At 40.8% G+C, this 63,279-nt stretch overlaps 2 protein-coding genes across 2 annotated transcripts; one reads left to right on the top strand and one right to left on the bottom strand.

Moving 5' to 3' along the window:
• The first annotated feature begins 6,316 nt into the window (after positions 1-6,316).
• c1qtnf4 (C1q and TNF related 4) lies at positions 6,317-49,567 on the top strand. The gene is made up of 2 exons (XM_010882324.4): positions 6,317-6,559; positions 45,534-49,567. The coding sequence occupies exon 2, from the start codon at positions 45,539-45,541 to the stop codon at positions 46,637-46,639; it is 1,101 nt and encodes a 366-aa protein (XP_010880626.2). The 5' UTR covers positions 6,317-6,559; positions 45,534-45,538; the 3' UTR covers positions 46,640-49,567.
• Positions 49,568-49,980: 413 nt separating this feature from the next.
• ndufs3 (NADH:ubiquinone oxidoreductase core subunit S3) lies at positions 49,981-56,581 on the bottom strand. The gene is given in 7 exon segments (NM_001303682.1): positions 49,981-50,247; positions 50,401-50,520; positions 51,350-51,475; positions 52,295-52,444; positions 55,628-55,725; positions 55,962-56,018; positions 56,508-56,581. Coding segments are annotated over 7 exon segments (768 nt in total). The 5' UTR covers positions 56,563-56,581; the 3' UTR covers positions 49,981-50,085.
• Positions 56,582-63,279: the final 6,698 nt, after the last annotated feature.

The raw sequence follows: 63,279 nt of genomic DNA, 5'->3' as shown, positions 1-63,279 counted from the left end.
TGGGGTCTGTTCATCAGGAAGTCACAGGTCTAGTTGCAGAGAGAAGGGCTTATCCCCAGGTCATGGAGTTTGTTGACCAGCCTAGAGGGGGTGACAGTGTTGAATGCTGAGCTAAAGTCTATGAATAGCATATGCAGAGGTGTTGATTTTGTCCAGGTTGGTCAGGGAAGAGTGTAAAGCTGCGGAGATGGCTTCCCCTGTTCGATTGGTAGGCTAACTGGTAGGGATCAAATGATGGGGGGAGGCGGGACTTAAGGTGGAAATAGTTTTTTTTTTAAGCACAAATTGTCACCTTGTTACACATAACCACATAGGGCAGCTACCATCAACTCCACAGGCAATACCGATGTCTAAACTATCTTGATCTCATATTTTAAATAGGCTAAGACTTGGTTAACATATTGTAATGGTGCTGTTAGTGGTAGATGGCTCGTCTCCGCAAAGTTGATGTGTCTCTGGGACAGATGGCTGCTTGCTGAAATCCACGGCACTGGGAAAGAACCTGTTCAGGTTGGGGGATTTTTTGGTCATGATAGACCTGTGCTGCCAGACTGCCCTCTGCCTGCCTGATGAGAATAATTGGAACAGTGGGTGACTGAGATGGGAGGAGTCAGTCTGGTGATTAAGAGGCCTTGCAGAGTCAAATCTGTACTAGAACTGGTTGAGCTTGTCTGGCAGTGCTGGATCCACAGCAACAGTGGGGGGCATAGTTTTGTAGCTAATCATCTGTCTAATACCTTTATAAACAGAAGTCTTTGTTGCTGGAGTATTTTTGTACCAGCATGGCTATAGACTTGTGTTTTGTAAACACAGTTCCTCTCCCTAGCTTTTACTGGAACTCTGAAGTGATCTATCCATGATCATGGGATCCTCTTCTGTAGCAGAGCGCAGAGAAATCTGGGATTTTTCTTTTCTTCTTACAAAGTTTCCCAGTCAACCATAGCTTGCCAGTGCTGTGTGACACAAAAGTTTTTTTCACATGGGATGCGGATTTCCACACATATTTTGATGTAGCATGTGACCCTGTCAGTGTTGTTGTGAATGTTGGCATCATTGTCTATGAATATATTACAAGCTGTAGTGTCAAGGCAGTCCTTCCCAACCGCATGGCAGATCCTCTCCCTCTCTGGCGTTCCACCTCACCAATGTACTAACCACCGGCAGCAGTGATGGCAGCCGCAGACCCCATCCATGCATCTGTTTCCCATCACTAATCAGTTTCCTACATGTATGTTTGTTTGACACCTGCACATCATGGTTCATTGTCTGTTTCGTTGCCACAGGCGTGTGGTGCAGTAATATTTATCATACATTTTTTATAAAGAAAGGAATACTGAACTTACCTTGGTTTTGGTCATTTTTTCTGTTATTTTTGCCTCTGTTTTTCGCACCTGCCACCCTCACACCTCACAAAACACACAGAATGTTGGGAAGGTGTGATCTATTACCATTACTGATTCATCGTGAGCAGCTGTCGTACCTGAGAACAAAGTCAAGTGATGAAAATATAAGCTCTCAAAAGTGAGACATGGAGAGATGATGGCGGTGTTTTTGATGCTTTTGAATATGTACGGTGGACTGCTTAGAACTGCAAGGCCATCATGTAAATATCTCCAACTCTGTACAGTCTATCTGTTCACTGCTCAGTTCTGCTTTGTTCTTCTCCACTGAGACGGAATTGTATCTGAGTGGTGAAAGCATTGTTACAGCATTTGCTTTAGGGTACTGTCCCTGTTGTAATATAGCTTAATTACATCAATACAGACCAGGCTCAATTGGAGGACATTGATCAGATTACCGAAATCACAATGTCATCTGCAGAGCCGCTTCAATACGTATGCCTGGAATGTAAGCCCCCTTTGGGCTGGCACATTGGAGATTGGGATGGGATAAGACAGCCGTGTGAAATCCTTTTGGTTTTGGGGTGAAAGCACTTCTGTGTGTAACAAGATTGTACACTGGAGCCAGGAAATGATAGTTTGGAATGGTGAGCTTAAATGCCACAATTTGTCAGATGAGAATGAAATGTATCAGAAACAAAATATAAGAAGGACATGGACACAGTGGTGGATGGTCTAACCAAGAAACAATGCGACTAAGCTGAATATCCTTAACATGTGCAGATTCCAACACTGCACTCTTTGCCAATATAATGTCTATACGCATCATATCCTCTTTCTGTATCCCTCGGACTATTGCCTGTTCTTGCTGCAGTTAATCTGTTCTTCGTTCCAAAATGATAATCTCTAATCTTAGTAAGATCCATTGCCAATAACAAAATTGTGTTCTATTTGCACGGCCTGATTTGAGGGAGAAGATCTGCATGGTGATATTTTTAGCTCCTTAGCCTGCCTAATGAGGAAAGTAGGCCAACCCAACCTTCAAACAGTCTCTGGTCTTAGATATATCAAAAGTTCCCCAAGCCAACTCCCGTAGTATACACATTTCAAAGAGACATCATTGTGAGTCCCGAGGGTCCAACAAAAGCTGCTTTTATTGAATTAACCTTAGTTGATTCTAAAAATACACAGCATATGGTTGCCTAGGGTGGTCTATCGTGTAAGGTGCTGCTTCCAGTGAACAAATACAGCTGCAACATGGGTTCGATTCTGCACATTTCAGCAAGCCTTTTTGTCATTCAGTCCTCAGTCACCTAAAGCAGATGATGCCCAAAGAGGTAATGGGAAAACGTTAAAAATAACTCAAATGTAAGTAGTTCCATTTCACACTTTTACTAAACATGTTAGAAGAGATTTGAAGTAGGTGAAAAGGCCCAGGCTACTTACTGTGTTGTGACTATTCAATTAATCTAGAGCACAGCAAGTATTAGGGACACTATTGAGCTCCTTAGCACAGCATTAGGTAAAATGGATCAATGTGACAGTAACCATTTCCAGATTGCTGTCCTAAATTATTTAACAAGGCAATTTTGTGATTTTTGTAATGGAAATTGCTTAATTGCATCACTGTCATGTGAAAACGCATTCATTACTGTCTCCAAATCTCACTCCTTCCCTTATCCACACACCACCAGAAGATATATTGCATAGATTTCTCTGCATGACATTTGCATAACTAGCATTCTTCAGTGAATATGCTCAACAGTGAGCCCTGCTTTGAAATCAGAAGAGAAAGTAGACAAAAACCATGTCATTTTTTCCCTTATGAAATGTTTCCTCCATCTGTCTTTACCTCTCTCTACATTCATTCTGTCTTGTGTGATATATTCCTGTAAGAAATTCTGCTGTAGTAACCATGGTTTTAGTCTACAGCTTTAAAATTGTTTATTTAAAATAATGTATGGCTGAGTACGGCTTGGCATTTACTACAATTTTAATAAGATACCAAATTTATCAGTAAATTATACTGTAAATCATCCAAACTAGATCAGAAAAAGGAAACTAGATTCAGGCATGGGCCTATTTTTGTTTCAGTGGATTGTGGAGGGAATGGAAAATAATTAGCTATATAAAGAATAGTTCGTAATTTATAATAAACCCAAATAGAGATTTTTCATTGCAAATACTATGAACTTCATACCTTGACACAATTTCGTTTCTTTCTATATTTGTGGAATAGTCTGGTAACATTTCAAATTATTGAACAATATTTTGGCTGAATTCGTAATGGCATGCACACAAAAAAACATCAACCACTTTTCTTGCAATAGAATTAGAACATTTAGAATTGTTTCATTTGACGGTAAAGCAGTCAATGTGTGTGCACAAACTTTGGTTGAGGAACTGTATCACAAGCAAATGTTATTTTTCAAACGCAGGACCAGCAAGGGGAAACCTACCTCAATAGCATTCACTTCAGAGACGTCTTTGCTGCAGCAGCTTTTTGCAAGAGACATACATTTTTCCCGTCTGTGATGCAGTCATGGTGACAATAGCTACTCCCTTGTTTCCTGTTTGAACAAAAATTGTCATCTACATTTCTTTACATTTCTACGTTATCCTCTTAAATCAAGTGATGCATTGATAAAGTAACTAGATATATATGACTGAAAATGATTTGTTGTCCTATGTGTAATCATAGCTTGCTAGACTATACCACGGCTTAGGGATGGATACGGTGCCTTATACCAAAAACCCCAGAGATGCCTTATTGGAATTATAAACCAGTTACCAGCTTAATTAACACAGTAAAAAGTGTCTGAAACAAACAAATGTTTGTCATATATAGAGGTAGAATACAGCCTCTTGTAAACTCTGTGATGCATTGCGCCTAAGTACAGTTCTTAGCCAAGGTATATTGGCCATATAGCACATCTCCTCAGGCTTTATTGCTTATTTATAACATAGCTTCAGCCAATCGTTGTTCATAATTCTGGCTGTAGATAGGGGAAACTATTCCTGCACCTGTGTGTTATAAGAGCACAAGTTCAGGCAGGAAAAACTTCTATGAATAATTACATTTTGAATAACCGTTTGACTTTTCCATGGAAGTGCAGTGTTTCACATAGCCTACTTACAGTCTAAATTACAGAATGAGCAGCCAGTGTTTGGCATTTGTATTTGTGTTTAATTTTAAATGTCACTGCAAAATATTAAAATATTTGGTGGCCTGGGGTAGTCTAGCGATCTAGGATGCTGCCTCTGACACACATACCATTGCAGGCATGGTTTTAAATCCAGCATACTGCTATTCTAGCACAGCCTCTACCCTCTCTCCCTACCTTTCATCCCTGTTCTAATAAAAATAAGAAATACAAATATTATTTCCACGTGCACCCTGACTTTGTAGCTAGGATCTCCACGTGCACCCTGACTTTGTTGCTAGGTTCGCCACGTGCACCCTGTCTTTGTAGCTAGGTTCGCCAGGGTGCACCCTGTCTTTGTTGCTAGGATCTCCATGTGCACCCTGTCTTTGTAGCTAGGTTCGCCAGGGTGCACCCTGTCTTTGTTGCTAGGATCGCCAGGGTGCACCCTGTCTTTGTAGCTAGGATCGCCAGGGTGCACCCTGTCTTTGTAGCTAGGATCGCCAGGGTGCACCCTGTCTTTGTAGCTAGGATCGCCAGGGTGCACCCTGTCTTTGTAGCTAGGATCGCCAGGGTGCACCCTGTCTTTGTAGCTAGGATCGCCAGGGTGCACCCTGTCTTTGTAGCTAGGATCGCCAGGGTGCACCCTGTCTTTGTAGCTAGGATCGCCAGGGTACACCCTGTCTTTGTAGCTAGGATCGCCAGGGTGCACCATGACTTTGTCAACGCACTGTGGATAAATGAGGTCACTGGTGAATTAATTGTTTCATTATAGCAACTTATTTTTTTTATAATGAGAAATGAGACTGTTCCTGACCCATTCACTACAATATTAAAACATAAGCAAAACATGAACACCTATGTGCCATCCATTCACAAGCATTTACATACACTCTTGTATAAGTTATTAACAAGGAGAGTGGGGGAGAAACATGATGGCCATTGGTCACAAAGAGTGAGAGAACGACAGATTCAGTGGTAACATCTTCCCCCCGTTTGCTCTGAGCCAAAATGGGTCATTTGCTGCAAACATGAACAGAATGTAGGTCCACATGGTGCTGAATTAGCTGCACCTGCTGTAGGGGGAGAGCAGGTCTGCCAAATAATTGGAAGATAAGCATTAAAGGATATAGAGGGGAAATGCTAATTTAAATACAGTATTTGCAGGAGGAACTGAATGTGGAATTAGAATGTGATTATAAGTAGTGCTGTTAGATGAATTTCAATTTGTGGGCATTACATGCTATCCTTCTTCCACTCTTCCCCACTGAGAATGAGGATAATGACTATAACAATGTGGATGAGTGTGAAATTGGCACCATTGTTGCCATATAACAAAGCCCTTCACTGATTACACCCTGACAGGCGCTCTCCTCCCCTTGTCATATGAGCTCACACTCCCACACACATACACACACACACACACACACATACACCAACACACTAGATAAGCACAGTCAAGCACATGCGCACTCACAGAAACGACCCCCCCCCACCACACACACACACACACACACACACACACACACACACACACACACACACACACAAGAAAGCACAAGCAACATACATTGATAACACACACACACCACACACACACACACAAGCAAACAAACATATTCACATTAGAAAATAAAATATACAGTACCAGTCAAAAGTTTGAACACACTTATCCATCCTGGGTAAGTGTCTAAACTTTTGACAGCCACTGCATTCAAATAATATCATATATATATATGTATATAAACACAGTATCTGTTTGAAATACATGTAACATTATGCCAAGACCCCACCCCCAAACGCACACCTTCTCCATTCCCCTTGTGTCACCCCTCTGCAGAAACAGTCTTAGCAAAGAAACGCTCTGCACTTCCAGAGTCCCCCGGTCGGACGAGGAGCCCCCTTATCGTTTTCATATCCTCCAGCTTGTGTGTGTGTTTGTGCTGCTCACACAGCCTTCTTGAGACAACAGCAGCAGGTTGATCCACGCAGAGACTGTGAACGGATTCCTGGCGCGGAGACCTTACAGAGAACTTTGAGCCTTTCTCTCCAACAGCAGTCTCCTCCTACGCAAAGGTAAGGACACCTTGAAAGACACCGTTCGTGTGAAATTGACTGCGTTACTTGTTTTTGTAAATGTGGTGTATCTTGTAGCCTCCAAGCAACATGCATGATTTATCCGCACCGATCTTAAGTGACGTCTGTAAAAAGAAATCCGGACGAAGTGCCAAACACTACTTATATATAGCAATATATCATTTGATCTTTAATCGGCCACTCTTTCTCAATGGCACGATGCGTGAGGGTTGCTGCAGGCATTATATGGGTGTTTTATCAGTTGACTCAGGCTACAATGCTATTTGCCTGTGGATGTATTGTATTTTTTTCAGACATATTTTACCCTTCCAATGCATATATCAGAAAATAATAATAACTTGTCGTGCATGAGGATGGTATATGGAATATTAATCGACAGTATACACGCTAACAAAGAAATAGCACCTCCATCCCATCTCACGCAATTTCAGGTTCAGTTTGAGCTGTCAACATCAGTGGGGGTAAAGAGATGAAAGAATATGATAAAACACAGCGTTGGCTTTAATCTTGACGAATTTCAATTGGTACATAAAAGCAGAAATAAATAAAGACAAACACAAACTCGGTTGGACAGGTGTCCTAGTTAAAGTGAGTTGATGGTTTCATTTTTTGTCATTTTCAAAATCTGAGTGGGAGGATTATAGACTCACACACAGTGTTGTCACTATAGGTAGCTATATAAGTATTTAGATCTCTGGTTTTAAGCACAAATACAAAGCACTAATAGTACCAACCAATTATCATTAAATGACAAAGTATTTTATGTTTAACATTTATTTTTGTAATGGTATTGTTTTTAATATTAAATCTTAATTTGGAAATGTTCCAGTACAACTCAACCAGCCTTACTGCAGAGTTGTATGATACGTTTGTAGTATCTTTTAAACGAGTTTCACACAGCAGAAATAAATGCATTTTGTATTTTTCTGCAGGGATTTATTTTTATTTTTATTAGGGCAAATTAAGTCTTGAAATTGTAATGTGGAAATTACAGAATTTATATATTTTTTAAAATGAACCCTGTTTTTCTCCCCAATTTTGAGATATTCAATTCATTGCCAAAAGTCCCAGTGGACTTGGGGCAGTCTATGTCATGATATGTCTTCCAATGCACATGCAATTCTGGTTCCTATCATGCTGCTTGCCCAACCAAGAAGTTTCGAGTGGAGTCCATATGTGTCAGGACACTGCTAATGGCAAGGTAGTGGCTTTACCGTAGTGCCATTCAGGGCCCTTGGAAATAAAAAATCCTTTTAAACACTGAATACACCACAAGTTTGCATACATAGAACATTGCATACATAGAATTTGTTGCTTTATAGGAAATTTCCTAGCCTTGATTTTTTTATCAAATTGAGATTTGGCATCTGTGAGATTACAGTGAACAGGAAGAATCTTTGTGATTGTAGCACTGACTAGTGTATCATGTCCAACGAGTACTGACAGCAAGTTCGGTAGATGTCGTTTCATGATGCTCATCATCAGTGAAGGAGAGAAGTGAACCTGATAGTTTCATACATTGTCCTGAATCTCACAATAGGCAGTGTTTGTGTGACTAGGTCTCTGCAGTCCTTTAACAGAGGTCTGTGTTTGATCCACCTCACAATGAGTTCTCCTCAGCATCGCAAATCTTGAGAGAACAATTCAAAGCCAGTCCATTAACCAGTTCAGGGAGCTGTCAAGTTAACTGTTCTTCTGATCAATATGAGAGATTCTCTCTTGGTGTCTCACTCCTGTACGTAGGGTGTAGATCGAAGACAAACCGTGTTTTGCTGTTAATGGACCATGTCTGTGTGTTCCTCAGTCATTACTGTCACACCATAAAAGATGGAACAGTGCAACCAGCGCTTGTTCAGGAACAGCTTTTCCTTCTGACTTTTAAAAAATTTAGTTGGTATGTACAAAACGTTAAGTAGTACAACACAGTTCACAGATGCAGATTTATTCTCAAGCTTGACACGTTAAGACGCTTTATGCTCTCACTTTCTGTGGCTGGTTCTTTCTATCCTCCCCCTTTTCTTGCTTTTGAGCCAATCATCCCAGATGGTGACAGCTCCTCTATGAAGGCTCCATTTGAGCAGGGAAATGACATCTGGTGAGGATGTGATTAATAAGTGGCTGCAAACAGTCTTCATATATTTGAAAAAGAAAAAGGTCCCTTAAGGATCTTATAGGGGTTCATCAAATTGAAATTTGATGAACCCCTATAAGTTCTTTGATGAACCCCTGTTCTTCAAGCAAAAATGTAAACTGATATTTCAAAGAACCTCTTTTAATGGTTCCTAATAGCCTTTTGAATGATCTCTTTAGTCATCTGAAATTGTTTTTTAAATGGTAGTTTGTGGAACCAATAAAGAGTTCTATGAAATACCCATTTACAGTTTGCTTTATTAAAAATATATGCCACACTCTACTGAGAGGCTGTCATAGGCTCTGTGAATAGGCCCATGGACCAGAGGCTGGATCATACCATACAAGTTTATTTTGTATGATAAACCTTTCTTATTGGAGGATAATGGACTGTGTAATGGTTGGCTATGATCACTGACCGCCTCCTATGAGTCCTGGCATAAAAGACTGTGTTAACTTTGTAATCATTGGATAGCTTGTAAGAACTATGGAAGATCAACATCTTGGACTCATGCTAATAAAGAAAGCTCTCCTCTGACGACCGTTTGAATACATTTTGTTCATGGATCAAAATTGGACAGAATCCAAAACTAGTGACTCCTGTGAGCCAGAGCCGCAGGCAAACGTGTGGTGAGCTGGCATTTGCCCCAGTACTTTTCAAAGTGGTGTGGCGCTGCCCCACCACTTTCAACGCAGCAGAGTATTGAGGGAATTCAATGTATCTAATATTATAAATATAAGAAAAACATTCGCTACGAAAAAAATTAATGTAGATTTCTTGCAATTGAAGAAGTTCATAAAACACTTTCAAATTTCAGCCCGTTTACTCTGTTGAATATAACGCACTACCCCAAACGCTGACTGCAACAGGTGAATGTACCTGTCAGTCACAGTGATCTCCTAGCTACAACCAACTCGGCCCCGGAGGCAGAGCCTCGACCATGCCTCTCAACAAATCATGGCTTACAGATGAAACGATCTGCTGCTTCTACCCAAGGCAAAGGCAAAGGACACTAAGTCAGTTTGTAGACTAGTGACGTGGGGTTGTTACGTTGACATTTGTAAAAACCTTTCAAAACCTAGCTAGCTAAAGATTCCAGTCGTCTACATGGAAAATATAAATAATATTTTCCAACCACAACAGATGGATAACGACTAATGCACTAGGATAAGTAGCTAATTAATTCTAGCGCCAACAAAACTCTTTCACAGACAGCCACCTAGCAATAGAGTAGGAAAGAGTTAGTAAGAAGAGTGCAATATATAGTGACATGATTCAACATAATCTGTTGTATGGAATGGGAATATCATTTCATAAACACCCTTTTGAAGTCAGCTGTTGATCAATTTAATAATTGGGTATACAACATTTTGTACTTATCTATAATTGTTACATGTCTTATCCACCTGGATAGGTGTCTACTGAGTTACCCAAATGTATGTGAATGATTACAATTATCTTTTGTCAACTAAGCATATAAGTAGGACACATGTTTACCTCACAAGTGGAGGAAAATTGGTCTGGTCCCTGAGAAATGCCCCGATGTCCCAAATGTTGCCATACCACTTTTGGACTTGTGGTGCCACTTCTGCTGTGAGCTCAATCAGTGTAGAAGGCTGGAGACTGTTCCCTCTGGCACTTAAGGATTCCAGTACAGAATTCCTGGTCAAGCGAGCATCTTGATAAGACATAATGGCATATGATATGCTTTGGAATGCATGGCCCAAGTCTGCTGGGCGTTGCTGGGATAGAATGCTTTAATCACAAAATTGGGGGAATAAAACAGTGTAAAAGTAAAAAACAAACATGTAATACATACAGTAGGGGTTCCTTCAATGTGAAGAACAGCTAAAGGATCCTACAAGAACATTTCCTTTTCAGAGTGTATTATCTTACCAGTTTAAGATACCAGTGTTCTCTGATCTGCACTCTGAGTGCACAGGTAGGAGTAAATTTACTAAGATCTGTTTAACTGAAGGCCAGGTACCTGGCTGTGAAATAAAATTCAGATTCTCATTGACAAGAAAAAACAACAACTGTTAATCCAAGCAGAAGAGAGTGATGTTGAGGAGAATTGCACATTTTGAGGATGCAGAAAGAAGAGTGGCGAGTGTATTGAAAGTGAAATCTACAATCAATACCTAACTTAAATATAAGTTAATGTATGCACATCTTCTTTTGATTAATGCACCTGCTTAACAAATTGACTACAATGGTACAACGATCAATGGTTGAATGAAAAAGACTAAGGTATCAGCCATTTATCTTGTGCCTTCAGATATTACACTGTGGCATAGTGGTGGTGACCTCACGTACACTGCATTGTTATGTATAATTACAGGATTTAACACAGATGGTTGACAGAGGAATCCTATCATGGTGGAAATAGGATCGAGCAGGTCATGTTCAGGGACTGATCGTTTTGAAGAGAGGGGACTATTTCACCATGGCTTCAAGATTAAGTAGCCTTTCTTGACTGTCGTCCTTGAGATTTTGGCAGTGTAAAAACATTGCATACATAATATTTTTTTTTGTCTTTGTACGTTTTTTTTTTCTCAGTTGATATTCATGAGTTGGATTCTTCTCTGCATAGGAAAGTAAGCTTCAAGAACAAGCGTGCAGTGTAAAAAATAAATAGGAAAAACATACCAGAAGCCCATTTTTCACTTAAAAAATAAAACCACGGTGGGTTTGAAATTCAACCAAAATTGACCTACAGACTTTCTGAAAAACATGAAAATGCAATATATAATATGTAGCACTGCATTTGTATGTCTGTTTCGTTTCAACTTTGTATATCATACCATTAATTTAAAACATGCTATAACAACATGTGTTGTCACATGAGGATGTGTTAATAATGAAAGGTAATCTGAGATAAACAACACCTGGATTGCTGTTACTTTTAGGTTATTTTAAGGGGTGGGTATGCAGTTTTTTAAATCTAAATAACAAGGCATAATCTTCAAAGCTGTTAATTTTTACCCTTGACAGCAGTGCCCTAGCTGCAGTTATATGCTTGTTAAAATTGGTTTGTGCTTGATTATATGTTTTTGTGGGTTTGAAGGACAAATGTTGAGGTTTTTAATCCTATCTCCCTGCTTAAAAGATTCAGCAACGTGCGTTGAGTTGTGCCTCTGGTGCATGGGCTTAACTCAAGGTGTTATTGGACCACTTTTAGAAATATGTGCAACAAGGGGGATTTACACATACATAAATATGTAATTCCTGTAGTGGTACTCAGTAGCACCTGTACTTCCTGAGGAGGCTGAAGAAAGCCCACCTGCCCTCCAAGATCCTTGTGAACTTTTACCGCTGCACAATCGAGAGCATTCTGACTAACTATGCCACAGTGTGGTTTGGTGGATGCTCCGTAGCCAATCGGAAGACTGGAACAGGTGGTGAAAACCGCACTGGTGCCCAGCTCCCAGCCATCGTAGACCTCCAGCACAAGGAGTGTCTGTGCAGGGCGTGTAGCGTTATCAGGCATCCTTCACACCCATGCCACAAACTGTTTGCCCTCCTACCATCAGGCAGGTGGTACAGGTCACTTTGTTCCCACACCAGCAGGCTCAGGAACAGTTTATTTCTATCTACTGTAACCCTGTTAAACTCTGTGACCCAGATAACTCTGTGAACTCTATAACCCATCACTAAACATACCCCACTGCCTCTCAGGGAACTTGTTGCACTACTCCCTTTGTACAACTCTGACACTGCCTTTCTAAGACCGATAATGAAAGTTTTCAGTTACAGTTATGTGTCTACCTCAGGAACCTCATTGCTGCTATCCCTGCATTTCGGTTGCATATTTGCCTCTTTGCACATTTAGAATTGCCATCGTGCTTGAATTTTATACAGTTGTTACATACGCATGTCTACTTCAAGGGCCTTATTGCTGCTATCTCTGCATCCCAGGTGCACATGCTAGCTTACACCTTCAATTTGCCTCGATTGAACATCTTGAATGCCATTTAGAATTGCCATTTGTACCCACATAACTATTATCTCACTTGTAACATACACTATACTTAATACTTTTAAATACTCTGGCCTCCTCTATTTGCCTTAATTGCACATGTAGTATTGCCATTTTACTGTATTTGCCTTCATTGCACATCTAAACATTCCACTTGTAATATACATATACAGTTGTGCCCAAAAGTTTGCATACCCTTGGAGAATTGCTAATATATGTACCATTTGTAAAGAAAACATGAGTGAGCTTATTTGATCCACATTCAACTGTAGGTCATAACAAAATGGCACAATCATAAAAAAACAAAGAAAAAAATGAACTTACCCCTGTTCAGAAGTCTGCATACCCTTAGTTCTTAATACTGTGTATTGCCCCCTTTAGCATCAATGACAGCGTGCAGTCTTTTGTAATAGTTGTCTTTGAGGCCCAGAGTTCTTGCTGGTGGTATAGCTGCCCATTAGTCTTGGCAAAATGCCTCCAGGTCATGCGTAGTCTTTGGTCGTCTTGCATTAACAGCACATTTTAGATCTCCCCAGAGTGGCTTCATGATATTAAGGTCAGGAGACTGTGATGGCCACTTCAGAACCTTCACCTTTTTCTGCTGTAACCACTGGAGGCTCAACTTGGCCTTGTGCTTAGGGTCACTGTCGTGCTGGAAAGTCCAAGAGCATCCCATGCGCAGCTTTCTTGCAGAAGAATGCAAATTGTCTGCCAGTATTTTCTAACCGCACCGTTGTGACGAAAAGAGAGCTGAGCCGAAAGGCAAAGCTCTCGATATACATTCAACTTGTTGGAGACCTCGGGGTAGGCCCAGGACCAGGTGGAGAGATTATATTTTGACACTGGCCTGGGAACGCCTCGGGATCCCCCAGTCAGAGCTGGCAAATGTGGCTCGGGAAAGGGAAGTTTGGGGTCCCTTGCTGGAGCTGCTGCCCCCGCAACCCGATACGGATAAGTGGATGAAGATGAGATGAGATGATGAGTATTTTCTAATAACATGCTGCATTCATTTTGCCATCAATTTTCACAAGATTCCCCATGCCTTTAGAGCTCACACACCTCCAAAACATCAGTGAGCCACCACCATGCTTCACAGTGGGGATGGTAATTCTGTTCACTATGCCTTGTTGACTCCTCTCCAAACAAAGCACTTATGGTTGTGACCAGCTGTGAGGCATGTCAAGGTGTTGTCAGGCATTTTGCAACCAAGCTTTTTTGTGGCATTGATGCAGTAAAGGCTTCTTTCTGGTACCTCCATTATGCAGCTCATTTTTGTTCGAGTATCGTCGTATTGTACTCCTTGAAAAAACCACAACGTCTTTTTCCAGAGCAGACTGTATTCCTCCTGAGGTTATCTGTGGGTTTTTCTTTGTACCCTGAACAATTTTTCTTTGTACCCTGGCAGTTTTGGTTGAAATCTTTCTTGGTCTACCTGACCTTGGTTTGGTATCAAGAGATCCCCGAATTTTCCACTTCTTAAAAAGTGATTGAACAGTACTGACTGGCATTTGGCAAAACTTTGGATATCTTTTTATATCCTTTTCCATCTTTATAAAGTTCCATTACCTTGTTACGCAGATCTTTTGACAGTTCTTTTCTGCTCCCCATGGCTCAGTATCTAGCCTGCTCAGTGCATCCACGTGAGAGCTAACAAAGTCACTGACTATTTATACACAGACACTAATTGCAATTTAAAAAGTCACAGGTGTGGGAAATTCACCTATAATGGACATTTTAACCTGTGTGTGTCACCTTGTGTTTCTGTAACAAGGCCTAACTTTCAAGGGCATGTAAACTTTTGATCAGGGCTATGTGGGTGATTTCTGTTATCATTATGATTTAAAAAGCCAAACAACTATATGATAATAAATGGCTTAATATGATCACTATCCTTAAATAAAATAAAAAATGTTGCATGATCAGTCATATTTTCAAAATCAAGCCAAAATGCCACTACTTTTGTCAGATTATGCAAACTTATGAGCACAATTGTACTTATTATACTTGTAAATGTTCTGCCCTCTACTATTTGCACTTCTGGTTAGATGCTAACTCCATATCGTTGTTCTGTAATCTAATCTAATCTAATTATTAAGGTTTTTATTATATTTTAGGAAAGGTTAATTTTATGAATTAAGGAAGTTTCATAAGATCTCTTGAAATGGCATGGAGACACGTTCGTAAAGGTGCCATTCTATAGATTTTTTAAATATTTTCTTTCAAATAATCAAATGTAAAGTGTTTAATTTAGGGATGTCACGATTTACTTAGTAACTCAAGTAATTTGATTAAAATCATTTAAATTTACTGCCTCCAGGATTCTATTAAAGAAGGGTGATGAATGTTGCTAAAAAAAAAATCAGATGTCCAAAGTTTGAAAACAATTAACTCTAAAAGGTAAAGATAACCTGGTTGTATGTCACTACTTCACAAAAGTGCTTAATCTGTGCTGCAACATCTGAAGAGCAGAGATATCAGAAATGCTGAGGTTAGGTTTCCTTTTGGTTATGTTTGTGATGTGTGTTAGCTAGGTTAGTAGCTACAGTGCACAGTATGTGTGGAGTGGTGCAGAACCTTGACTCTGCTTTCTCCCGCAGAGGGAGGGAAGGTAATGTATGATACCTTAACATGTGGGGATGACGAACTGCTAAACTACTATCCGTTTTTGCCGGACCGCGTAAGCGGAGCCGGCCAAGAAGAGCGAATGTCTCTGGGTGAGTGGGTGCACCTTGTTAAATAGCGTAGTGGTTAGAGATGCGGTCCTGTATACTATAGGTCCCGAGTTCGGAATACGCATTATGAATTATTCTGTATAGACGAAAACTTCATTGGCTAAAACCTTCAGTATCTACCTTATCACAAGCCTGAAATGAAACAGTTTACGGTTATATTGCGACTGTTTCAGGTGAATTTTCAAAGTACGCATCCGTGCATGCGTTTTGGGTCAGGATAGGCAAACACATTTGCTGGCTACAACATACATTAGTTACGTTATAGTAAGCCTCAATTTAAACTGTATACGGATATATTGCAAAGTTTCTGGCATGGAAAAGTTCAGTTAATCTTCAGTCCCGCTAGCTATTTCTCAATTCTTATGATTATTCCTAGGAAGTTAGTAGATACTAGTAAGCCTATTATTGGCTAATAAGCTGTTAAAACGTCCAGGGGCAAAAGCAATACAGTTCATAGATGCTATGGTGGAGGTTAACTTAATAAGAAACGTTAATCAGTGTAACACAATCCTCAATGGAGTCTAGCGACTGCTGAAACGTGTAATGCCGTGGCATAGTGGTTAAAGACAGTGCCTCTCATGTCGAATCTATTGAGAGGTAGATTTCTCTCGTCTTTTCACTTGATGAAAAAGTTAGTTATCGCCGCCTTTTTTTAAAGTTATTGTATAAATTTCTTTCATGAATGATAGAAAAAAGTATGTTGTTTTGCCATGAAAGAAAAAAATAAGTTCTTATGAAATTAAATAGATTTGGCAGACTCGCTAGCAATTTCTCACTTCTTATGACTATTCCAGTAAATTAGTAGATACCGGTAAAGCTTATTACTGGCTAATACGCTGTTAAAAAGGCCAGTGGCCTACATACATAGACGCTATTGGTGGTGCATGTAAATTTACATACATAGACGCTATTGGTGGTGTATGTAAATTTAGTAAGAAACGTTAGTCAGTTTAACTGTATCAATGTCATTCACGAATGACCAATTAACTATTAAAATGGCCAGTGGCAAAAGAGGATTTGTTCTGGATAGAGACAAGAGGCTGCACTGACACCTGGCTAATGTACAGATCCATGGTATAATAGTTAACAACACAACCTTTTACGTGGGCGACCCGGGATCGAATCTCGAGATGGCAACACTTTCTGTTGTGGGCTGGATGAACTAGGATTGCCAGTGATCTACTGTCTATCTATGGCCTACTACCGGCTACCAGTGTTGCCAGATATCACAGGAGAAACGAGCAACCGGGACTGTTAAAAGAAGATCAAAACAAGCAACTTGGATCTATAGACGAAGCCCCAAAAAGCAATAATTTCTTTAGACACACTAACCCATTTCCACTTGTGCCAAACGATGGTGTTTTACCCCGAAGTGCAGACTAAGTGTGAGAGCCGGCTGCTCTAGTGGGGGTGAGTGCCTGACCTTGAAGTTACATTGAAATATTCAAATTCAGCAAACATACAAACATTTCTCTTAAAGGTGGAATAACATTTCAAACCAACCTTTCTTTCATCAGCTTACTACATAGATAATATATTTTCATGTTTGTGAACACTGTAGCAATATTGATGTTGCTCATATTGATGTTACAGGAAATGGAAACCAATTGTTAGTTACTGCTTGCATAAACTGGATGTGCTGGTTGAAAACATGTTTAGTAAAGTTTGATTTACTATACAGCTCAGAGAAAAATCAAGAGACCACTGCAAATTGAAGGCTTCTGTTCCTCACTCAAAACCTTCCTTTTCAACTTTTTAGGAAAGGAAAGAAAAAGGTGATTTTTTTTCTCTGCAATGTTTTCTGCTGTATATCTTTCTGTCATGACTCCAACACAAAGCCTATTGAAACATGGTGGCTGTGGTACTCAAAATAACCTAGATCTCTTCAATGTAAATAAAGAATATATCCCAGCTGGCAGTTTGGAAAAGTGCAACGTTTACAAGCTAGTCATTGTGCCAAACTTCAACATTAGCTGGCTATTGTGAGTTACTCTATGCTAAAGGCTAACTGGCAATTGGATACAAGCATATTAAGGAGTAACTAACATTCCATTCAACAAATAAATCGCCATGGAAAGTGCAATGAAACTTATGGGAAAAATACATTTTGAAGACTGTTATTTAGCACTGACCAGGGAGAAATGGGAGAAAAACCTGATGAATACGAAGTGAAGCTCCTGTATTATCTCATTGGGACAAAAGGAAGAGAGATTTGTGAGGCCCACTGTGTGGGCAGTACAAAAGGAAGTAATTGCAGCACTGGATGCATTTTGTGATCCCAAGAAAATGAAACAATTGAGAGATGTTTTTCATGCACAGCCAGGGCCAAGATGTTTAGACAAATATCTTACTAAATTGAGCACACAAGTGCCCACCTGCAATTTTGGAGTAATCATAGAGTCTCTTATCAGGGACAGGATTGTGTGTGGCATATGTGACCCAATGTAGCACCTGCGTCCCTGGGGAAAAACAGGGACAGTTCAGCGACAGAGTACATGGTCTCAGTTGACTATCTTTCAAACTTCTGAGAAGTGAACCATTTGGACAACACATTTTTGGAAATGGTTATTTAAAAACTGAAGACACACTTTGCACGCTATAGGATACCTGACATACTTTAATCAGACAATGGTGCCCAGTACTCTCCAGATGTTTTAGCAAGGCTTGGGACGTTAAACACAAAACATTGCCTCCCACAAAGTAATGGGAAAGTGGAATCGGCAGTGAAAACAGCCAAGAGACTAATAGCAAAGGCAAAGAGAGCAGGTGCTGACCCATACCTGGCCATTCTGGATCACAGAAATACCATAGGAACACACTGCAGCCCTGCAATGGCGCTCAAGGGAAGACGTACAAAGACACTGCTGATCATGAGTGAAAATCTGCTGGGACCGGTGATGGCAAACATTCAGCAGGTGAAGTTCAACAAAAGACAGCAGAGACAGGGAAAGTACTACGACGCCTCTGCTAAGGATCTGACAGAGCTGCAACAAAATGAAAGTGTGAGAGTTCAACCACTCACAGGACAGAAACAGTGATGGCAGTAGACCACAGTAGTCAGATCTATGGAGCAAAGGTCTTACGGGGTGAAGACAGAACAGGGACCAGTCTTCAGAAGGTACAGGGGACACTTGAGGAACAGCAAAGAAATAGAGGAGGATTTCCCCACTGTTGAGGAGCTGGGTGCAGAACCAGTATACAGAGCTCATGCTGACGCCCAGCAGGGGAGCAGAACACAACCTAGAGGTTGATGCTGCACATCAAGATGAAGATCTAAATATCTCAGGTCAAGTACCTCCTGATGTAATCAACACTCCCCACACAATATGGATGCAATGGTACACAGTATTTTATCGAACCGTTCACAGAACCAGACATGTAGCTTGTAAACAAGTAAGGCAGGCAACTGCATGGGGCCCCAGGCGTTAGGGGGCTCCAGAGGGCTGACAAACTTTATTCCACAGGAATGTCTCAAAATGTGGCAAATGCAGGGACTGCAACCCCCTCCCCCTTGAACAACCAATGGACGATTTGCAATGACATTTTAGTAGGAAACCTCCCTAAGGCAAACCACAGGGTATCTGCAGGTTTCAGCAAATTATATTTAAGATATTAAGACTTTTTTCAATGCCACTGCGAATTCAATATAAGACCATTTTCACAACAACAACTCAAAAAATGCATGGAAGACACAAATTCGACTGAAGTACCCACTGTTGTTAGAGTAGTAAGCCTACTACTAACAATAACGTTACTGGCTGTAATTTGTGGAACTGCCGTTGGTGATACGACCAAACAAAACTGAGAAATGCTGGGCATTTGTTGGAGGCTTTTCACAGCGTTTTTGTTTTTCTCTCATGTGGGATTCCACAGATTGAATTCCCATAAATGAGCTTTAAAAATTTCTTGCAAAAAACACAGTGAGCTTCCTTTTCTTTCCCTTCAAAAGATTTCAACCACAAAGCGATGTTTCTGTTGTCCAACAACTTCTGATGAAATTTGCACTTCACCATTGTACCTGCGGTACAGTCAATGTCCACTAAGTAGCTATTTAAATGATGTAGCTAGCTATCTATCTCATTAACAACCATGTCGGGAGTAAAGCAACCAACCTTCATGTGTCTTGAGGACATCTAACATTCTGACTGATATCGTGGTTTCTCACTGCGATTTCTCTGTGACCAGAGCTTAAACACGTTCAGAGAGAAGCAATTTTGAAGAGGCACCGCCGTCTTTCAAATCTGCTGTGTGGGAACATTTTGGATTCAGCGTTCAATACGATGACGAGGGTAAGAAGACCTTAAACAAAGTACAGTCTGCAAGCATTTTTTATTTTGTCTGTTTACCAAAATATTTTCAAGTTACAGTTAAATAATGAATAAGGGTTTAGGAATTACAGCTCTATGTAGACCGCTCTTTTGAAAGGGACCTAATGTAATTGGACAATCAACTCAAAAGCAATTAATGGACAGGTGTGGGATATTCCTTTGTTATTTCTTCATCAATTAACCAGGTAAATGGTCTGGTGTTGATTCCAGGTGTGGCATTCACATTTGGAAGCTGTTGCTGTGAACCCACAACATGCGGTCAAAGGACCTCTCAATGCAAGTGAAACAGGCCATCCTGTTAGGAGTGGCCAAATCAACAGTTAGGTACATTCTGAGAAAAAAAAGAACACCCTGGTGAGCTCTGCAACACAAAAAGGATTTTCTTTGATGCATCTCCTCATGGGGTAGGGGCAGTAATGTCCCACCGCATGCCAGTTGGAGGAGGAAAGCCCATAGGATTTGTGTCACACACACTCTTGCCAGCGGAAAAAAACTATTCCCAACTTGACAACGAGGGGTCAGCTATTATGCCTGGTGTACAGTGGTTTCGTAAGTATTATGGGAGGAAGTTGTAATTTGCACCGACCATAAACCTTTAGTAAGCTTGCTAAATTAGATGAAAGCAGTACCTCACATGGCATCTCCCAGAATAATGAGATGGACTGTTACTTTAAATGCATATGAGAACATTATTTTTTTACAGAGCAGGAAAGAATAATGGAAACCCTGATGCGCTCAGTCGCCTTCCACTTCCTGAGGGGCCCTGCAGTCGTCAGTCCTGATGATGATGATGGACCAAGATACAAATCCGCTGATGACCTCATCACAGATCCAGAGCTGGATAACCAAAGACCCAGTCTTGTCTGGGATGGCCAGATCATAATGGAACTGAGTTTGCCCCTTATAGACAGAGATAGATAGACATTTTAAATAATGTATACAGCTCCAGAAAAAATTAAGAGACCACTGCACCTTTTTCTTTCATTTCCAAAAAAGTTAAAAAAAGAAGGTTTTGAGTGAGGAACAGAAGCGTTCAATTTGCAGTGGTCTCTTAATTTTAAACCAGTAAATCTCTATAAAGTCAAAAGAATATATACGCTAGTGGCATATCAAAACATCTTAGCGGTCACATTTGTGACTCATTGGATAATACCGTCTGAGTTTTCTTGAGTAGTTACAGGTGTAATTATAGATTGTATTGGTTTTGGAGGTGCAGAACCAGTTTGCAATATTAGAATTGGGAGTTAAAGGTTCATACCTGGTTTGTACTCAGGGTTGGGTAGGTTACTTTTTAAATGTAATGTGTTACAGTTACAAATTCCCTGTCCACATTTGTAATCAGTAATGTAACTTTTTGATAACTCAAATTAAGTAACATAATCTGATTACTTTTAGATGACCCTTTCATATTAAGAGGCATTAGAAAACAAATAAGAATAGCCTATTACCAGTTGAACACCTTTTGCAGGATCCATCAATGTTAGAGTTTACATAGCTGGCCAAAAATGTAATTAGAATTTTACCTTATGGGTTTTGTACAGCGCCTTTGGAAAGGGCTTCTAAACCATTGCTTTCTACTGCAATATGATTGGGCTACATCTCTACATTACACGCTAAAGGCCTGTCAGATTTTCAGTCATTCCAGTTAATCCAATAAATCCAATAACCCTGGATCTTGATCCCTGGCTCCTGCCGTTTTAACCTAGGAGGACATGAGGTCTTGGCCCACGCCTGAGGAGTACCAGGCTTCAAAGACCCATAGCTGTCCCTGTCCAAAGTCCTCCTGGTTGTGTTGCTGATCAAGACAATACCTGATGATTTCAGCTGCCATTGTGCTGACACCTCCCCCCTCCCCTGTGTTGCCCCTGTCCTTGACCATCTGGTCATGCTTCCGACCTGGACTAAGTTTAAATAGACTCTGGACTAAGCCCACATGCATTTATTAATTATTACAATTTGTACTCTTAATATGTTCACCCGGCACAGCCAGAAGAAGACTGGCCACCCCTCTGAGCCTGGGTCCTCTCTAGGTTTCTTCCTAAATTTCAGCCTTCGTAGGGAGTTTTTCCTAGCCACTGAAATTCAACACTACTGTTGTTTGCTCCTTGGGGTTTCAGGCCAGGTGTTTTGTAAAAGCACTTTGTGACAACTGCTGATGTAAAAAGGGCTTTATAAATACATTTGATCATACACCTGCACACTTAGCTTAAAGTCAATGTCGTCAGCAGGCAATGATAACCTATGAACACAATATTATGAGATGCAAAGCAAGCAGAATCACATGGCCTACCTGTATGGACAGAGTAGAGGTGGTTGCGTCCAATGCAAATCATCATCCTTCGGCAGAGTGCTTCCCAACACAAATTTTTCGTAAATATCGTGATTAATTCCATTTAATGTTTTATCTTGAAAGCAGCCCCATGTTAAAGCTGTCTAATTTGCCAAATCTTCGAAAACATTTCCTGTCAGTTCCTGTTCAGTGCAACTCTTCTTGGCTGTTTTGTTCGGTGCATTTGACAAATAAACCCTGAAATATATATTACACGAGGTAGGCCTAACGCCTATCATTGTTCTGAGAAAGATGCATCGAGTAGACAACTAAATCACATTTAAATAGGTTGGCTAATATTATCTTAGATGCACTCTATTTTTACCAATTAAACTAGCGCTTCGTCAGTTACTAAACTGGTTATGCGTGTTGGGTTAAAAACGGTTAAGGCATCACAGTACTGAGGTAAGGGTTACGGTGGATCTCCATCTGCTTTTTGGCTTTTCGCTTGATTCACCCATTGCTAGTTGCTTGTGGGCGTGTACACTATTTGTTGTGTTTATCAATGCTTGTAGTTCACGTTTATTAACTCCTGTAGCTATCTAGCTAGTACAGCTACATACTACTAGTAGTGTGATGTCAATACACCCAGGTAGGATACCCGATAATTAGTTTATGAAAATCGAAATTGCTATATCAGCTGCTGTAGCTACTACTAGTGTCATAGGTGCTGTCTATGTAGCTAATGTTTGTGTATTTTATGATTTAGCTTTATAATACCAAATTAAATGTCTTCCTGCGTATTTGTAGTATTCCCAACCAATGATACGAATTATAAATTTTCATCCATTTTGCTATAGGAAAGATTGTGTGGTAGGAACTATTGGAAAAGTGTACCAGACATGCCTTTTTTTGATGGGCTGTTGCCCACCACCGGCAAGCAAAATTAATCTCACATTCACATAATATAGCATGTAGCTCTATTTTTCAGCGCCTCTTATGATTGCTTCGCGCTGCTCGGTGTCCCACTCAGCCCTGCCCACATGGTCACGTGACCCCATTGAAAATAGGATGTGAAAATTTAGCCCAGGCACATTGCCTAGTGGACACCCACCGTTTGGATGAACGTTAAAAGAAAGGTTACAAAAACAGAAAATGCCTGTCTAAACAAAACAATTCAACAACAAAAAGAATTATTGTTTCTAACTGGAATCGAACTTGCAATTTTCAGACTGAAGTCTGTTGCAGAAACGCCTGCCCACCACCCCCGACCACAACAACTTTGCAAATTATAGGCTACACATTGCTATTCGAATAGCACAACATGTGGCGTTTTTCACAGCACATAACATGTCAACCTGCAAACGCAAAGTCCTAAAGTCCGGGGTTTGGCACAAAGTGAGAGCCGGGACACTCTGCTACGGCCTAGTGGCCAACTGGCGCTGGCCCATGTCACTGGAAACAGAATTTCTGGATGCCTGTTTCACCACTACTATTTGTTTATCTATTAGATGTAAGGTCAGAGGTCACATGACCAAGATATGAACATAATGGTTAGGGTGTGCACTAGTAAATATCTTATATTAACATAGGATACAGTTGGTGAGAGGCCTGAGGAATAGGGGGAAATGTCCTTTAATTTAATCATGGACATTGCATGTATTGTTGGTGTACCAATACATTTATGTACATACTTTTCAATTTTCTAAAAAGCTGTTTGGAATAAATTTGAGGCTACTGTAAACTGCAAATTCACAGACTATTTGATGTAGCAGTTCTGTACCCCTCTAAGACGCAAGAAAATAAAGCCATCTATAGAGAACAGGTGAAGATGGTCGAGACCTCACCTGCAATCAATCAACACAAACACCCAATTTGTTCAAACGGACCAATTTCAAGCTTATAGTTCAGAGTACATAACTATCATATTTCGTCTAATAGGGTCTCTGTACCCTGTAAGATTTGTCTTCGAGCTGTTTTGGTGTGCAGTTTAACTTGCAAACCCTGGATCCATAAAGACATTCTGAAATCTTTAATGCAATAATATGCACTGTATTTAAATCCCTACCTAGAACACAGATTTCCACATATGTGAAGTTGTGTAGACATGAAACTGTACATAGTAATGACAAGTGCTTCTTTCATGTTGACCTTAGTGGATGGGGAAGTTTTTTCCCCAGGGACAATGGCCTTCTGTTTGTTGTTTTTATCCATAGAGGGGATATAAAATGGCTATCAGTGGCAGTTCTAACTTGTGTGGCTCCCTGGGCAAACCTCCTATTCAGCCCCCCCAAATATAAATATAAAAATATATACAACCCTGTTTCCAAGAATGTTGGGATGCTGCATACAATGCAAATAAAAACAGAATGCAATGAGGTGCAAATCATTTATCCCTGTATGGAATTGAAAATAATACAAAGAAAATTGAGAATTTATATTGTTTTTGGAAAAATACATCCCCATTTTGAATTTGATGCCAGCAATTTCAAAAAAGTTGGGACAGGGGCATGTTCACCACTGTGTTGCATCACCTCTTCTTTTAACAATACTCTGTAAGCATTTGGGAACTGAGGAGAAATTGAAATGCTTTCCCATTCTTGCTTGATATAGGATTACAGCTGCTCAGCAGTAAGAGTAATTTCATAATGCACCAAATGTTTTCAATGGGTGACCGGTCTGGACTGCAGGCCGGCCAGTTTAGCAACTGAACTCTTTAACTACCGAGCCATGCTGTTGTGATACGTGCAGTATGTGGTTTGGCATTGTCTTGCTGAAATAAGCAATGTCTTAATTCCCTGAGAAAGTCATTGTCTGGATGGCAGCATATGTTGCTCCAAAACCTGTATATTGTTCAGCATTAATGGTGCCTTCACAGATGTGCAAGTCACCTATGCCATGTGTACTAATGCACCCCCATATCATCACGGATGGTGGCTTTTGAACTGTGTGCTGATGAGAAGCCAGATGGTCCCTCTCCTCTTTAGTCTGGAGGACACAGTGTCTATGATTCCCAATATAATTTCAAATTTTGATTAAACAGACCACAGGACAGTTTTCCACTTCGCCTCAGTCCATCTTAAATTACCTTGGACCCAGAGAAGGCAGTGGTGGTTCTGGATATTGTTTATATATGATTTCTTCCTTGCATGGTGGAGTTTTAACTTGCATTTCTGGATGTAGTGACGTACTGTGTTCACAATACACAGACAACGTTTTTCAGAGGTGTTCCTGAGCCCATGCAGTGATTTCCACTAAAGAATCGTGTCTGTGGTTAATGCAGTGCTGCCTGAGGGCCTGAAGATCACTGCCATCTAATTGGTTGGTTTTCGGCCTTGTCCCTTGCATACAGAGATTTCTCCAGATTCTCTAAACCTTTTAATGATATTATGTACTGTACATGATGTGATCCCCAAACTCTTTGCAAGTTTACATTTGGAAACGTTATTGTTAGATTGTTGCACTATTTGCCCGCGCAGTCTTCCACAGAGTGGTGAACCATTTTCCATCCTCAATTCTGACAGACCCATCCTTTCTGGAGTGATATTTTAATACCCAATCATGTTACGGACTTGTTACCAATTGACCAAATTAGTTGTGTGATATTCCACCAGGTTTAGTTTTTTAGCATTACACAACTTTTCTAGTCTTTTGTTGCCTCTGTCCCAATTCTTTTGAAACTGGTTGCTGGCATCAAATCGAGTTTCAACATTATTTTCTATTGAATATAGGGTTTACATTATTTGTACATTACAATGATTTTTATTTACATTTCAAACGTTTTTGGAAATGGTGTTGTACATGTCATTATTCACATTTTATAAAACTTTCAAAATAGGAACAAAATTAACCTTTATGATGTCAATAAAACTTAACCGAGTCAATAATGTGCTAATTGGGTTGTAATCATTTTGCTGCAGGCTACACACTTCATTATGATGAAACTGTGTGAAATTATGTTCAATGTTATGTAAGCTAGTTGGACAGAAATCTGAGTATTGTCACCCTATGTGTAATAAGACACACATCACACACATCAAATGGACCACATAAGTGAACTCAGAGTTTTACACCTGGTTTTCAGACAATTGTGGAGAACCCAGTGTACTTCGCTTACATTTTTTGTGCTGTATAAATGTTACAAAGGAACTCAGATCCCTTGGAAGAGACCCCGAAGTGATGGTCTCATTTCAGTTAACACACAGTCTGTGCTCAATTTCCATTTTTTGGTTCAACATGAACACAAAGCTTGCCAAATGTTATGATTATTCCAACATCAAGCACTAAGCTACTGGATCACTGCCCTGCAATAGCTCTTCATTTTATTGACACAAAAAGATATGCCAGTTGGCAGGGCAATTTTGATTATACAATTGAAAAATGTATGCATTATTAGATAAAAAAAACAAATTTATGCATTTACCAGTTTTATCCTGTTACCGTTTTTTATTATTATCGGTATATATTTTTTTTAATAACTTCCAATAAGTAGTTACATCTCTAGCTGCCAGATAGCAGGTTCTTATTGCATTGTGCTTATTCTACACTGATTTACCCAGAGTGTAATAAAAAAAGAATTAAACTCAGCAATGTGAATGTATAGAAGACCGAAAATATGTTGAGTTGATCTAGCAAGAGCTGAGTCCTCAGTCAAAGGCAAGTGTGATTACAAAAATAAATTAGGTATTACTTTTTTCGTTAATTATGACTTCACAGGGAATAGAGATCAGTTCCTTTACAAAATACTATGTGAAAAACAACAATTAAAAGTTCTGCCTCAGGTTCTGCCTTAGAAAGAACATTAGTAAACCCACCAAATCTATTATCACAATAACAAAATATACTATATGTTTCATTAGTAAAATATTTCAGAAAATACTTCCAGAAATGTATCCATTTCATTTGAAAGTTGTAAAAATACATTTAGATAATATCTTAACTACCCATTGTTATTATTGAAATGAACATTTCTGTACTAAGCCCTTCATTTGAACCAAGCCACACTTCATGGATGACACTATTTGACCAATATTGGGACTTTTGAGCATGTGTTTGTTATCACCTCTGGCAGATGGCTCTGCATGGTGGAATGCTTTTCACTAACCACATTAGAGTGGGGAAAGGCTGCTCACTCTTCCACTGGCTAAAACATCCACATTCACAGTGTGTAAAAAAGAAATTCTGATAAATCATATAAAGCAGGTGAATCTGAAAAATAATTACAAATAAATTATCTGTTTTAAAATATCCTATGTTGGATCAATATTAGTTACAAACATTCAAGTTTCAGGTCCAGACTCACAAAATTGGCCCAAACATGTGCATTTGAGATGGAAGACATGTCGTTGGATTTGCACGCAAACACTAACTAATTGACAAGATTATATATATATATATATATATATATATAATATATATATATATATATATATCACTGTTCAAAAGTTCACTTAAAGGGGTCAGTTAGAAATGTCCTTATTTTCCATGAACATATACAAGAATGTCACAGTTGGTGCACAATCATGAGGCGCAGAGAAGGTAAAGGAAGTCATTTTTTTAAACAACTTTAGTCAAAATAACAAAGACAAAAACAACCACGAACTCAAACAATGACCGACAAACTAAGAGAAAAACAAGGACAACTTAAATAGGATCCCCAACCAGAGGCAATAGGGAGCAGCTGCCTCCGATTGGGAATAATTAAACATAAGCATGCAGAGATGCCAAGATGCACCTCTGCAGTCAGGCCCTGACTGAGGCCTCCAGGCGCATAGAGATGCCTTAGAGGCACCCCAGCTAGTAACTGACAATGAAATGAGTTTGAATAGGAAATATAGCAAAATGTATAGGAAATGTTGCCATGGTTAGAAATAATGATTTTCTATTGAAATAATTTAAACTATGCTTTTGTCAAAGCAATTACCGCCTTACAGACCTTTGGCAGTTGTCAATTTTTTTAGCTAATCTGAAGAGATATCACCCCAGGCTTCCTGAAGCTCACACCACAAGTTGGATTGGCTTGTTGGGCACTTCTTACGTACCATAGAGTCAAGCTGCTCCCACAACACTGAATAGGGTTGAGAACCGGTGACTGTGTTGGCCACTCCATTATACTGTAGAGACAGAATAACAGCTGACTCCTTCCCTAAATAGTTCTTGCATAGTTTGGAGCTGTGCTTTGGGTCATTGTCTGTTGTAGGCGGAAATTGGCTCTGATCAAGCGTCATCCACAGGATCTGGCATGGTGTTGCAACACGGAATGATAGCTTCCTTCTTCAAGATCCCTTTTACCCTGTACAAATGTCCCACTTCATCACCACCACAGCACTCCCAGACCATCACATTGCCTCCTCCAAGGTTGACAGATGGTGTCGAGCAATCCTCCAGCATCTTTTCATTTGGTCTGTGTCTCACATCATCCGAACACCTCAAACATTGAATCGTCTGTACATAACACTTTTTTCCAATCTTCCTCTTTCCGGTGTCTGTGTTCTTTCATCCATCTTAATCTTTTCTTTTTATTGGCTAGTCTGAGATATGGCTTTTTCTTTGCAACTCTGCCTAGTAGGCCAGCATCATGGAGTTGTCTTTTCAATTGAGGACTTGTGAGGCATCTATTTCTCTAACTAGACACTTTAATGTATTTTTCCTCATGCTCAGTTGTGCAATGGGGCCTCCCACTCCTCTTTCTATTCTGGTTAGAGCCAATTCGTTCTGTGCTGTAAAGGAAGTAGTAACTATAAAATAACTGAAATAACAATGAGTACATCTATATTTGTTCCTCTAGACATGTCTTATCCAAGTCAAGGTGCTTCATAAATCACATTACTCAAAAACCCTCCTATCCTGTGGGTTCTGATAGACCCAGACCTATTACTGATTACCCTGTGTTGGAAATTATGCCTATTAACTAGGATGACTGTTTTTAATATTTTCTTATCAATTCATGTGGTTATTAACATAAAAATAGCCTTAAGGAGCGCAACTGGGCTTTTCTTGTCACCTTGAAATATGACTGTCACGTAAGACCCAACTACCTCTCTCCCTCCATTCATTGTCATTACTCATCACAACTGTGTTCCTGATTACTGACCCTGTTTGAGTTCCACCGTCCCTCATGTGTCTTGTTGGACATTTTGGGGATTCTGTTGCTTTGTACGTTGTTCTGTTTCCATGTTCTGTTTTCCAACTTTGTTACGTTTAGTTCTTTTATTCAAGTATTTTGTTCTCTCTGTGCCTGTGTCCTGCCTCCATCTGCAATGTTAAAATAACTTTCAAATCCATTTCAGGAGACTGTCTTTGTACCTCGTACTCTTGATTTCAGATGAAGAGGGAGGGCTAATCTGAAGGCATACTCCCAACAACTGGGAGTCTCAGAGACTCTAGGCAAACATAAGGTCCGACAGACTTTAATTGCTTGCAGTTTACTTCTTCCAAAAACTTTAACTTTGACATATTTGGGAAAAAAGAAGGTCCCTCATCTAAATGATGGCTCAGCGAATTGGATAACTCTCAAAATGTTGAAAGACTTCAATACATTAGATTACTCCACAGCTAGCTTGAAATGTTGCTGATGGGGCAATCCAATTGGTACCTTTGTACAGCTCAAACACTTGGAATGTTGACAAGGAGGGCAGTCACGTGTTGCGGAGCAGACTGCAGTGGGTTCAACTCCCAGTGTGGGTTCAGATGAACTGTCAGCAGAATAAGCTAAACTGTTACAACAACACATGGTCATTGGCTTCATTAGTGCCTGTGATTCGGGTTGTAATTTGGGTTCATCTTAACTGCAGAGATAACTCACAGTTGTGAGATCAAAAGGGATGAGTGTAAGTAAGAACCTACCATAAGCTCATTCCACAGCTATCTTGAAATAAAACTGAGGGGACTGTACAGTTGTATGGCTTAAACAGTTGGAACTGTCAACAAAAGGCAATCATCTATGTTTTGAAGTGGTGTGCCAGCCAAACTGTCAGTGAGGACATCAATGTTTTCATGAAACTGTGTGCAATAAGACGTTGATGTCAGTTTCATGAAAACATTGATGTTTCAGTTTCAAAACTTTGACATTGGACATCACTTCTCTTCTATTTGGACAATTTGACCATAAATAATGAAAGTCTAAATGTAGCTAGATATAGATCCTCTATGGAATGGATCTTTCCAGAAATCACATTATCTAACAAAAGCACAAAAGCATAGTCTTGGTTGGACGGGATGAAGAAGGGGTTCCTTGCTATCAGTAGTAGGAATGACATTTGCCTGAAGTAACAATAATTTGCTACCAGATACCGAATTTGCTAAGCATAATGGGATTACATAAAGTGACTTCTCAAGGTTGATAGGGGACATAATGACTGTTCCAATAGAATACAGGTGGCAATCTTCACGCTCTATTCCAAGCCAGCTGGACAACACGAGTGTGACACAGCAGATACATTATTAGCAGCCCATTAGTGTGACATACTGTTTTGATTAAAAGAGGTGCTTTTAACACATCCTATGTATTCTATAGTCCCAGATAAATTGAAGTCCAGTTGTTTAGAACTACTTTGTTATGAATGTGAGGATATTCTAGAATAGGTACAACAATTGTTGGAGGACAAGCCACCACAGTGGCATTAACTCTTCCCTTCAAGGAAAATGGCAGGGCTCCCCAATATTGTATTTTCGACTTACTTAAGGCAACCCTTAAATATTAAAGAGTTTTTGTTGGCACATTCAGTCTCAGTGACAATCTTATTTTGAAAATATTCTAGCCAACAGAGGAACTCCAAACAGGCATTTGCTAACAGTTGATTATATAGTCAGAAAAATTTCCTCTGTAGCTCCGTTTATAGAGCATGGTGTTTCAAAAGCCAGAGTTGTGAAATGTATTTCTACAGTTGTCTAGGAATAAAATGTATGAACTCATTAGGCTGAGTTGTTCTGGATAAGAGCAAACCTTTCGTTTTATAAACCCTTCACCGATATTACAATTCTTTTGAACTGCAAATATGTTTGACCATTCAATTTGGTCAGCCCTGTGAAGATTGAATTGCTTTCGAAAGACAGATTCATGTGCTGGAATGAGAGAATGCTTGTCATTCAATTCTGGAAAATAAATATTCAATACAATAATGTCCTCTTACCAAAAATAAGTGAATATTTTCTTAATACAAAAAAAAAAATACTTGTTGCTCAGTCTCAGGGAAAAGGTAAGAGGGCTGGGGTCAGATATTGCAGTGTTGTTGTACTTCACATTACAGTGGATTGCATAAGCATTCACCCACTCTTTGGCTTTTTATTTCATATTTAAAATCGTGTTTTCTAAAGACATCACGCTTGGCATTCAGGTTAAAGAGTTAAATCTTGGTTTTATCAGAAAAGATAATCTTGTTTCTCATGGTCTGTAGCGTCTTTTCATAGCCTTTTGGCAAACTGCAAGCGGTCTGTTGTGCTTTTTTTACTGAGTGGCTTATGTCTGACCACTGTACCGTAAATGATTGACTGGTGGAGTGCTGCAGAGATGGTCGTTCATCTGGAAGGTTATCCCATTTCTACACAGTAACGCTTGAACTCTGTCAGAGTGGCCATCAGGCTCTTGGTCACCTCCCTGCCCCTTCTTCCCTGAGTGCTCCGTTTGGCTGGACGGCCAGCTTTAGGAATAGTGTTAATGGTTTCGAATGTAAATTCTATATTTATTTAGTTATTAAATTATTCTTCATTATTTGGTTTAGACATGCATATGTACGTTTGTTTGTTTGTTTCATATATCTCTCTGAGTGTCTTGATGGCGGAACAAAGGTCCTGCCTTAATTACTCCAACTTGATTTAAACAACTCTGCCAATGAGTTAAACCACTTTGCCATCTTAGCATAGATTGGTATGTGTCTTGGGATTACCCTTTGGAGCCATTCCCTCCTAACAACCCAACCTCCTCTTGCGTTTTAGAATATAAAACAGTATATTAAAAATATATACTTTCTTAACTTAAATGTAATAATCTATAAAACTTGTACAAATTCAGGTCTATTATATATTATATAGGCCAATGTATTCTTGGGGGCCTTCAATTCTGCAGACATTTGATGGTACCCTTTCCCTAGTTCTTTGCCTTACCACAATCCTGTGTCATGGCTGTACAGACAATTTATAGACAGTTGTATGCCTTTCCGAGTCATGTCTAATCAATTACCACAATTGGAACATCTCAAGGATGATCAGTGGTAACAGGATGCATCTGAGCTCAAATTCGAGAATCATAGTAGAGTCTGAATTCATGTAAATGTAATATTTCTGGTTTACATTTCTATTCATACATTTGCAAATATTTCTTAAAAACATTTGTGTCATTTATTTGTCATCTTGGGGTGTGATATTAGTCATGAAATGTAATAAAAGTAAGTTTAACACAGTGCATAAGAGTACTGACTGAAACTGCAAAAGGGAAGAGGTTTACCATCTGGTTTCCATCACTTATGGCCGCCCCACAAATGCTTATAAGTAATTGGATGTGTGTAGAGCCAATAACTCTTAACCTGCACAGCCCCAACTGCAACAAAATTGTTATTTTTATTTCTCAAAGAATACTTCCTATCATTTATTATCTATGAATATAGCATCTTCCTAAATTGCATATCATTTGTGTTAGGATTTAATTTCATGTTCATTGGTACCTGCCATTCTGCTTCAGACTGCGTACTGCCGATTCGAGTTCGCAGTAGTAGGCCATAGGCTAAGCGTGAATGTGGGGCTAGCCCCTCTCTCACAATGCAATGTACATTGTACGTGTGAAAATATTAATACACTTGCTCGGAATGTTAGTGTGATCAATGTAGATCACACAAATTTGATGCCAAGTGGGGCTGACAGCCGATAGTCCCAATACAGCATCATTTCGAATTTCAGACCTAATTGTCTGTCTGTCTGTCTGTCTGGCGCCAACATTAGTCGGGAAGAAGAGCGAGGATGGTAGATTGTCTTAGCTAGCTTGTTAGCTTCACAAAAGCCAGATAACTTGAAAAATGTATCAAGTGGATTTCAAACTTGAGCACCGGTTTGAAACCCTTAATTTGGAGGAGAAACTTGAAGTAAAGCGACTTGATGCCCATCAGCCACGGGATATTGTCATCACTGAAACTGCTGGTAAAAGTAACCGCAGGTTTAATGTGGAGTGGTTTGTGAAGAAGTGGCTAACAGTTAGCATACAAAAGAAGGCACTCTCCTGTTTTCCATGTCTGCTATTTGGTGGAGATGGTACTTGGTCGAGGACGGGTTACAAAGATTTGAAAAAAATTTCTGAGAGGATTGCAAAACATGAGAGCAGCGGGAGTCATCTCGACAATGCTGTGAAATTGGGCTTACTTGGACCCAGCAAGCAACACGCCAGTGGCCCACCGGTGGTCCACTAGCTTTTTGCCACTGCGGCTGCCAAGCGTTTTTGCAAAGCCTCTGGCCAGCGGGCCGCCGGCAGCAGCCGCTTTTTTTAATAGCACGCGTTGCAGTCGGGCCGCCGATGGGCCGCTTTCATGACAATGCCTTCTAACAATACCCTGATCAGCAGCTCACCAGCGGCCCGACGGCGGCTAGCCGCTTTTATGCAATAAACCCAGCGGGATGCCTCACTCCCCAATATTAGGTTTTATTTATAATAATCCTTTATAATAGTTTTGGTCATATCACAAATGACAATGAACTGAATAAAATCTAAACAATTTATTTCAAATAGTGCAAGATGCATACAAAAAAACATGCATTATACAGCAAGCATACAAAATAAACATGTACAAATGAATTTAAATTAAAATGTTACAAAATCAAATAGTGCAAGAAAACATGTCCAGCAACAGATTACAGTATTTGAATGTGAAAGTACAAAATAAACATAATACAATACAAAATAAACAAGGGCTAGAATGGCAGTAATATACATAAGTGTTACCTAGCAGCAATCGATAGTTATTGAATATCATAGATACATCAGTGCACTACAACTACAGTCAGAATTAAGAACATTCACACAGGTCCCTTGTACCACCGAGACATCTTCTCCCACATGCACGTCAGCTGCCCCTTTCTGGTACCTGGGGACCTGGTTCTGGACAGCCTCATCAGTGGCATCCCGGTTGGAAGGATTCTTCCTTATGGCTCCTGTAATACAGTAATCAGATATTGTACTTAAATGGTCTGACATGATTTTGAGAATTGCATGACATTCAAGACAAATGAAATGTTTCATGAAGATAACATGCTAGCGAAATATAGTCTTGTTTTTACCTAGTTGTAGAGCCAGCTGTGCCCTTGGCTTGACATTCTTTTCAGTCTGACGTTTATCAGAAGCTAAAAAGCACAATGAAATGTCAATAGCTTAATAGTGAAATAAACAAAACTGCCATGCATGTCATTTCAGAAAGGCTGTACAATATTGCTTTTTACTAAAGGGCACACGTTCAGACAAATGCAGTTTCATTAAGACAAGATGCTAGCATAACTATAGTCTTGATTTTACCTGATTGTAGAGCAAGCAGTGGCCTCAGCTCGACCTTCTCTTCAGTCAGCCACTTGATCCTCTCCAAATGTTCTGAAAGTAAAGACAGACAGTTAATTATTCAGTCCTAAATATTTGGTTATTTTACAATTAGAACTCAAATCGCAGTGTCCGCCAAAATGTTAATTCTTACCTTCATGTGCAGAGCTAAAACTTCCCCCTACCTCTACCTTCTTGCCCTTAAAAATGTATTGAAATTGACAATGCAGGCGCTCCATTGAGCAGCATATCAAACAGGTGGAGGAAAACAGGTACATTCTCAGTCGGATCATAAAATGTATTAAACTGTACGTATGGAAAATGTGAAACCGCACTGCGGAGTCGGTGGACTCCCTGAATCATGGAATATTCAAGTGCATTTTTTTAGACTGTGTGTGAGGGCGATTCGAGACTTCAGAGGCACTATGACGCTCAGCCCCAAAAGATGACCATTGACACCTTGCACAAGGAGGGCAAGACACAAAAGGTCATTGCTAAAGAGGGTGGCTGTTCACAGAGCTCTGTGTCCAAGCACATTAATAGAGAGGCAAAGATGTGGTAGAAAAAAGTGTACAAGCAATAGGGATAACCGCACCCTGGAGAGGATTGTGAAACAAAACCTGCTTGCTCTACGCTCAGCCCATCTTCAACGGGACATCTAGCACTGTAAAAAATGAACTGTTAGACTGTATGTATGAAGTGTACAGGGAGGAGATAGCAAAGCAAGTAGACGAGACATCATTTGTTGCCATACAGGCAGATGAGACAACCGATGTCTCCTGTAAATCACAAATGGTGGTTGTGTTGCGATACATGTTGCCTGACAATACGGTGACAGAGAGGTTTTTGGAGTTTGTGGAAGTCAAAGATAAAACTGGACTCGGCCTCTCTAATAGCATCAAGGGTGTGCTGGAACCACTGAAGCTGGGAGAAAAGCTGATCGCTCAGACTTATGATGGTGTGGCTTTAATGAGTGGAAACGTCCGAGGGGTACAGACGCTAATGAAAGAGACATACCCACATGCCCAGTTTGTTTAAAGATATGCTCACCAGCTGAACCTGACCTTGCAGCAACTTTGTTCAGCAAGGATGAGCATCCTGAAGGTGTTTTTTTTTTCAGATTTAACTACTTTTGCCACCTTTTTCTCTGGTGTTCCAAAACCTGTTGCCGCACATGCTGAGGAAACACAGAGACACATTCCACGGTCACCTGCTGTACGATGGAACATTAAAAGTAGAACTGTCAATGCAGTTTGGGAAAACCGCGCTACGCTGCTCCTGTGTATGGAGGACATATACGCACACAACCAGGATGGGATGAGGCCACCATAAGTGCATGATGCTTCTGGGATTAGCAGTGCACTCACCCGTTTAAAAGAGAATGTCCAGAATATGCAGAAACAAACTGATGAATGGGCTGCCACCGTTCACGATGGAATAGACGAGCCAGGCCAACGAGTAACCAACACAGCGCCGGTGATGAAGGAGGCATGCGACAGTCATCTCCCAGGTGGAGCAGAGGTTTTCACAAAGTGATCACCTGATCACTGCCAAGCTGGTTGACAGCTCGCTCTTCCCACAATTTGTCCTGTCATTCCCTATATCTGAGCTTGACTGTCCGGTGAAACTAAGGCTTCTGAAACAAGGAACATTTGAAGTCTGAGCTGACCACTCTGTACCGCCACACTGAGCTTCACACTGGTAAGACGGCCCTGTCTCTGTTAAGATCCATCCATTAAAACAACATTAGAAGACGCTTTTTGCTGGGACAGTAACTCTGCTGAAAATGATCGTAACAACATCTATGACGACATCCGAGTCAGAGAGAAACTTTTCCACCTTGAAGAGGGTAAAAACCTTCACTCGCAATACCATGGGACTGCCCGCGACACAACGCATTGGCCATGTTGTCCATCGAAAGCCAGCTTATTCAGCAGCTATGTCTTAATTCCCAAAGTCATCGAAAAGTTTGCCCAGAGGAAGAACCGCCGTGCCACCTTTCTCTTCAAATGAGCCCTCAGCCTTGGTGAGTGAAAGCATATTTTATCATCCTGCCTTTGTGCTGCTGGTCCGTGCATTCGTCATATTTTTGTGCTGGATCGATTGATACAGATGGTGACGAGTGTCAGTGTGTCCATGCTTATCTATTAAGGTTGTTGTCATAGAATGGATCTGTATCCCTAAAAAGTTGTATTTCTGCTTCATTGTGGCCTTCAGTGGTGTTGAGCTCATTGCTGTTCGCGTATGGCCCTGTAGGCATTGGTTCTGAGCTTGGTTGCATTCCTAATTTAGGTTTGTAAATGTGACAGTGGTAATTTTACGTGTGTGAGAGAGAAGGAGAACAATTACACAAGGTCTCTCTCTCTCTCTCTCTCTCTCTCTCTCTCTCCATTATGTGTACTACAACACCTGGTAGAAGCAAGCCGCTCGTTCGTTAAAAGTGTTTTGTGGAGCCACGCTGTTTGTTGATGTGTTAAATAAACACATCAGTAGCAAGAGGGAGTTTTGTAGCTTTACTGGTATTTATCCTATATTTTGAAATGGTTTGTGCCCCACACATTTTTACATAAAAAAGCCACTGATAAGACCTACAGGTGTTGGTCATATAATTAGAATATCATCAAAAAGTTGATTTATTTCAGTAATTCCATTCAAAAAGTGAAACTTGTATATTATATTCATTAATTGCACACAGATGGATATATTTCAAATGTTTATTTCTTTTAATTGTGATGATTATAACTGACAACTAATGAAAATCCCAAATTCAGTATCTCAGAAAATTAGAATATTACTTAAGACCAATACAAAAATAATATTTTTAGAAATGTTGGCCAACTGAAAAGTATGAACATGAAAAGTATGAGCATGTACAGCACTCAATACTTAGTTGGGGCTCCTTTTGCCTGAATTACTGCAGCAATGTGGCGTGGCATGGAGTCGATCAGTCTGTGGCACTGCTCAGGTGTTATGAGAGCCCAGGTTGCTCTGATAGTGGCCTTCAGCTCTTCTGCATTGTTGGGTCTGGCGTATCGCATCTTCCTCTTCACAATATCCCATAGATTTTCAATAGGGTTAAGGTCAGGCGAGTTTGCTGGCCAATTAAGAACAGGGATACCATGGTCCTTAAACCAGGTACTGGTAGCTTTGGCACTGTGTGCAGGTGCCAAGTCCTGTTGGAAAATGAAATCTGCATCTCCATAAAGTTGGTCAGCAGCAGGAAGCATGAAGTGCTCTAAAGCTTCCTGGTAGACGGCTGCGTTGACCTTGGACCTCAGAAAACACAGTGGACCAACACCAGCAGATGACATGGCACCCCAAACCATCACTGACTGTGGAAACTTTACACTGGACTTCAAGCAATGTGGATTCTGTGCCTCTCCTCTCTTCATCCAGACTCTGGGACCTTGATTTCCAAAGGAAATGCAAAATGTACTTTCATCAGAGAACATAACTTTGGACCACTCTGCAGCAGTCCAGTCCTTTTTGTCTTTAGCCCAGGCGAGATGCTTCTGACGCTGTGTCTTGTTCAAGAGTGGATTGACACAAGGAATGCGACAGCTGAAAAACATTTCTTGCATATGTCTGTGCGTGGTGGTTCTTGAAGCACTGACTCCAGCTGGAGTCCACTCTTTGTGAATCTCCCCCACATTTTTAAATGGGTTTTGTTTCACAATCCTCTCCAGGGTGCGGTTATCCCTATTGCTTGTACACTTTTTTCTACCACATCTTTGCCTCTCTATTAATGTGCTTGGACACAGAGCTCTGTGAACAGCCACCCTCTTTAGCAATGACCTTTTGTGTCTTGCCCTCCTTGTGCAAGGTGTCAATGGTCATCTTTTGGACAGCTGTCAAGTCAGCAGTCTTCCCCATGATTGTGTTGCTTACAGAACTAGACTGAGAGACCATTTAAAGGCCTTTGCAGGTATTTTGAGTTAATTAGCTGATTAGAGTGTGGCACCAGGTGTCTTCATTATTGAACCTTTTCACAACAGTCGGGGACAGTGCCTCTGGGATGGCAGACCGGGGTGGTGGTCCCTCTTTTTAAGAAGGGGGACCGGAGGGTGTGTTCCAACTATAGGGGGATCACACTTCTCAGCCTCCCCGGGAAAGTCTATGCCAGGGTTCTGGAGAGGAGAATACGGCCGATAGTAGAACCTCGGATTCAGGAGGAACAGTGTGGTTTTCGTCCAGGCCGTGGAACACTGGACCAGCTCTATACCCTCTACAGGGTGATGGAGGGTTCATGGGAGTTTGCCCTACCAGTCCACATGTGTTTTGTGGATTTGGAGAAGGCATTCGACTGTGTCCCTCGCGGCATCCTGTGGAGAGTGCTTCGGGAATATGGGGTCCTGGGTCCTTTGCTAAGGGCTGTCAGGTCCCTGTACGACCGAAGCAGGAGCTTGGTCCGCATTGCCGGCAGTAAGTCAGACTTGTTCCCTGTGCATGTTGGACTCCGGCAGGGCTGCCCTTTGTCACCGGTTCTGTTCGTAATTTTTATGGACAGAATTTCTAGGCGCAGCCAGGGGCCGGAGGGTGTCAGGTTTGGGGACCACACGATTTCGTCTCTGCTCTTTGCGGATGATGTTGTCGTGTTGGCCCCTTCAAGCCAGGACCTTCAGCATGCACTTGGACGGTTTGCAGCCGAGTGTGAAGCGGTGGGGATGAAAATCAGTACCTCCAAATCCGAGGCCATGGTCCTCAGTCGGAAAAGGGTGGCTTGCCCACTTCAGGTTTGTGGAGAGTGCCTGCCTCAAGTGGAGGAGTTTAAGTATCTAGGGGTCCTGTTCACGAGTGAGGGAAGGATGGAACGGGAGATTGACAGACGGATCGGTGCAGCTTCTGCAGTAATGCGGTCGATGTATCGGTCTGTCGTGGTGAAGAAAGAGCTGAGCCGCAAGGCCAAGCTCTCGATTTACCGGTCAATCTACGTTCCTACTCTCACCTATGGTCATGAGCTTTGGGTCATGACCGAAAGGACAAGATCCCGGATACAGGCGGCCGAAATGAGCTTTCTCCGCAGGGTGGCTGGGCGATCCCTTAGAGATAGGGTGAGAAGCTCGGTCACCCGGGAGGAGCTCAGAGTAGAGCCGCTGCTCCTCCACATCGAGAGGGGTCAGCTGAGGTGGCTTGGGCATCTGTTTCGGATGCCTCCGGAACGCCTTCCTGGGAAGGTGTTCCGGTCCCGTCCCACCGGGAAGAGACCCCGGGGAAGACCTAGGACACGCTGGAGGGACTATGTCTCCCGGCTGGCCTGGGAACGCCTCGATGTCCCCCCGGAAGAGCTGGAGGAAGTGTCTGGGGAGAGGGAAGTCTGGGCATCCCTGCTTAGACTGCTGCCCCCGCGACCCGGCCCCGGATAAGCGGAAGATGATGCTATGCTATGCTATGCAAATTTTCTGAGATACTGAATTTGGGGTTTTCATTAGTTGTCAGTTATAATCATCAAAATTAAAATAAATAAACACTTGAAATACATCAGTCTGTGTGGAATGAATGTATACATTATACAAGTTTCACTTTTTGAATGGAATTACTGAAATAAATCAACTTTTTGATGATATTCGAATTATATGACCAGCACCCGTATGTGAACACTATTCTGAGTGAACACTATACAATACCATGAACGAACAAAAATAGGATTACATACAGTATATAGATGAAGTACAGACTGTGTAGGTGTTTGAGGACATCTGGTTGACTAATGACCATTGTCTTGACCACCTCCTCTGTATTCTGGCATAAAAGACGGTTAACCACTTTCTCGTTGAGAACTCTGCTAATAAATAACAACTAATGTTAATACGTTCTCCCCTGATTTCTGGGTTTTATGATTTTGATCACGGATCAATAGTGGCCAATATCTAACAGGATTATTGTGTGTAGATTGATGAGGAAAACATTTGTTGACCTTCAACAAATCAGCCAATGGCTACACACCTGAAAATACTCACCTTCAATATTAGGACAACAATTAAGGAATGTAAAACAACCGGAGCTGGCTTGAAAGAGAACATGTATTTTGCCCCCATATAGAGTCAGAGCAATGGTTCAAGTGGCAATCTCCAGGGATCACAGTTGGAGAATTGCAGAAGTTACATCTTGGGGTCACCAAGTTGCCAAAAGTATGATTAGACACCACCTCCTTCACAACAGTTATTTGGAAAGGTTGCCAGAATAAAGCTCTGCTTTCACCAAACAAAATCGCCTGGAGTTTGCTAAATGTCAGTTTTGATTGGAACCAAGTTCTTTGGTCTGATGATACTATAATGTAGCTTTTTGATGGGTCTGACATAAAATAAAAAATAAATACTCACTGTGAAGTGTGGTGGTGGATCTTTGATGTTGTTTCCAAAGGCCCCAGGAAGCTTGTTAGGATACCTGGCATCAAGGTCTCCATCAAGCACCAGTAGGCTTAAAAAGCCTCTAAAAACATACCTCTAAATCCCCATGCAACTGGTTCACTGACCATAGTATCAATGTTTTGTATTGATCATCGCGTTCCTCTGACCTGAATCCCATTGAATACCTGTGGGGTGAGCTGAAGAAGAGTCCACAAGTGAGGACAAGGACTCTGAAAGATCTGGATCATTTTTGTATGGAAGTGTGGTCTCAAATCCCTTCCTTTGTGTTCTCCCAACTCATCAAAAATGATAGGAGACTACTAAGATCTGTTATCTTGGCAAAGGGAGGGTGCACAACGTCTGTAGTGCTGCTAATAATTATTGCACACGTTTTTAAATAAAACAATGATTTCTTGACGGTTTTTTTCTATTAACATTTATTATTCAATTAAAGGTTAGATTCATATGATTTTTAATGTAAGATCAAGCTAATAAATAGCAATTACCGATTTGCACAGCCTTTTTATTCATATTCACCTGGGATGCCAATAATTCTGTAGCGCACTATATAAACGCTATACTGTATGATAAGTGTTGGTCCCACGATAAATGAGATGAAATTAAAGATCCAATAAATTAGCCATACACACAATATCATAATTCTCTTGTGAAATCCATACAGCTCTGGAAACAATTAAGAGACCACTGCACTTTTTCTTTCCTTTCAAAAAAAGTTGGATAGGAAGGTTTTGAGTGAGGAACAAAGGGGTTAAAATGAAGAGAAAAGAAAGAAAAAGGTGCAGTGGTCTCTTAATTGTTTCAATTTATTGATTTATTTTTATGGACTTACATGAAGACATGCCAATCCCTGAGTACAGGCAGAAGTGAACAGAACAGCTCAGAATCCTCAACAGGACCTACCTTTGGTAGGTAAGCTTGCTGGTAATATGGTTAGAGTCAAATACTGTACATCAGATTTAGAAAGTCATCACACTAGCTCAAATCCATGGATCATACATGGTTGCAAGTTCAGAAAAGATCACACGGGCAAGCCAGTTAGCATCATTCGCATAGTCCTGCGCTAAAGAAGGTCAAACTAAATGGAGAAAGGGCAAAATGTCTTCCCCAAGGACCTCAACAAAGAAACTGGAGAAGAACACAGTGGGGGGATTTTGGTCATCTTGTGTAAATCCAGAGTCATTGCTTTAGCAATTAGGATTTTGCTGACCATTTTAAGCATAGCCAGCATCTTTGTCAGGGTTGATAATGTGTTGGCCATGAGAAGTCACTGTAGTGTAGTTATAGATACTATCCAGTTTCCCATCCAGTCTGGAAGTGCAATCTAGTCCTCTGAAATTGAGGTGTGATTTTTCTTGAATACATAGAAAATGTTAGCCATAATTAGCTGTCCATGCAGCTCTTCTTGGCAACACTGCTAGAAAGGGAAGAGGGCCCATTCACAGACTTAAAGCATTTTTTGTCAGACATGTTGCCCCTAAAATACAAATGAGATTTACAAAAATAGTGCATACTGTACATAGTGCCTTGGTAAAATATGCAAGTCAGAAGCCAGCATCAGGCATCACCTAATCAGAACATGTTTTCACTTGCATTCAGTAATCTAGGTTAGTTCACCCATTAGAGAAAAATGTAAACTGTGAGAGGCAGTCCAACACATTTCCAAAAATTGGCATTGTTCCTTTTTACATATAGAGGCAATGGAGAGTGTTACTATGTGGATTGTCTTCATATCAGCCCAGGTTCTGTTTGTACATTGTAATATGATGTCAATCCCATGGGATCTCATTAAGCACATTATTTTTCCATTTAATTCTTTCTTTACAGTGTGAAACTTGCAGACTCCCCATGGAATTATGTACTCTATGTCAGTAAAGTAAACATAAGACATTGCCTGAAACCCCTTCTGACAGATCCGCTTCTGTTATGGTTTTAGTGATGACTCCACACAGGCAGGAAAATAAAGTAAATATGCATTGCATCAGCAATGGCTCCTGTTACAAATAGAAGTTTTGAACCACAGTATACAACAGGGAAGCAGTAGTGCTAGGAAATTACTGTATGATATCAAACTCTGCCCGTATTAATCCTGTAATGAATATTCAATTTAAGTAACACATAGAAAATATTTACAAATATGTGCCATCATAATAGAAGGTTCAACAAATCTGCTTAATTCCCTTTTTCTTGCAAGCTCCTCGGTCAAAGCACCTTCCCATGTATATTTGGCCTAAAGTAGTAATGACACAAGAGTTAAAAAGATCTTCCAGACTATATATATATATATTTCTGCCAGTAGTTTTTACGACATAGCCCAAGAGTCAAAAAAGGTCAGTGAAGGTTGTGTACAGCGTCAGCACATACTGTAATTGTTCTTGAACCCCTGCTGCTTTTCACAACACAGGAGGCAGATGGCACCTTAATTGGGGAGGTAGGGCATGTAGTAATGTCTAAAACCGAAAGAAGGGAATGGTACTTTACACAACACACAAATGGTTACCTATACATGTAGTCCATTCCAGCTACTGTTATGAGCTGTCCTTCCCTCATCAACCCACTGTGGAGCACAAGAAATATGCCATCCTTTTGGGGAACAATAAACTGAAAGCTTACCATTCATTATCCCCATAAAACCTTACTGCACTACTGGAAAAGCATCTCTTTCAGTTTTACACCATTTCTTTCACTGGGAATTTTTTAGGTCCATTTCAAATAAGGTCTGTGTTTTCTCTAGGCTTACACCACCTTGCCAATTTCATAATCGTGTAAATATCTATAGTACAAGTTTATTATTATCAGTACTGGCTAAATATATGCTAACATATTTTTTGGAGCGCTAATTGAAGCAAATATTTTGACAAATGTCACCTTGTCCTGATGAGATATACACAGTTGTCAAAATACCTAGCCGGAGTAAGGCTAGATGAAACACAGGCCTTATTTGAAGCAATTCTAAAACCCCTTATGAAATAAATCAATGCTGAAATGCGAAAAAGAACCTGTTTGCCACTAAGCTTTATGGAGATTAAGTCAAACTATTTCAGTTTATATAGCCACTTGATAAGAATGCTGCTTCCAGACGCTGAAAGAACTGATGAGGCTTTAGTACTCTTTAGCCCCACACCAGCTTTAGCCCCACACCAGCTAATGACAGTTTACATACAGTTTAGTATGTGAAACCAGTCCCTTTTAATCTTGGCAGTGATAACAAAAACAATAACAAATTGCCAATTAAATGTAGCTGATCGGTCAACAATCACCCAGCAAGTCTGAAATTCAGTTGGGCTAATATATTGATAAGATAAATAGCATGATAAAGAACTAGCAAGCAACAACATTAAGAAAATAATATACTTATCTTACTAGTATAACAGGAGTAGTCAAACTTGTTTGAAATAGGGTGGCATCTTTGGAAGGACGGTGGACACAGATGTTTTCTTTCTTTATATTTTTTGCTTTCTTTGTTCTGCTTCCTTTATTTCAGCTTTTGCTTACATTTTATAATTTTCTGTAAAAATTGCATATTGACCTGCTTTTGTGTTGAGCAAAAATCTTACAACAATAGTTGACATTTGTCATCCTGATGATACACAGCAATATACCATCAGTATAGTGGGATGATTTGGGTGGTTCGAATCCTGTATGCTGATTGGCTAATAGCCATAGTATAAACCATAAATGACATGAAATAACTTTTTTCGGCTCTAATTGCATTTGTTATTGGTTTATAAAAGCAATAAGTCATCTAGGGGGTTTGTGATATATTATACTATAGTATACTAATATACTATGGCTAAGCGCTGTGTCCAGGCACTCCATGATGTGATGTGCCTAAGAACAGCTCTTTTGGCCATACATCACACATCCTTGTGCTTTATTACTTACATATGCCATATATTTTCATCCATTCAGCATTGAGGATTTAAACATTCCAGTTTATTGTTTGCAATATACAGTACAGTATGCCAAAATTCAAACAAAATATCAAAGGACATATAGGTTTTGAGCATACTAGTGTTTCTGATCTGTTGACCATTGTCGAATCAAACCAACGGTAACTTCAGTACCTGGTCAAAATGGACATGCGTGGTAAATGTGAATGATTATACACCTTTTCCACCTGGGAGGACTGCACATGATTTATTATGCATGTCTGAGCAATATATTGACACATCAAATCCAAAACACATGATATAAAAATAACAAGGTTGTTTTTAAACCTGTGCAACGCGTCTTTAAGTCATGAATAAAATGATGATTTGTAAACTGACGACTTTGGGTGAAGGTGAATGTGGGTTTTCTTTTTGAACAAAGGACAAATATTGCTGTCTATCTTGTTTCTTCCTTCCTTAGCAGAATAAAATGAAAGCCTATGCTAATTAGGCACTTATCCGCTTCAGTTTGGGGTAAACATCCTTTAAAGCAAGTTTATCCAGAACGGATCTAGGTGGCATTGTATTACTATCATCACAGTCTCACTCGTTTCAGAGCTTATTTCTGAGTTGAGCTTGCATGCCGCCTGGAGCACACTGTTATCATACGTAATTGTTGCCGCCAATTCAGTTATCAGTATTTCTATTAAGGTCAAGCACTTGGCTTTGTTGTTTAACTAACTGGTCTAATCTTGTTTTTCCCCTTCAGGAAAGATGATGAGACCGGCTATCAGTGTCTTGATTGGCCTGATGTGTCAGGTAACCTGCGTGTGGGCCTTCGCTCACCTGTCAGGTGATGAAGAACAGCGGTCTGCCTTCTCTGTGGCACGCACCAGTAGCATGGAGGGGGGTCCAAAGATGGTGGTGACCTTTGACAAGGAGTATGTTAACATCGGTGGGGACTTTGATCCAAAGGCGGGCATATTCCGCTGCCGCATCCCCGGGGCATACTACTTCTCTTTCACAGTGGGGAAGTTCCCCCGGCGGGACCTGTCAGTCATGTTAATGAAGAACAGGAACGAGGTGCAGGCCATTGTGTATGATGAGAATGCAGGCGAGGAGCGCAAAGTGCAGAGCCAAAGCGCCATGCTGCAGCTGGAATTTGGAGACACGGTCTGGCTCCGCCTTCATGGCGACCCCCGCTATGCCATCTACAGCAACACGGGCCACTACACTACCTTTAATGGCTACCTCATCTACCCTGACACCTACACCTTCCAAGACCCCAAGCATGAGGACCCGACTCCCCTGTATGGATACGAGGGGAATGCCAAGGACCACACTCTAGCAGACCAGGAAGTCAAAGGAGACAACGTAGAAAAGAGAGAGGAGGACCAGGAGGAGGACCCAAGATCAGCCTTTTCGGCTGGTCGCACGCAGAGCATCATTGGGGTAGACCAGGGCTTCCCAGAGCACCGCCCCATCACCTTTGACACTGATTTTGTTAACATTGGTGGTGACTTTAACGTTACAGAAGGTGTATTCACCTGCCGTATTCCGGGTGCTTACTTCTTCTCCTTCAACGCTGGCAAGCTTCCCCACAAAACACTGTCAGTCAAGCTGATGAAGAACCACCTGGAGGTACAGGCCATGATCTACGATGACAGCGACACTGAGAAGGCGCTGCAGAGCCAGAGTCTGATGTTGTCTCTGCGCCGTGGTGATATCGTCTGGCTTTATAGCCACCAGCGTGATGGTTTTGGCGCATACAGCAACCATGCCAAGTATATTACCTTCACTGGCTTCTTAGTCTATCCAGAACTACAAAAACCATTGACCAAAAGTCTGCAGCAAAAGCAGAGCCAGAAACCGTGACTGCAATAAGGGACAGTGTCAAGAAAGCAGCAAAGGTATTCAGTTGGCTGTGGACCTACTAAAATAAATGAATCAATGTCCAACGAAATTCTTTAATTGGGGTTACTTTGTCAAACTCAAACTTGAGTGAAGATGTGACTAAATGCTAGCATTTATGATATTTTCAGGATATCTCTGATTTCAGCATCTTTATTAATGTATTGAAAGATGTAGGAAAATAATAGGGACATTTGTTTTGTGTCTAAATTCCATGTTTTCATTTCATTTTGGAGTGAGTTCCTGTGTGTGGCCAGTGTCTAATCACAATGAAATTAAAATACACTTTGGACCAAAAAGCATAATCAACATTCAGAATGTAATTTTTCCTCACCCTGGATGGCAATAAATTAGATCACTACAGAGACCATACTGAACCTGGTTCTGCGATGAGGTCTGAGCACCTCATTACAGAGCAAATGCTAGTTTTGGACCGCAGGACACCAGGGTCATAATTTAATTTCTAATTTAGCAGAATTTAATTAATTGACTCAGATGGTGACTGCTGTGGGGAAAATGTATTTGCCTCTATCTTCCAGTCTGATAATCATGTCAGTTAAATTCACACTGGCCGTGAAAAGAATGCTGTTAAAATTGTGGCATGAGCCAGACTTTGGTTAATGAGTCTCAGCTTGAGACAGGGCACTGAAACAACATGGAAAAACAGCATTTTCCAACTCTACTGGATTCTGCACATCAGTATGTCATATTTGGGTAGGGCTGTTATTTTGTTTTATTTTGGGTCCAAAAGGCATCATACACAATAAATACAGTCATGTGAAAGTGCACCCCCTTCAAAGTTACCTTTTCTTTTACACACTTGGGCATATGGATATGTACTCTGCACTTCAACACTATTGACTGATAAAAATAACCTGATTTAACAATTATAACAATAGCTTCAAATGCTGGGGTGGCCACCTTTGGGTGAAATAACAATGTTTTTTTTTTTTTGTAACTGTCCATCAGTCTCTTAAATACACTGGGAGGAATTTTTGCCCACTATTCTTCACATTATCGCTTCCCAAGTTTCAGGTTTCAGGGCTTTCTTGCATGCACAACCTACTTCAAGTCCCTCCACAGCATTTTGATAGGATTGAGATCTGGGCTTTGACCCTTCATTTCTACTTTGTGAGCTATTCTTTTGTAGCTTTGCTTGTGTTTTTTGGATCATTGTCCTGTTGCAAGATCTATGTTAAATTCAGCTTCAGCCTTTTGACCAATTTCCTCACATTCTCATCAATAATCCTCTGGATTATGTTGACTTAATGATGGCAAGTTGGCCAGGCCCTGAGGCGGCCCCAAACCATTATGGTACCGCCAACATGGTTTACAGTTGATATGAGGCGCTTCTGTTTAATTACTGTTTCATGTTCACCAAACGTTGCGTGGAGCATTGCCAAATAAATCCACTGATGACACATCTGTCCAGAGCACATTGTTCTGTGTAGTTTTGGTCTTCAACCAGGTGTTGTCTAGAAAATGTCAGTTGTGTCTTTATACTTTTTTAGAGCAAAAGCTACTTCCTTCCTGAACTTCCATGTAGACCAAGTTTGTGCAGTCTCTTTCTTTGAGTCATGCACTTTGTGGCAAGACAGGCCCTTGATATTACCATAGGGTTCTTAGAGGCCTCTACAAGCTTTTGGTCAAACGATTTGTCCTATGTAGCTTGCCAGTAGTCTGGACTTTCCTCCATTTGTAGATGATCCATCGGACAGTGGAATGATGTACTTTGAATTGCTTGTAAATGTCTTTGTAACCCCTTCCAGACAAATGGGCATCATGGATCTTTCTTCTGAGGGCCCTGGTTAGGTATTTGTTAAGACCAAAGCAGAACATGTTTCTAATCTTTATGGAAGGCAGGACCCTCTGAAGTTACTCTCTCATGATTTTAAAATCTTTTGCATCTGTCTGGGTGCAACTGATTCAAATGTTTGACTTTTTATGAGATGTTAAAAATATGTTTACTTACTTTTTCCACATTAGGAAATTCTGCTATTTTTTATTGTAATTGCATGAATGGTTTCAAAGTTCTTTGTTTATGAATGATTTGGTAAATTGGGTTATCATTATCAATGAATGTGGTGGAAAAATCATGTGTATAAATATGTAAACAAAAAAAATATGTATGACAATATAATGAGACTCAGTCCTTCACTACTAGAGGGATTTAGGCATATAACACAACTCCTGTTGTGCTGCCCAACTTCTTTGGAGCTCATCCTTAGTCATACTAATGACTTCATAGTTTTCTGTTAATGCTCAATTATGTCATGAATTCTGGCAACTTTTGTACTTGACAAGGACTCACTGGATTTTCTATATAGTGAGATGGGCCCTTTCGACACTGGTATAATTTTATAATTTGAATGGACAAATTTGCTTTGTATTTGCTTTGCAATTCTAATTTCTATCATTAGGTGCATGGACTGTAATAGGCAATAGTCCTCTTGAGTTGAGTGGATCTAATGTGTGTAACAGCTTTAATTATGTTCAAGGACCACAAGCATGACAACTTTAAGGAATCTAGAGAAAATATCACTTCATAATAGCTAAGTGAGGTCATTTTCCACAGATAAGCATTATGTTTTGGGGAATTGAGTCTTACAGAATATTTTGAGTAATGGTAATGCATGCAGTCTTGGCGACACATACTATTAATAATCATCCAACAGCTTTGCAGATCTTGGCAATTCAACTTTTGATCAATTTTTTGTGAATAACTTGTGTTATGTTGGTGGCGTTTGCTTGTATTATGTCCTTACAAGGAATGGCAATGATTGTAAACTGCATGTGTTTAATTGCCTTGTTGGCTCCTTGATATGTTTTAAATATTTCTCATACATGGGTGCTTTGGAATGTGTGAAGCAGAATAAATGAATTTGATGTTTATTTTTCTATACTCTTATTGTTTGAAAGCACAAGCTATACATCAGTGAACTAGAACATGCACAGAAGGATAGCTTCTATCAGGCCAATGCTTTGACACAAGGCATATTTAGACAAAAATAGACAAAGCAATTTGATGCAGTGATCTTCGATACTAGTCAAATTTTACTACATTACCAGCACCAATCGCACTGCAAACAAAGAGCTTTAACATGCATACAAGAGAGCCCTCTTCTGGTCTGTGAAGGTAAGAAATGTACAGACTGCATAGCCAACATGATCCTTCAGGAGGTGCTACGAGACCTGTATGAAAGTCTATGAGACTAGTCTATGAGACCCAACATACACAGTCATGACTGAACCTCTACTCAGTTCACCTAATAAAAAAGTAAAAACATGAACACAAATGTTTACCTATAGTTTTTATTTACATAAATACTTGAGAATGGTCTCAAGAGGGAAATGGCTTCCTCAACAGGAGGGACAATAGGTGAGGGGGACTTAATCTTGGAGGTATCTGGTTACTTGTCGGCTGGCTTTTCCCCAGCTGGCAGCTCCGGCGCCTTGGTCTCCCGGTGGGCTGGGAACACTTCCCATGGGCTGTTCAGGTCAAACTTGCGGAATTCCTGAGCAAGCTCCACAGGTTCAGCCACCACCCGCTTCACTTCATCATCATAACGCACCTGAGAGGGATCAGGCAGACAGAATGAACATGTGACAATGCGTTAATAAACAGCATTACGATATCCATGTAACGCTAAGGTTACAGTTAGATTTTGGCCTTTCATGTATGCACGCTACATGGGATAATTTTCTGTGGTTCTGTCTAACCGTACCTCCACAAATCCAGAAAGGGGGAAGTCCTTCCTAAACGGATGCCCCTCAAAACCATAATCTGTCAGAATACGTCTCAGGTCAGGGTGGTTGGCAAAGAAAACACCATACATGTCCCATACCTAATGACACAAAAACACAGAAAGTTTTACAGTGTAGTAGAGGGAGGGTTCTTACTGTTCAATTTCTAAGTTAACCATTACTTGCAGATTAAGGTTGGTCCAGCAGTCTAAGTCACTGCCTCCAGGGCCCATCTGCTACTACAGCATGGGTCCAATTCCAGCCTACTGCCATTTCAGCACTCTCTTTCTTTCTGAATTTGTGTCCTCTTATAAACTACAAAATGCTGAAAGTACATGATTCAAAAAAATACAGAAAGAGAAAAGCCAGTACACTTCATAAAAACTATTATCTTTGTTTGGTTGAACAGTCAAGTTGGTTAAATCCCTTGCAAGTAGTTGGCATGACTTTGATTAAGTCCTCACATCATAGTCTGTAAATCAACCGAGTAAGTCAGAAGGACTTGCTCTCATTTGGACTAACCGGAATGGAGCCTGTCTTTCGCACGACATGGGGATGACAGGACATGGGTAGCAAATTTACTGGTAATTAATCAACATTACCAGAATAATATTGTCATTAATACTCAAACTTTTATTTACTTTTTTAATTTGTCATAGAAGTTTTGGTGGCAGTAGTCAGAGATATTTGAAACTATTTTATTCCCTCACTCATGGAAACTATGAAAGAAAAAAGATATTCAAGTATAAATACAGAAAAATCAACACCACAGATTGCTTTAGAAAACATTTAAAATTACAAAACTGTATCATACCGGTTAATAGGTTTTGCAGACCCATCTTCACACTGAACTGCCAACATGAACATTTCACATTGACAACTTACAGTAGCTAAAGCAAAGAATCCATACAATATAACTGTCAGACTTACCTCCCTTTCGTACCAGTTGGCTGCATTGTGGACAGACACAGCCGAGTCCACTGGGGTGAGTTCGTCTGTGTAGGTCTTCAAGCGGATCCGAGAGTTGTAGCGCAGGGAGAGTAGATTGTAGACAATCTATTTACCATAAACAAAGAAAACCTACACTTAGACCTCATCACTGTTCAGATCAGTGCTTGTCAAAATGTATTGATACAAAGCTAGTCTACAGTTAGACCTCATCACTGTTCAGATCAGTGCTTGTCAAAATGTATTGATACAATGTTAATCTACAGTTAGACCTCATCACTGTTCAGATCAGTGCTTGTCAAAATGTATTGATACAAAGTTAATCTACAGTTAGACCTCATCACTGTTCAGATCAGTGCTTGTCAAAATGTATTGATACAAAGCTAATCTACAGTTAGACCTCATCACTGTTCAGATCAGTGCTTGTCAAAATGTATTGATACAAAGCTAATCTACAGTTAAACCTCATCACTGTTCAGATCAGTGCTTGGTCCACATAAGTTAAACAGGTCAGGATAGTTTTATTTTAAATTAAAACATAAATAATCAGGTAAAGGAAGTTTTTAACTAACCATTGATCAATAAAATAATTTAAGGTCACTTGTTAGTTACCTGGTCATTTAACTATTAGTAACTTCCCAATGCCGGTGAACACAGCCGAGCATCTGAGTTTAGAACACTAACTAGGGATTGTAATGAAGAGAGGAATTTGGTGGCCGAGGGCCCAGCAGTCTAAGCTAATGCTTATGTTGCGCATGTGCTGCTCTAGCATGGGCTTGAATCTGTCCCACTACTATTTCAGCAACACTATCTTTCCCAGCAGTTTCCAATAAAAAAAGTATGTCCGAAAACATAACCAAAAACAAATAAGAGACCTATTTGAACAATATGCCACAATTACAAACAGAACAGTCAAACACACAGAACCTCAAAGCGATTCTGGCGGCTGGGAATATCCACTGCTGTAAGGTCAATCATGTTTCGGAACTGAGCGTTGGTGTGGTCCCTCAAGAAGGTCAACACAGGGACAACCCCATCAGGATGGATCATCACCTCCAACTCATTGTAGCAGGTCACCTGAAGAAACAACATGCATTCCATGTCAATTTCTGTTTGGTTTTCAAAGTACACATCTGCGCATGCTTTTTGGGGTAATACAGACCACAGCCCCTTCTGCAGTAAAAGAGGAGGGGTTGGCAAAAATGCTTTTCACTTGACGAAATACTAAGTTATCATCAACTATATTGATAGTTACTGCATCAATGTCATTCACGTATGCAAGAAAAACAAAATGTGGTGCCATAAAATATGGTATGCTAGCTAGGTTATCATTATTAGCTAATTTAGACACAAGCTATTTGGAGCAGATGTCAATGATATCTAGCTAGCTGTAGCCAGCTACAATTTTTCAAGAAAGCTTTGGCAGTGTTAATGCAGTCTAGCTAAATATCAATGCAATTTTATGATGCAGTAGTAAGTAAGTCCAAACAGGCATACTAGTTTACAAAATACAGTTAAGTTGGAAATATTTTAACACTGACACAATTTTCATAATTTTGTCTCTTCACGCCACCAAAATGGATCTGAAATGAAACAACCGAGATGCAACTGAAGTGCAGACATACAGCTTTAATTTAAGGGGTTGACCAAAAACATTGTATGAAACATTTAGGAACTGCAACCATTTTCATACAGTCCCCTTATTTCAGGGGCTCAAATGTAATTGGACAAATTAACACAATCATAAATAAAACTGTACATTTTCAAACACTTTGTTTCCTCCTTTGTGATGCTTTGCCAGGCCTTAACTGCAGCCGCCTTCCGTTGTTGTTTGAGTGTCTTTTGGCCTGATGTTTTGTCTTCAGCAAGTGAAATGTATGCTTGATAGGGTTGAGATCAGGTGATTGGCCATTGCAGAATATTCCACATCTTTGCCTTTGCCTGGTTGTTTTCATAGTACGTTTTGTCATTGTCCATCCGTAAAGTGACATGCCATCCAATCAACTTCGCTGAATATATGCAGACAATATATCCCTATACACTTCAGAATTCTGTCTTCTGTCACATCAACAAACACTAGTGACCCAGTGCCACTGGAAGTCACGCATGGCCATGCCATCACATTGCCTCCACAGTGTTTTACAGATGATGTGGTAGGTTTCAGATCATGAGCAGTTCCAAGCCTTCACCACACTTTTTTCTTCCCATCATTCTGGCACAGGTTGATCTTACTTTCATCTGACCAAAGAATGCTGTTGCAGAACTGGGCTGGCTTTTTTAGATGTTTTTTGGCAAGTCTAATCTGGCCTTTCTATTCTTGAGGCTTGTGAATTGTTTGCACCTTGTGGTAGCCCCCTGTTTTTGCTCTCATGATGTCTTCTCTTCGTGATAGACTTGGATAATGATATGCCTACCTCCTGGATTGTTCTTCACTTGGTTAGATGTTGTGAAGGGGTTTTTCTTTACCATGGAAAGGAACATCCACCAATGATGTCTTCAATGGACATCCAGGCCTTTTTGCGTTGCAGAGCTCACCAGTGCGTTCTTTTTTTCTCAGAACGTACCAAACTTGATTTGGCCTGCTCTCTCTCTAATGGATTTTTGTTTTTTTGCAGCCTAAGTATGGCCTGTTTCACTTGCATTGAGAGCTATTTTGGCCATTGTGGGTTCACAGCAACAGCTTCCAAATGTGAATGCCACACCTGGAATCAACTCCAGAACTTTTACTTGCTTAATTGTTTAAGTACTGAAGGAATAGCCCACACCTTTCCATTTAAAAGCTTTTGAGTCAATTGTCAAATTACTTTTGGTCCCTTGAAAAAGAGGGGGCTACATATCTGGATGTGAATACCCTCAAATTAAAGCTGAGAGACTGAAAGTTTAAACCCATATTCATTATTCAACTGTAACTTGAATATTTTGGTAAACAGACAAAATAACTTGGGTCAGTGTCCAATTATATCCAGACCTATTTGTATGCACAAGTGGGAAATTAATAGTTGTGAAATGAGGCAAATGCAAGTGCAAATGGCAAGTAAGGAGGTGTAAGGGAAGTATGTGCAACTGAAATGCAGTGTCCAATTATTTCCGGACCTAACTGTACTAAACAATACATACTTCACCAGAACTCGTGAAGTACACACTAGCAGTACCTAGTATGCGAAATTGAGATTCAAACAGTGTCCCGAGACTTGTTCCTAGACCACATGTTGCCAAGTGTCGAAAAACGGTCATGTGATATTGAACCAAACAAGTGTTGTTTGAGGGTTAAACACCTGAATGACTCAGGTTTTGAAAACGTGTCGATGCTTTTAACCATGGACCTCTAGTAGATGGATTGTATAATGGACGGTAAAATACAAAGCAAACTGGAAAGGCCAAAAAAAATGTGAGATACGAACTGTGAGATACGTAAATGTGCATTACCCCAAGAAATCTTTCCCAACAGTATGTGAAAATATGTCTGTATTAACATTAAACATAGAATTTTTATTTCTAACAAACAGATGTCACTATCGTGTAAATGTTTCAAGCATTTCCTAAAGCCTCAACACAAATATTTTGATTGTCTGTGTTTTGGAAAGCGTCTTTCTGCCCATAACTACTTAAACCTATACTGTGTGATTTTGCACCATTACTCGGAGCGTTCATCAGCACAATTTTGATGTTCCTTCAATCACACATTGTTAAGTTAAAAACATGTTGGGTGCCACCTGCTTGCTTGTCTGTGGAGTTGAGATGAGGGAGAGCGGCTTTAACCCCATGTTGAAGAAAAGTGTTAGAAAATAATCAAAAATGTGTGCTATTTGTAAAATAACTATCAAAGATCATGATTAACACACACCATGTGTGGCAAAAAGAAATGGCAAGTGTTTGAGACAAACTGGTAAAAACATATGTTGCATTTCTCTGCATGCGAGCTCTTCTCTGGGAAAACAAGGAGTGAAAGCACAGCTTATTATCCAATCGTAGCAGATGATGCAACAAACAGCACCCATGTCTTTACTGACAGCTGAATCCAGCATTCTGCACTGTTTGAGAGACACAGGCATGTCTGGTTTTAAGCAACTTTCTCCGATAAGGACATTACACAACACCTAAATAAATCATAATTGTATCCGGCAAATTCCTCGTACCCGTAACAACACTTGATTTGACTGAGTATTCTGCACAGCCTTAATTGAATAATTTTTGCGAACATCTTGTTAAAAGCTACTGTACTGATTAAAGCAGTTGTTGCAATGACATTTCTTATATTACCTGGACTTGCTGCACATACTTTGGAAGCATTTCAGCAACATATTCTCCAAACACTGCAAGTTGCTTGTGGGTGACTGGATCCTTTGGTCTGACAGTGGCTAAATACATAAGGGCACATAAAAATTATGAAAAATAAAGCAGTCAGGGAAACAATTACTGTGGCACTCAACACATTGCAGTCAGATTTGCAAAGATACACTACTAAAATAATGGCTATACAATCACACAACATCGGGGATGGGCTAGAACTTTGTTCACTCAATATTGACAATTATCTGCAACCTAAAAAAGGACAATGGAACGGGCTAGGTGAATCAGACACTGGAATACTCACGTTTTGTTTCAGTAGATTCTGATCTCACTTGCACGAGACAAGAACTTCTATTGGCAACTGGAACATATTGCATAAAATTACAATACTGACTGCTGTACCTGTAATGATGGCTACCTAAAGATACATCTGAAATACGCTAACTGGCTAAGAAGTGCAGTAGTAACACTTTCGTTGCTTGACTATTTTATGGCTACATAACAGAATATAGCTAACTAATTTACATTACTAAAGTGTATGCCTGTTGGTGACAGCTTTAATCAAATGAAATTACACAGTTCGTTTCCAGGTCGTCTGTAACAGTTAGACTGTGCAGTTGATCCACACATTTTCTTGAAAAAGCGTCTACAGATGACTAAAGTCCCCATCTGGAACACTTATTACCACCACCAGACAGCTTTGCTAGCCAATTTGACGGAAGGTCAAGCAAGAATATGCTCAATACAGATCATAATACGATCTTGACAGCAATACAGCTGTTAGATTACGTACATTCAATGTAATAGTATGACGAAATGTTAGCGCAGTAAATGTCTGAAATGTACTTACGATTCAAAGTCCTGCTAAATCCTCCGCGGACAAAACGCACCAACGACGCCGCCATGTTTTCCTAAAGACGTACTGAATGTTCTTCTGATTTCTTAGCGAACAGTAAACGCAAGTTCCTCGTCGCCATCTACTGTGCTGGAGTGATACGGTGGAGCCGATGGTTCTTCTTCTTCTCTTAAAGTAATGGCTGGTCGCATCCATTGAAGGTGCATATACCGCCACCTACCGTACCGGAGTGTGAGACCGCTCACGGCCTGTCTTTCCTATATCCTTCCGCTCAGACCTATAGCCCTGAGAAATCGACATACAGCCTTAGCTACCATCGCACCACCTTCCCGCCCCCCAGCAACACCTCTACATCCAACTTCCTACCCTCCCCACTAACCTTCTCATACAACTTTCCCTCTCAACATCATACTGCTCTCATTACATCAAGACATGTTCAACTGTTTCCTCTATGAGACACCCACCACACAGCCCTGATTCATGCTTACCTATCACCTTCAATGACGCGTCAGTCCTGTATGCCCTAACCGTAGTCGACACCACATCACCTCTTCTCTCCTACACCCCATATTCCTCACCTCGACCCTCACTGTCCAATGCACCCCATAATACCCTCTCCCCTTCCTGCTACCATCCCACTTCCTCTGCCAACAGTCAACACTTACCCCCTTTATCAACGATTTAATTTCCCCCCATCCTAACGGTACCTGTACACCCACCCCCTCCTTCCTACACGCACTCCTAGCCAACCTATCAGCCCCTTTGTTACCCTCCACACCAACATGAGCCGGCACACAGCAGAACCGAACCACCACACCCATCCTCTCCAACCCCAACAACAACACCATAAACTCCACCAACAAGTCACCTCTGTCTGACCTTCCTGTCTGTAAGCTGCCTAACACTGCTGCTGAGTCGGAACACATCACCACCCTCAAGGGTCTCACCTCCTCCACCCACCTCAACCCAAGAATCATCACCACCATCTCTGCTGTATAGACAGACACCTGGTCAGTCATTCTCTGGGCCATCTGTACATTAAATTCCGGCACATACACCCCCACACCAACCCTGCCACTCTCCGGATCCTTTGACCCATCTATATATATCTGGAGAAACGTGTAGTACCCCTCACCAACATACCTTTCCACACATTGACCCATGCACCCCTCATCCCACTACTTCCTTCCCTCTAACAAACTGACATTCACCCCTGGCATTGGAAACAACCAACGTGGAACATTACCCAGTGCGACTGTAGGCCCCACTTCCCTCTCACTTAATCCATACTCCTCCACCAACTTCCCTATCACCCACCCAAACACCTTTACCTTGCCCACTTCCCTCTCCCAGCAGTCAGCCACAGTCTTAACTGCTGGATGCCCCTTCATGCTCCCCTTTAATCTGGCCCAGTACGCCAGTGCCAATTTATCTTGCCTCAGGACCAGCGGCATCTCCCCAACTTCCACTTGCAAGGCCTCAACCAACGTTGTCTTAAACACACCTACACACAGCCATAATGCTGTCGTCTGGACCACATCTAGACATTTCCAACACAGATTTAGCTGCATAAGCGTACAGAAAACACCCATAGTCAAAAATTTATCTAATCAGCGTCTGATACATACACACCAGAGTACGTCTATCCGCTCCCCAATCATACCCTACCACTGCCCGCATAAGGTTCATAGCCCTTCAACATCTCACAGCAATATACTGCACATGGATCCTCCAAGTCAACTTCTTATGCCAAGGTACTTGAATTCTGACACCCGCACCAATTCCTGCCCATACAATCTCACCCCTTCAACCTTTCTCCTAGAATACAACATAAAACACGACTTGGCCACTGACATTCTGCACCCCCAAGTCAGCAATCACACCTCCACACCTATATATATGTATTTACTTCATTACATTCCTTCCTCTTTTCCACATTGCCCCATCATCTGCATACAAAGCCATCCCCATCCCTGGACCCACTGCCCCAAACATGTCATCGATCAACACCACAAACAACACTGGGCTGACCACACTCCCCTGCGGCGTGCCATTAGCAACCTCAAACTCCCTGGACAGGACCTCCCCCACCTTCACCCGGGAACACCCTTCCAAACAAAAAACTTGAAATCCAGTTATACAGCCTACCTACTACACCCAACCTACTCAACTTAATCAACAGCCCCTCTCTCCACATGGTGTCATATGTCTTCTCCACATCAAAATACGCCACACACATCACTTCCTTCAACGTCAGTGCTTTTGCTATCTCAGTGCTAACCGTGACCAATGCATCTGGAGTCAACCTACCCCTCCTGAACCCACTCTGTACATGACTCACCAAACCCCTGTTCTCCAGAAAAAACTCAGCCTAGCCACCACCATCTTCTCCATCAGTTTACCCAGGTTGGCCGTCAATGCTATAGGTCTATAACTTTCCGCCTTCGTAGGGTCTTTACCTGGTTTCAAAAACGGTAACACCACTGCTCTTTTCCACCCAGCTGGAACAGTCCCAGACCTACACACCTTATTATACAGCTCCAACACTGCTCATCACACACAATCCGACACTTTTTCAACAATCACATAACATATTCAGTCTTCTCCCGGGGCCGTCTTCCTACACCTCTCCAAGGCTTTCTCCAATTCGTACATAGAGAACTCTACATCCATCCCCTCACCGGTCTCCTCTTTCCTCAGCATTACAACCCCAAGAGCCGATGGTTGGTGGATGTAATTGTTTTAATATTTAATTTCAATGCACATTTCAGATTTTAAGGAGATCTAGACAGTTTTAAAAGACATTTCTGTTTACGTACACATCATCATCATCATCTTCCGCTTATCCGGGGCCGGGTCGCGGGGGCAGCAGTCTAAGCAGAGATGCCCAGACTTCCCTCTCCCCAGACCCTTCCTCCAGCTCTTCTGGGGGGACACAGAGGCGTTCCCAGGCCAGCCGGGAGACATAGTCCCTCCAGCGTGTCCTAGGTCTTCCCCGGGGTCTCCTCCCGGTGGGACGGGACCGGAACACCTTCCCAGGAAGGCATTCTGGAGGCATCTGAAACAGATGCCCAAGCCACCTCAGCTGACCCCTCTCGATGTGGAGGAGCAGCAGCTCTACTCTGAGCTCCTCCCGGGTGACCGAGCTTCTTACCCTATCTCTAAGGGATCGCCCAGCCACCCTGCGGAGAAAGCTCATTTCGGCCGCCTGTATCCGGGATCTTGTCCTTTCAGTCATGACCCAAAGCTCATGACCATAGGTGAGAGTAGGAACGTAGATTGACCGGTAAATCGAGAGCTTCGCCTTGCGGCTCAGCTCTTTCTTCACCACGACAGACCAATACATCGACCGCATTACTGCAGAAGCTGCACCGATCCGTCTGTCAATCTCCCGTTCCATCCTTACCAGAATATCATAAAAAAGTTTATTTATTTCAGTAATTCCATTCAAAAAGTGAAACTTGTATAATGTATACATTCATTCCACACAGACTGATATATTTCAAGTGTTTATTTCTTTTTATTGTGATGATTATAGCTGACAACTAATGAAAATCCCAAATTCAGTATCTCAGAAAATTTGAATATTACTTAAGACCAATACAAAAAAGATTTTTTAGAAATGTTGGCCAATTGAAAAGTATGAACATGAAAAGTATGAGCATGTACAGCACTCAATACTTAGTTGGGGCTCCTTTTGCCTGAATTACTGCAGCAGTGCGGCATGGCATGGAGTCGATCAGTCTGTGGCACTGCTCAGGTGTTATGAGAGACCAGGTTGCTCTGATAGTGGCCTTCAGCTCTTCTGCATTGTTGGGTCTGGCGTATTGCATCTTCCTCTTCACAATACCCCATAGATTTTCAATAGGGTTAAGGTCAGGCGAGTTTGCCGGCCAATTAAGAACTGGGATACCATGGTCCTTAAACCAGATACTGGTAGCTTTGGCACTGTGTGCAGGTGCCAAGTCCTGTTGGAAAATGAAATCTGCAAATCCATAAACAGCAGGAAGCATGAAGTGCTCTAAAACTTCCTGGTAGACGTCTGCGCTGACCTTTGACCTCAGAAAACACAGTGGACCAACACCAGCAGATGACATGGTACCCCAAACCATCATTGACTGTGGAAACTTTACACTGGACATCAAGCAACGTGGATTCTGTGCCTCTCCTCTCTTCCTCCATACTCTGGGACCTTGATTTCCACAGGAAATGCAAAATGTACTATCATCAGAGAACATAACTTTGGACCACTCAGCAGCAGTCCAGTCCTTTTTGTCTTTAGGCCAGGCGAGATGCTTCTGACGCTGTGTCTTGTTCAAGAGTGGCTTGACACATGGAATGCGACAGCTGAAACCCATGTCTTGCATACTTTTTGATGATATTCTAATTTTATGACCAGCACCTGTAATATCTACCTACAAACATCTTTAAATCATCTATCTTAATTGCTTTATTTCTCTTCACTGTTTCTGTCCATCCCATCAGTCACCATAACTCTTATCTCTTGTTTTTTCAGAGCTCTGACATTGCAGACTACCAAAGGACAGACAAGGCCCATTGCAACAATTCTGGGATTGAAAGATGTAAACAAAACAAGATCTCTGCTCACATCACCCTGTAATTGGGGGAAACTGGAGAGTAGGCTGGCTTTTTGAGTTGTTTGCTAAATTAAAATTATCCAGGTAACTAATCTAATCTTAAATACTAATGTAAGTTGCTCTGTAAAATAGTGTCTGATAAATTACTAAAATATAAATGTGTACAGACTGATGGTGGGTGGGACGATGAATGCCAAATAAAAAGGGCCTTTCTGCTTAAATAAATTGGGTAAGAACCAGACAAACTGTATAGTATTTTTTTCAGTTTGGTTGTAACTCATAGTTTGTCTCATAGTTTGCCATTCCTCATCTCAACCTCTTTCCTAACTGCCTGGAGTCCTACACTCTGTCCTCAATTCTGGCCATCAGTGTTCTGGATCACGATGTTACACTGTGGGGCCTGACTGCTGAGAACACTACCGTCCTAAATATCTTTAAAGAAACATGCCACGTATCCTTCTACTAATACTAAATATGCATCTGTGTATTTAAATATTCTTTAACATTACTTGGATACTGCATACCACAGTCTCCAAGACCCCCGTCTCAGTCCTTAGTTTTTATGCTGCAATAGTTTGTGCTGGGGGACAAGGATCAGTTGGAATTCTGAGGTATCCTTTCCGTTCCCACTAGTTTTTTCATAGTCACTGTGTACCAATTCCTTTTGAGTATATGCACTTTGACAACTGGTAATGCAAAAAGGGTTCTATAAAAATAATCTGATGAACAGAAATCACTAGTGGGTGAGTGGAACATATAACCCACCCAACATAGGGTCAGCACAGAGGTTACTGTGCTGTTGTTTAGCAAAAACAATATGCTACACAAGTAGCTACATTAGAACTGTAGCTATAGCTACTGTATCTAACATTTTGCCGTCACTCGTGTCCACACAGTTTTGTCATGTTCATTTGGTGTACATGTAACAAACACCTAGATTGTTAACATGCATATAATACCACAGTAATGATTTTCACTTTACAAAGCAATCCATTTGATTCCCCTAAATCAAATGGATGTGCAACCCATCCATGCTAGCTGCACGTTTACCCCTCCCCTAAATTCCAATTGGTCACTTGTAGTCAGCTGACATTTGGCACAAATTTCACGCCACAGTAGATTTGCAAACCCTTATCCGTGGAACGCTATTTGTATCCGTAGTGTTTTGCTAAAATATTTCACAAGTACAGATTATTTATTACATATTCACAACTCAGAAAATACAAGTATGCAAATCTAACGCACTTGTAAATCTTTATGGCAGTAATTTTCTTTGACCCCCTCTATCAGAAAGGAACTAAATCTCAAGTGAAAGGGGTTGTATCTGTATATCGCGAGTTGTCTATGTATTTGGTGATTTGTCTGCGTAAATAAGGAGTTGTATGTGTAACTATTTTGCATACTTGCAACAAAAAAAAAATCTATATAGCTCTTGCAAGTCTTTAATTACGCATCTTTAAATACAACTACGAAATGTTAAACCGTGGTGTGGATTGATTTACAGGTGTTCAAATCGCTTTATTTTTTTAGCCCATACTGAAGGATCGGTGTTTGCAACGTTAGAGAAGTACAGAAATGATAATACATGCATTATGCACCACAACATAATCCTGAAACCACAGACTCTGGCTATAAGTGTTTTCCAAGTTACTGTAGGCAGACATTTAGCAAAACGTTTTTATTTAATTTCAAGTCAGTTTTAGAGTTTCGTTTTTACAGCCAATATACGCAGTGTAGCCTTTATGCTGAGCGCTAAATATTTAAAAGTATGTGATTTGCAATTTCTAGCCCATTGATACAATACACTCCTTTGTTGCCTTGGCTGTGTTGTGGGTCATTTTCATGCTGGAATACCCATCCACGACCCAATTGCAATGCCCTGGCTGAGGGAAAGAGGTTCTCACCCAAGATTTGATGGTACATGGCCCCGTCTATCGTCCCTTTGATGCTGTGAAGTAGTCCTGTCCCCTAAGCAGAAAAACGCCTCCCAAAGCATAATGTTTCCACCTCCATGTTTGACGGTGGGGATGGTGTTCTTGGGGTCATAGGCAGCATTCCCCCTCCTCCAAACACAGCGAGTTGAGTTGATGCCAAAGAGCTTGATATTGGTCTTATCTGACCACAACACTTTCACCCAGATCTCCTCTGAATCATTCAGATTTTCTTTG

Source organism: Esox lucius, chromosome 2 (assembly GCF_011004845.1).
Source record: "Esox lucius isolate fEsoLuc1 chromosome 2, fEsoLuc1.pri, whole genome shotgun sequence".
Lineage (NCBI taxonomy): Eukaryota > Metazoa > Chordata > Actinopteri > Esociformes > Esocidae > Esox > Esox lucius.
This window is presented reverse-complemented; position numbering and strand designations above follow the sequence as displayed.

Bases quoted from the DNA above. Each gene is read 5' to 3' on its own strand.
- c1qtnf4 (XM_010882324.4), top strand. From the start codon at position 45,539: ATGATGAGACCGGCTATCAGTGTCTTGATTGGCCTGATGTGTCAGGTA.